This window comes from Cibotium barometz, chromosome 15 (genome assembly GCF_041138505.1).
Source record: "Cibotium barometz isolate CiBa-2024 chromosome 15, ASM4113850v1, whole genome shotgun sequence".
Lineage (NCBI taxonomy): Eukaryota > Viridiplantae > Streptophyta > Polypodiopsida > Cyatheales > Cibotiaceae > Cibotium > Cibotium barometz.
Genome location: NC_141060.1, coordinates 57,645,374 through 57,717,462, shown reverse-complemented (window position 1 = coordinate 57,717,462; position 72,089 = coordinate 57,645,374). Strand labels below are relative to the sequence as shown.

Below are 72,089 nucleotides of genomic sequence, written 5' to 3'. Positions count from 1 at the left end.
GCAACAAGCATCAATGTGATGAACCATCAACTAGCCTTTCCCAGCAAAGGTTCAACACATGTACGTTGGCAAGGTCGGTCGAGGTCTTGACCAGCCTCGGTTCGATTTAAATGGTAAGCTTTCGGTACGGTGGATGAGGGACTAAGGAAGCGGCCTATGAGTGAAGCGCTAGGTGACCTCTGAAGGATCCTAGAGGGTGTTGACCATACGGTTCTCGGGCTCTAAGTCGTCGAAGATACCCACACGTACGTTGTGGAAGATATTGGAACAAGTAGAAGAGTTGTTTTCTGAATTCAGGCATGGATCTGGTTGATTGACCACCCTGCTGGTCCTCAACAGATGAGTCCATGGCTCTTTTGTATGGATCTGTTAGTTGATCTTGCTGATCTTCAACGGAGATTCCATTTTGATTTTCACAAAGAATAGTCAATTCCAAGACTACTTATCATCTTCTTCACCTCATCATGTGATGCAGGAAGGGAATTGCTTGTCGGAAAGAACTTCTGAGAGAGAGTAGGCTACAAGTTCAAAACATGCACCACTTTAAGTAGACTAGTACTAGTGGATGTGATGTTTGTGAAGAGAATGGAGCATCATCGGTTGTGAGAAGAAAAAAAGCAAGGTGCATTGTGGTAGGAAACTTCAAGGACCTTATGGAGATGTTAAAGAATTTGGTGATCATTTTTTAGGAGCACAAGTCCTGCTTTTGTTTCATTTAAGCTAAGGCCAACAAGGAGAGAGCTGAGCCCACATCCACCTTTCACTATTTTGTTGAGGGGGACCCTGTTATACCTGTCAATTGGCTTGACTTGCATAATCATTGACATCACCCTACAAGGTTTTTCATCCACTTCATCATCTCTGATGTTCTCGTATTTTATTCCATTTGAGTTGAAGGAGACCCTCTTTAGCATATCCTCCACACGCATCTGATCAATGGTATGGATGTGTGTTGCTATGGGTGGGGGGAGCTGCAAAGATTCTCTAATCATTTCTTCAATGATTAGGGCCTACTATGTGGACCCATCCACCTTCGTCATTGTGCCCCTCTTGGTGGTTCTATCATATGTCTTTAGAAACTCTGCACATAGTGCTGTGTTGATGGTGCAGGGGAGTATCTATGCAATTTTTCCCAGACCGACTTTCTCCAGCTTGTTCTTGACATTGGCATCCTCTAATATATTCAGGCACTCTTGGCTCTGGTATTAGAATAGTATTTTACCGTGAGCTGTCTAGATGTCCTTTTGAATGACTAACCCTAGAACTGTCTGTGCATATGGCCCAAGATAGGTTAACTTGGTGCCGCGTGGTGCTCGCTTCTGCTTTTCAAATGATGATCCTATGGTACTGGCCTGGGTGACGGCTAGGTTCCCCTCTACCTCCAGTTCTAATGTAGCGGAGGAGGCAATCTGTAACATGTGAAAACACATCAATCATTATGACTGGTAGGAGCTCGTAGTCCTCTTTTTTTCCCTTTTTTTCTATTTGGTTAGTAATTTGCATCGGTGTATGATGGGAAGAGTGTTAGTGTGGTGAGCAATAAAACAAGAAGGGATGTGTCTGAATTAAACCATGAAGTAACATGTCGTGAAATGGCAGGCGTGAAGGAGTGGTGCGTGAAAGATTAATTTGTGAGGTGTTAACCTGTGAAGGGTTAGCATGTGAAAGGTTAGTTCATGAAGTGTTAGCCCGTGAAGGGCTTAAGCCGTGAAAGGTTAGTTCATGAAGTGTTAGCCCATGAAAGGCTTAACATGTGAAGTAGCAAGCGTGAAAGCATAGTCGTTATTTCATGAAATTATAGGTGTTTACCTGTTGAAAGAGCAGGTGTGTTAGATTATCTATGCTCATGGGTAACCCAGATATGGGCAATGCAAAGTTCTTGCAGGCATAACAAACACCTTCCTAACCAAGGGATTATTTCTTAGAGCAATGTTTACATTCAAAAGCCCTATTGTATGTGTAGCAAAATGGATGCACACTTCCAACCTTGGCATTACTTGCCTCTAAGGGCGGTTTGTTTAAAGCTACCCATGTCTCGTAGGAAATCAAGTTATGACTTGACCCCATATCAATGAGTGCAATGCTTGTTGTGTGGCCCTCCTTTGCAGAGACCTTTACACTGAGTTGTACAAGTTCAATATCCAAGTCATCCTTGTCAAGCAAGGTGAGTGAAGGCCATGTTGATATGTGTGAGCATTTCTTGGGTCAGGGGTCCATAATATTTTTTGAGTTTGCTTCCATTGATGTACCCTTCCATTTCTACCCCTTCGATAGTTTCAATATGGACTAACCCTTGAGGGGTGATTTTGGACACTCTAAAAGGTCCTAACCCTCTGTATTTGAGTTTCTTTTTCTTGGTGCTTCCCACACCATACATGAGGACGAGGTCCCCCCGTCTCCAGTTCTTTATGTTTCAGGTTATGATCAAACCAGTGTTTTCTTCGTAGTTTCTCGACCATAAGCCCATGTGAGGCAATCAGCTGGGTTCATTAAGTTTTTCCAAGTCAACCAACCTTTCGGCTAATGCATTTTCAGTGAGCCTTTCTTATACGACAATTCACAAGCTGGGAACTAAAAATTCCATAGGCATTACCACGTCAATGCCATAAGCTAGATGAAAGGTAGTGTACCTTGTTGCTACCTTATATGATGTGGGATAGGCCCATAGTGTTGCAGTCAGCTTGTGTTCCCAAGATGTGTGATTTGCTTCCAAGGTTTTGGTCAAGATAGGACAAATATCTTGTTTGTGCTCTCTACTTGGCCATTTACTTGTGGGTAATAAGGTGATGATTTGCGATGTACTACAAGGAATCCTGTAATAAGTTAGTGTTCAATCACCTCATTGATGAAATGTGAACCCCGGACTGACTAATTCAAGTGGGCAGCCAAATCTAAAAATGATCTATTCATATACGAGCTTGGCTGTAGTTCAAGCATCAGCTCATTTAGAGGCTCTCGCCTCTGCCCACTTAGTGAAATAATCTATGGCCATGATCACATAACGTACTTGGAACTAACATCACATAACGTACTTGGAACTAATGCGCTGCTGGACTAATGGGTCCAACAAAATCGATACCCCATTTTTCAAAGGGTTGTCAAACAATCACAGGGATGAATGGCATCCTATCTTTTTGTTGTGGAATAGCAAATTGTTGGCACTCCTCGCATCTCTTTACAAATTCTATGGCATCCCCAAATAACGTAGCCCACCATAGTCATGCTTGAAGCACCTTGTGAGCTGTAACTTTTCCCGCAAAATGGCCTCCGGCTATTCTTGCGCGTGCTTCTTCTTAGATAGTGACAAACTCATCTTCTCACACACATCTCTTGAGGATATCATCCTTGCCTAGTTTATATAATTCTCCAACAATCAATTTATAAGGTGTGGCCAACTTAATAAGTTGATGCATTTTATCCTTGTTCAAAGGTCGATCTTGCGAAAAACCATGAGCTAGATAGTTGGATATTTTCTCACTCCACTCAAGTACCATGTCAAGTTTGAACAGACAAGCATCTAGAAGGTCATTGTCGATGCCTCTACCGGTTCTCCATTAGGAATTCCAGACATATGCTTTGCCAAAACATGTTGTGTTACCATGAAGTCGAATTCCAGGAGTAGAAGCAACCATCATGTAATTCTTCCTGTGGTGCAAGGCTTGTTTGCTAGATATAACAGGGCTGATGGTCCACAAAGAATACAAATTTGTTGGCTAGTAGGTAATGTCTATATTTTTTTACAGCATAAATCATGGCCAACCTTTCACACTCCGTGGTGGTGTAGTTTATCTCTGCATCATTTAGTTGACGACTGGCAAAGCAAGCTGGGTAATCCAATTTGAACTTCCCAGGTTGTGCCAATACGCATCCTATAGCAAAGTTTGATGCATCAATGTGTGTACATGGAATACAAGATCCCAATTGTGTGGTCTCAGGATTGGTGCATGAGCCAGTGCATTCTTCAACTTATCTCATGGGCCTCTTGGCATTCCTCAGTCCATTCAAAGACAATGAGAGTAGTTTATATAGTGGCATGGCAATTTCAGCATAGAATATGATGAAACGTTGATAATACCCAACGTGGCCCATAAACCGATGTATGCCTTCGTAGTTGGTTGGTGGGGGTAATTCCAATATCAATTTTACCTTCCTCTCATAAGTGGAAATGCCACTTTTAGACACAATGTGTCCTAAGATTAAATCGTGCTTAACCCAAAATTGACACTTTAAAGGGTTTAGGGATATACAATATAATCTACATCTCTCAAATACCTTCCTTAAGCAAGCCAAGTGCTCAGACCAGCTGTAAGGCCGTGCACATCAGCTGTGGGGCAAGTTGCTGGGGCATTGGTGAGGCCAAAAGGCATAACCTTATAAGCATATGTTCCCCATATCGTATTGAAGGCCGTCTTGTGCTGGTATTTGGGTGCTATGGACACTTGATTATAGCCCGAAAACCCATCTAAGAAGCTGCAGACTTCTTCACCTGTTACCCGTTCTAATACATGTTATGTGTATGGCAGTGGGTAGTGGTCCTTCCTGGTGGCTGCATTGACCTTTTTTAGATTGACACAGACCCTCAATTTCTCATTTTTCTTTGGCACAATCACGATTAGTAAAATCCAATCTATGTGCTCAATTTCATAGATGAAATTTGTAGCAATGAGTTTATCATTTTCCTCCTTTGCAATTGTCGCATATTTCAAATTCATCCAATACGGTTTTTGCTTGGATAGTCTCGATCCTTCCATGATCGGGATAGTGTGCTGGACCACCTCGGGTGGTACACCCTTCGTTTCTGTGTATTTCCAAGCAAAATAGTCCTTGAATTCTTTTAAGAGAGCTATGAGCTCTTCTTCTTCATCTGTAGTTAACAATGTAGACAGGTTTGGTGTCCTCCCCTAGCTCTGCAATATCAACCTCCTTAACTTCAGCTGGGCCATTGTAAAAGTGGATTGGCCATCTTCCTTTACTCTCTAGTTTATCAATGGCGTATGTTTTGAAATGGTCTAGCACTGAGAGTAGGTATGGCTTGTCATACTCCTCATCTTTTATTCGAGCCATCGCCTTTTTTGTCTCGTGCTCGACTTCAGCTAGAGCCTTATTTCATTTTCTACATCTGGCCTTAGTGAGTTTAGGCATTTTCGGCTCTTGTGACATAGCCTTTTCCCCTCATTTTCCTTCCAGGGTTATCTTACTCAACTCCTCACCCCAGTTCTTAGGAAAACTCCTCGTGCACCTTAGTGACCTCGAGATATCTTAGCCAATGGGCATTTGTGGTTTACTTTGTAATAGGGCATTTTGTCGAGCGATATACCTCTTTTATTTTTGCCATCTCCTGAGGCGTTAGGTGCTGTGTTGCGGCCTTGCGAGCCATACCCTTCTGTGCTGGAGACTTCATCCTCTATTTCCTCTTCTCTTAGTTACACATCTACCATGTGCACTGAGATGGTATGAATGTTTCCCAATTCAACATACTAGGTTTCTCTAGGGGGCAACACATCTATAATAGCAAGCACGTGCATCTAGTTTTTGCTAAAATTCAGAGGTGGAAGCAATGCATACATTGCAGCCTCTTCCTCTTCTCATGAATTTGAATTCCTAAATTGGTTTTGGCAGACTTGTAAGGATGCGGTTTGCTCTGTGGTGGTGACCAAATCATTTCCAAACAATTGTCCTTCCATGGGATGTGCCTTCCACATATGTAGATCAATTTTTAGAATCTGTGAATCCTTTCGAACAAATACTTGATCTAGCGTCCAATCATGCACCAATTTGGCTTCCCTCAATCATGAAAGGTCTGCCCAAAATAATGTCATATGAATCTGGCTGGCACAAAAAGTCCATTACCACAATGATGGTAGCAGAATGAAAAGACCTTAAGCCTAACCTTTCTTTGATCAAATGATCGACACCACACTTCACACATAAAATTGTAGGCATCACGTTGGTCTGAGCTGCGACTGGATGAGCTTGACCAGCATCACGTTGGTCTGAGCTGCGTGACTGGATGAGCTTGACCAGCATTAGCCACATTCTTAAGAGGAGACTCCGCTACACGATGAGGTCCATTACAATGAAAACATTGTATGGGTCCCCTTTGCATAGTTGAGTTTATGTCTTTTCCTTTCCATTGTACCGTGGTTTGAGACACTGGTACTAGCGTGCTGTTTTGTAAGACATAGTACTCTAGTATGATCTCCATAGGCTCCTCTTAGTAGTCATTATTGACTTCTACCTCGTGCATGACTTCTCCCTCATCCAAGGGCTCCTCAATCAACACTTGCTTGATTTTGGCATGTGGTGGCTGCGGGGTTAGAGCGGGGTGGTGGAAAAGGTGACATGTCCTGCATCATTCGGAACATCCCTCTGGGTAGGTAGGTATTTGGCTGCCCTCCTATAGCCACATTGGTAGGTATTTGGCTGCCCTCCTATAGCCACATTGGTTTGCACTAGTGGTGCTGGCAAGGCTAGCATGACTCTGGGTGCTAGTAGTTGTGCTAAGGGCTAAACTCTTGGATACCTGCACATGGTAGTGTCATGGTTTCCTAATCTCTGTCAGTGAGTGCAATAGAGTAATTGCCTTGACCTTAAGTGAGGGCATTCAGTGCTCATGGGATTTTGTCTACAAATAGAGCACCAAATCAATTCTCTTCGGGAGTAGAGATGAGCGTTTCCTAATGTTTCTCTCCCATCCATGACCTTTAATTTCTCTAAGATGGCATTACTGAGTTCTTCCACTCTTATATTACTAACTTACTTTTTCTTGGTTCTTGTGCCGCCCTGATGAATGGAGACTCGCGATGTTGCCACTACTAAAGCTACCTTGGCGTCTTTCGGTTGTAGCAACTCAAGCATATTGCCCTCATATTCAATTGCCAACTTACAATAAGTATCTAGAGTAGCTGGTCGAGCTAACACTAGATAATCGTGCATCTTATGATCTTGGACTCCTCTTCGGAAGCAAGGCAGTAAAACTGATCATTAGTTAGCCTTTCCCTCAACTTGTATCTTGAATTTAAGTGCTTGAGCTGAGACACATAATCCTGCATGGACTCATTTTCCTTTTGCTTGATATTGTGGAGCTGAGCCATAGCACTCCATTTGTCACCACTTCGAGCAAAGCTCGGTATGAACACATATTTAAGTCGAGTGAAATTGACTTTATCCTTAGGTTTTAGTATTCGATACCATTGGTGAGCCTTCCCTTCTAGGGTTAGGGAAAAAGCATGTATCATGGTTACATCGCTCAAACTGGCCCTTTCACAGGTAGACTCAAAGATCTCTACATGTTGGATCAGGTCCCCATCTCCTGAGAATTTTTGCACATTTTTTGAAATAATATGTGGCTTCATCTGGGATGGTCTAGATTTCTCCCTAACCATACCTCAGCCCATTTTTGCGGCCATATTTAGCAGAACCGCCCTTGTGACTACATTTAAGTCTGCATTAGGATCTACAATTGGCCTCCAAGGAGCTACCCCCCTACTTAGACCATGTCCTCTTCTTGGATGGGTTCTTTTATTCAGTTCGGGTCTATGGGCTGGTGGGTCCGGGTAATTCCTCATTGCCTGGCTCATTTTGTTAGCAGCCTTGGCCCGCCTTTGTTCAATCAGGAATTCCATGCTCTACAAGAACATATAGGACCATTGATCATTTCTTGTATATCCTCTCTTGTATAAGGACGATCCTCACCACCTGGGCAGGTGCCCTAGGTAGGTTGTCCTCCTCCTCTCGTGTCTCAAGGCTCTTGTCAGCCCTTGGTTCCTCATTGATGGGTTCCAGAGTTGGTATCACTCTGTCTGTTATTCCCATCCACATGCTATCAGTGGCATTTCTAGATGTTCCTGGTTCCTTGCCACGTGGTCAAAATGGATTCACTTCCTCCATTTCCCAATGTTATTCCCTTGTTCTTCGCGTATCGAGCTCTTGTTTTCTTAAGCTCAATAGCCGTAATTGTCACTTTGCTTCAACCCTCTTTAAGTCTGTTTCTATTTCCTCCGATGTGGGAAAGAAAAATTGACCTATCTTGGTGGCACTTTCCTTATCCCTTCTAACCCTGGGGTCATCCCACTAATCTTTACTATGTTAGTATGCCTAGGGCCAGAAGGTTGGGTTGGTGATTCCGAGGAGACCGTGTCCTACATTGGTTGACGAGCATGTGCTCGCAGATTGTGCTTCATCTTCCGTGCCTTGTTTAGAGACCAAAAAATCCCCTAGCCATATCAAAGATTCCATTGGATCTAGCAGGGGAAGAGGGTTTTTCTTCCTTTCCAAGGCCAAAGAATCTTAGCCCTTCTTCCATGGATTCCTCACTACTTGTTTCTATGGTGGTCAGATTCCTCCAAGCTTAAACACTCAATTGATTGCTCACCAATCGGCTTGAACTAACACTTTTTTGGTAATAAGAGCCTGGGTGATTTTATGCACTGTCGCCAGGGGTAAGGTCATCTCTAATAATGAGTTTACTGGACCTCAAGTGCATGAGAATGTATTTCGATGGGCGAAATCACTACTTCAATTGTTTCCCTATTTTTCTGCCGAACTATCTTTTTTGGCCGTGAAATACGAGATATCCCCATGAAACCGCAAAGAATGGTTCATGTCATGAAGTAGCAAGTAGCAGTGCGCACCATGAAATAGAATCTTGTTCACGTCGTAAACTGTTTTTTATGCTACGACATCTGATGTTTCACGTTTCAGATTTTTAGCTCATAATTACTTCAATTTGAGTTGGATAGACTCCAATGGTGTAATTAGGGTACTTCTCTTACCGCTGGTTTGACAACCCTTAATTTGTGAACTCACAGTCCGTGAAAGCTTAACTTGTGAACTCCTAACACATGAAGCACTAAGGTATGAAGGGTTAACTCGTGAAGTATTAACCCATGAAGTAGTAGGTTATGGTTCACACCATGAAGTATCAAATGCTTCATGTCGTGAAACATAATATGGTTCACACTGTGAAACATAATATGGTTCACGTCGTGAAACAGAGAGTGGTTCGTGTCGTGAAACGCTTCGCTCTGCTATTTCATATGATAAGATTTTTTGGTTTCGTTATGTCAGATATGTCAGGATAAGACGACCTAATTTTAGTAAGGTAATCCTGAGATTCCCGGCATTGATTGCAAATGGTGTTTCATGCCATGAAGTAGCAGGGAATGGTTCACGTCGTGAAACGTTTCCTACACTTTCACGTGTTAAACAACCACGTCGATAGAATGATGTTTAGAGGGTAATTTCCCTATCCAAATGATCTCGAATGGTTGTGCCAAGGATGAGGAATGCAATGCAAATCATAAACACAACCGATGGCTCTTTGTTTTTATAGTTTTTACGATTTTTTTGAAAAACAAAACAAAACGTGTCACCTCCTGCTAGCTCACATTATAGGAATTGGTGACGAAAAACAACAAAATTGAATGTAAAATTGAGTGTAGCTTTCCTCTAACTACTCACCCACCCTTCCAACACATGATTTTCTCTAATTTTTTCTTTGCCACTCAAACCTTATCTACACAGTTTCTTCACATTACACCTTCCAAATGCAAAGGCAATGGTGAATCTTGCATAGTGGGAGTTGAAGCTCTACGAGGATGGAAGAAACAAAGATGTTTCCCTGGCAGCAACGCTAAAAATATTATGGGATACCCTACCTCTCAAGAGAGAACACAAAACCGCAAAAACGGGAGAAGTAATAGACACAACAATCGTTGGGTACTTACCAATGCTTTGAGCTCACATCCCTTGAGGCTCCCCAAGCTCGCTTTGGAAGGTCCACTCCTCCGATCTCCACCTCCACATTGTCACCGCAAAAGTCACTCGCACCACGATGCAAGGCAATTGACCTCTCACTCTCTCACACACATGCATGAAAGAGGAACATGCACTAGAGTACACTCTCTCTCTCTCTCTCTCTCTCTCTCTCTCTCTCTCTCTCTCTCTCTCTCTCTCTCTCTCTCTCTCTCTCTCTCTCTCTCTCTCTCTCTCTCTCTCTCTCTCTCTCTCTCTCTCTTCTCACTTCGCTTCTCGCCTCACCTCTCGCCTACCCTCCTCGCCCTTGCCTCGCACCTCTGCTCATTCATGCCAGGCCTAGTGCAGGGCATCGCCAGGCCATGGCGGTTACCTCAGATAGGGGGCCCGCCTTGTCATAGCTAATGATACAGATACATGTGTACAGATGACCTAGCCCTACCAGCGATCCACGATGCCAAAGAAGTCGTATGCTCATGCCCTAGCAACACCAACCAAAACCTTAACCAGTCAAAGCTTGAGCTCATGGGAGGTGTTCCTCCTAACAGAAATTGGTAAGTTGCGAGAGGAGAATGGTAAGCTGATGGATCAGCTCACTGAAATTGAAACCCGACTGGCCTCCCTTGAGGGCAAGCCCGACCCAGGTCAGGTAGTTCAGGAGCAGATTCATGCAGCCAAAGCAGAGTTCATTGAAGCTACAGAAGGTATGGAGTAGCATCTTACCATAGAAATCATGTCAACCATCAAGGAAGAAGAACTCCAAGAAAACATTGCTGAGCATCTTCGAGTAGGTGGACTCCCGAAGGGTTGGGATGAGCAAGAAGTCAGAGAGCAAACGGAAATTGATGAAGATGAATGCATCTCAGACACGGAGATTATGAGGAGGCGACTCAGTAAGGTCCTCCCCCTCATTGATATAGGCAACCCATGGACCATTGTCAAGAAAGGGAACCATGCCATTGCGAAATATTACAATAAACAGGACAAGATCCAAGTTCTCCGAGATTCCAAATCATTGCTCTGGTTAGCTTATGAACTCACTCCCCTCCAGCTTAAAAACAAAATTGCAGAACTCACCAAAGTCCGAGCAGCCCGCCAAGCTCGAAAGTGGGCAGTCTACCATGAACGAAAGGGCAATAATCGAGGACTTTCGTAAGCCTAAACCCAATTGACTAGCATTCTAATGTGACATCGGCATTTTTCGCTTCTCGCCTCGCCTCTCGCTTCTTGCCTCTCGCCTACCCTCCTCGTCCTTGCCTCTCGCCTACCCTCCTCGCCCTTGCCTCGCGCCTCTGCTCATTCATGTAGGCCTAGTGCATGGCACCGCCAGGCCATGGTAGTTACCTTAGATAGGGGCCTGCCTTGTCATAGCTGATGATACAGATGCAGGTGGTACAGACGACCTAGCCCTACCAGTGATCCATGATGCCAAAGAATTGTGGATGGCATTTTGGGTGATCATCATTAGATGGTGATAGGTCTTTGTTATTTACTGAATGAATATCATATCTATCATGAGAGATTTAAAAAGCTCAAAAGTCATAAATCTAAGTCAACCTAGATGAGGTTGTAGAAACATTAAGCTCATCTTTAAGAGTATTCCTTGATGACATCGTAGAAACATTGCCCTCATTGACCTCATCTGTAAGAGCACTCCTAATGCTTTACTTTGCCTCATCAAAGAGCATTTCTCCTATGCTTAGGAGCGTTCCTAGTGCTAGACTCTACCTTATAAAAAAATCTTCTTTCACACCTAGGAGCATTCCTAGTGCTAAACTCTACATCATGAAAAAGTCTCCTTTCATGATGTAGAGTTTAGCATTCCTAGTGTTAAACTCTACATCGTGAAAAAGTGCTAAACTCTACATCATGGAAAAGTCTCCTTCTACACTCACACAAGTGTCTCCTCTTGGAATCTCTTAAAACATGAGTTGTGACACCATCATGAACCTGCAAACTAAACGTCTTGTGGTTATGTTGGAACTACCTAATTTGCACATGTGACTCACAAAAAGGAGGCATATCAAAAATATATCTATCTTCCAAACAAAGTAACATACCAACCATGCAAATAGAGTAGAAAAGAACACACCATGCATGATAGATGTCGCATCTGCAACAATTACTAAAAAAGGGAGAATAAGGCAAAGCTATCATTATGGCCATACATCATCGGTTGCCAATCGGCAAGGCTCCAAAACCGTGCAAATGAAACAATAAGTCATAGTGGAGTTCTTGGGCTACCCAATATTTTAGCCTTCACCATGTAAAATCCATAGAGTTGATACACTATGGAGCGCACACGATCGTGTGCATATAATTAGCCATCTATGATCCTATAGAAGGCACAAATATATCAAAAGAACAAAAGAGGTTAGAAAAGAATAAACAACAATGACCTTAGATCTACAACCTTGCACTTCAAGATTTTATATTGCCCAAGCATATTTCAAAAATATATATAAGCACAAATAGAGTCATAATCCCACCATTCAATAAATTTAACATGTAGTGTTCCCAAAAAAAATTCAATAAAGAAGTATAGCTTTGTGTACACTATCTCAAACAAACAAAATCTTTCTACCTCTTGTTCAGATACTCGAAGAAGAAAATATATGTTGCCGAAGAAATCACAACAATTGGGGCACATTACACATATAAAGGATCAAAGCACATAAATCTTACATAAGCATATCTTCAAAGCATTAAGAAAGTAGGACTCTATGTAATCAAAATGTCATATATTAGCCATAATGTCCATACATAAAACAAAGCATCAAAAAACCGAACTCGATGCATATGTATCCTAAGGTCCTTCCAATAGATGGTGACATATTGTGTAATGTCTGTGAAACTGAAGGACCTACACCCCTTAGGGATCAAGCTCGTATGTGACTACATAATTCTAATGTTTTTAAAGGGTCTCAACATAAAATAGCATTGAGTATGATTCTTAATACCAACAATCTCAATATAAATTAGGTCTTGATGGATAATTTTACTTTGCCAAATGTACTATAATGTCAACGCATTAAAAAATTGGAGTCTATATAACCAACTAGTAGTTGTTCTACTTCTTGAGCTCCTTGCAATGGATGGTAACATATTAAGGATCTCCACCCCTTTAGGGATAAACCTCGTAGTATGTGACCGCACAATTCTAATGTTCGTGAAACTAAAGGACCTCCCCTCAGGGATCAAGCTCATAGTATGTGACTATGCAATTTTAACGTTTCTAAAGGGTGGCAACACAAACTAGCATTGAGTGTGATTCTTAATGCTCTTAATCTCAATATAAATTGGGTCTTTATGGTGGTGGACAATTTCATTCAGCAAAATGTGCTCCAATAAATAGGCCAATGTACGATGGATAGAGATATCAAGTGTTAAGCTCCACAAATTATTATAATGGCATGTCTGGTTTCATGAAGAATAGTTGTAAGGTCCCTCCCAAGCCACGTATGTATGTGTCTCTTTTAATATAGATTTCAAGAAGGAAAGAGAGTGCACTTAGAGAAGAGTCAGATAATAAGGCTAGAAACATTAGGAAAGTGTTAGAATAAAAATATTAGCTCCAAAAATCCTAAAAGAAATAAGAAGATAAGAATAGTTCTATTAAGAGATAAGTATCTCCAAAAATAGAAATTCGAATTTAGGTGATAGGAGATCGTATTTAGAGTACTTTTACATATTTAGAGTCCATGCATACTAAAAATGTGGAAAAACAACACGTTTCTAAAGATGGCGCGTTTGTGGCTATATACAGATGTTTTTGCCTATTCTGCCTATAGTGACACATAGAACAGATGGCTTCCGGTTCTTTTGACTGGTTATATGACTATATTCTGAGTTTTTATCAGAGAGTTATGGCCAAAACAATTTGCTGATTCTGTCAGGGTCTCTACACAGGGAAAACTGTAAGAAGGTAGCAAGTAGCCTCAAGGTAATCCTAGAGCTTGAGATGTACATATCCCTTCATTCTTATCTAATATCTTAGAAAAGAAGCTTAGATTGCTATGGTCTTTTGGAGAAAGAGAGCAAAACTCCATAGCTTTTCTTTTAAAGAAAGAATAGTGTGCCGTAGCCCTGTAAGAGAAGGTTATTTTGCCATAGACCTTAGAAAGAGAGAAGAGTCACAGTATGAGTAAGAGGAGATAAAGCTTGGGGATGATTGGATGACTTCAATCGCAAGACAAGGTATTAGAAGACTCTATTCTCATATGTCAAGTTCTAAAGCTCTTGTTAACGACGAGCAAAGGCGATAAACGACAAATTTTTCACCTTTAGTCATAGTTTTAGGTCCATGTCTCCTCATGACCTACAGCGCCTGTGCATCATCATCTCGCTTACACACATGGATTTGCTTCTTTTCATGGACATGCTTTGTAGATATTATGTTGAACTCTCTACTTAGGCTGTTCTATTAAACTAGGTTATGAAAGTGCTATTGTTGCAACTATTTTTTTGCTACAAACAAAGATTTTAATGGATTGTGCACATGCACGAATGGCTCAAGAGAATTTCTAAGATTAGTTGCTTATTGTTTTAGCAATTTCTATCCCAAATATATGGTGCTTAATATACTTTTAAGTATCTTATGTATGGTATTTTGTATAATGGATGCAAGTTTTTGTCTAATGTAGCATTGAACATTTGATGCATCTATAATGTGGTAGCTCTTCACATACATTTGTGGACCTCAAAAAATGCCATGTGTGCATGCACTCACCCATCGTGCATGAATGTGTGTGCACATGTATGCACACTGTTAGATCACGGTAGCACCACTATGGGTGCTATGTTAGATCACCGTAGCACCACTACGGGTGCTACCACAGAGGGGACGGCCTCTGGCTCACGACCCAGCCACAGAGGAAGAATGAGGATTGCCCCTCATCCCCCAGGCTATATAGTGTGTGGCCTGCCGTCCACACTAGACTAGCCTCCCATGACTCCGCATGGGCATCCTCTCCCACTGAACCCCGGATGGCCACATCCTTGGCGCTCCGGCTGAGGCGTTGACGCTAAAGCCTCGTCTAGCCATCCGGTCTGTTGTCTGTTCACAGGTGTTACAACCTACGTGACATTACTCAATTGCCGTAGCACCACTACGGGTGCTACCACAGGAGGGGACGGCCTCTGGCTCACCACCCAGCCATAGAGGAAGAATGAGGATTGCCCCTCATCCGCCAGGCTATATAGTGTGTGGCCTGCCATCCACACTAGCCTGGCCGCCCATGACTCCGCATGCGCGTCCTCTCCCACTGAACCTCGGATGGCCACGTCCTCGGCGCTCCGGTCGAGGCGTTGACGCTAAAGCCCCGTCTGGCCATCCGGTCTGCCGTCGGTCACAGGCGTTACAGCCTACGTAACATTACCCCCCCCTTAAGAAGAGGTTTCGTCCTCGAAAACAAACTGGGGAAACCTCTTGGAAATTGCACTATGGCGTTCCCAAGTAGCTGCCTCCTCATCCTTGTCTGTCCATTTAACAAGTACCTCCTGGTACACTTTATGTCGGGTTTGTCTGTCTCACGATACCCTAAAATCTTTTCAAGTTCATGTGGTATCTTTGGTGGCTCTATCAAGTCCACCAAAATCTCTAGAGAAACTGCGTTCTCTAACTCGTGAACTGATTTCTTCAGTTTACTGACATGGAAGACAGGATGGACTTGAGAACTCTCCGGTAGCTCAAGTTTATATGCTACGTCTCCAATCTTCTTAAGGATTTTAAAAGGACCACAATATCTTGGATAAAGTTTATCACACTTTCCCGTTTTCATGGTTTCTAACCTCGCAGGAACCTTGAGGAATACAAAGTCACCTTCTGCAAAGGTCACCTTTCTACGTCCTTTATCCGCATAAGTTTTAGCGCGATCATGAGCACTACGAATGCTCTCACGTGTGGCTCTGAGCATATCATTCATATCTTCAAGGAAATCATTGAGACAGATTGAATCTTCTCTTTTTCTAGGCCTACAGAGCCATCGGAGATCTCGGCTGGAATCCATACATTAACATGAATGGTGTAAATCCAGTCGGTCTCGCTGAGTGTTTGGAGCTGTTATAGGCAAACTCCAATAAGGGCAAGTACTCTTCCCAATTAGATTGCTTCGCAACGTATCCTCTAGAATTTGGTTAACTCTTTCAGTTTGACCATCAGACTCCGGATGATCTGCCGTACTCATACTCAGAGTAGTATCCAACTTTCTTCCCTCCAAAAATGACTGTTGAACTTTATATCTCTATCCGACACTATATCTGCGGGCAGGCCATATAGCTTGTAGAGATGTTCAATAAAGAGTTTTGCCAACTCTGGCATTTTAACAGTTTTCTTCGTGGCGATAAACTTTGCCATTTTAGTTAACCTGTCCACTACCACCCACACCGAGTCATTCCCTCGACTCATCTTGGGTAAACCGATAATGAAATCCATGGAAATGCTTTCCCATTTTCCCTGAGGAATTTCCAGCGGATGGAGTAGTCCTCCAACCTTAAGACGTTTGAGTTTATTGACCTTGCACTTATTGCATTTCAGCACATAAGTCTGGACATCCTTAAACAAACTAGGCCAATAAAACTGTCTTTTTACTAGTGCATAGGTCTTCTGAATCCCGGGATGACCCGCACTTGGACTATCATGACTTTCTTTAAGAATTTGGGCCCGAAAGTCACCAATAGTTGGTACACATACTCTACCCTTATAGAGTAAGTACCCATCTCGTCAATGGAGTAATTAGCATATTTCTCCCCCCGACGAAGTTTATCACTCCCCTTTGAAGCCGTGGCAGTCAAGGGTGATGAAGGGCCTACGTTAGAGCTCTCCGGCTCCAAACTATACCCATAAGACACGGCTAGTCTCTCCGGACTAACTCTCACTTCCCTTCTCGTTGCACCTTCGGCCAGTCTCTCCGGACTAGCAATCCATGCCAACGAGGGAGGTGGTCGTGTCTATGAAGAAGTGCGTACGCGTACAGCGCGCCAAACCTCTGAAAAAGATGGACCGTACTCACATAAACCACGTAGTGACTCCAACAAATCATTCTTGAAGACTGTGAAACTAAGTTCATTAATCTGTGGCATGCGATTAAGTGTATCTGCCACCACGTTATACTTACCTTTCTGGTAACATATCTAAAGTTCAAACTCCTGTAGAATCTTCGGCCACCATCTCCGGCCCCACCGAGCTTTTCTACCCTTTAGTTCACTTTGACTTGAAAGCCATTTCAGACTTTCATGGTCCGTCCGGACCTCAAAAGAAGCACCATATAAATAGTGTCTCCACTTTTTCAATGCATGAACTATCGCTAGTCACTCTCGCTCGTAAGCCGAGTAGTTACGCTGCGCAAAATCTAACTTTTTACTCTCAAATGCAATTGGGCGTCCCCTTTGCATAAGTATGGCCCCAATGGCCTCATTACTAGCATCTGTTTCCAAGATAAACGGCTCATTTGGATCGACAATAGTCAAAACAGGTGCAGTTGCTACTACGGTCACCTTGAGCTTATCAAAGCTCTTCTGTTGGGCTTTCCCCCAACTAATGTTTTTAGTTTTTGACCGCCGTAACTGGTCAGTCAACGGGACTGCGATTTTCGCGTAGTCCTTTACATACTGTCGGTAGAACCCCGACATGCCAAGAAAAATCTGCAGTTCCTCGAGATTCTTCGACGTTGGCCATTTAAGAATAGCCTCTACTTTTGCTGGCTCCATCCGTGTACCATCAGCGGATGGAGATTCTTCGGCGTTGGCCATTTAAGAATAGCCTCTACTTTTTCTCGCTCCATCCGCGTACCATCAGCGGATATAATATGGCCAAGGTAGTGAATTTGTGTTTCAAAAAATTCACATTTGTCTTTGCAAATAGTTTGTGCATTTCTCGCAACAACTCGAACACTAGACGCAAATGCTCTATGTGTTCTTTCTGTGTCTTACTGTACACAAGAATATCATCTAGGAAAACTACTACGAATTTTCCCAGATATGGACGTAAAATGCTGTCCATCAGCGTCATAAATGTCGCTAGAGCATTGGTTAGCCCGAATGGCATAACCAAAAACTCAAAATGCCCGAAACGAGTCCTAAATGCTGTCTTCACAACATCTTCTGCTTTAATTCTAACCTGATGATACCCTGATCTCAGGTCTACTTTTGTAAAGTATCTCGATCCATAGAGTTGATCAAACAACTCATCCATGCGTGGCATCGGATACTTGTTCTTAATCGTTATCTGATTAAGAGCCCTATAGTCTATGCACATCCACATAGATCCGTCTTTCTTCTTTACCAGAAGAATAGGTGATGCCCACGGACTTGAACTAGGCCGAATAAAGCCTTTGTTCAAATATTACGTCAATTGTTTTTTCACCTCCTGTGCCTCGGAGTGGCTTAATCTATAAGCACGTTTGCTTATAGGTTTTGATCCTGGCATAACTTCGATGCCATGGTCTACTTCTCTAGATGGTGGTAAGCCATCTGGCAAATCATCAGGAAAAACATCCTGAAATTCCTTTAATAAATTCATTAAAGTATCTATGTACTTTTTCTTTAATGTCTCTTTCACCTTGGATTTTTTCTTGTTTGAATCGCATGCATGCCAAATAGGGTTTTCAAACAGTGGGTCTCATCCAAGGCTATTTTGTTTTCCTTGTTTGTCTACGCAAACATCATCTATAGTTTCATCTACGGAAACAGAATTTAAACAGTGGGTCTCATCCAAGGCTATTTTGTTTTCCTTGTTTGTCTACGCAAACATCATCTATAGTTTCATCTACGGAAACAGAATTTAAAAGAGGGTAACAAGCATATACCTCTGTTATCTGGCCTCTACGGACCGCTGTGCACAGCTCCATGGAGGAAATAAGTGGTGTGGCGGGCACAGTACGGTCGCCCTGCAGGGTAATGACTCTACCTCCATGCTCAAAACGTAGCGTATTATGTAGGTAACTCTGAGCTAGACTAGGGCCCAAGCCATACAACCACTCCCTGCCTAGATATACGTCTGCTCTAGCTAAGTGCATGACCTGAAAGTCAAGCGGAGCCTCGTAGTCTTGCATAGATAATGGGACCCCCAATACTATGGTATTCCATACCGTTTTGTCATACCCGTTGGCTAGGTCAACAGTATACTCATGATCGCTCTGGCAGTCAACCCCAACTTCTTGACTAACGAGTAGTTCAAGAAGTTGTAGCTAGCTCCATCATCGATAAAAACTGTGACTCTACAGACCTATGGTGCCATACATGCGCACCATGTCATGCGGACTACAGCAGGCTGCCATATCGCTGGTGTCACCGAACAAGCGTGATGCTCATCATAATGACACACTGTCACCTCTCTGAACTCTGCGGAACTGAGAGGGAGTCTTTGCACTGTATGCAACTGCCTAGAGGATTTACCATCTCTTTTGGGCTTGTTGCCGCTCGTGCTGGCTTTAAGCTTTGGACACTCAGCCTTCGTGTGTCCTACATCGTTGCAATTAAAGCACCGATTTTCCTTTCGCACTTTAATATACTCCTCTTTTTTTTGGACTTCGTTGTCTCTTTTCTTCCTGGATGGTCGCGGTTTTTTAGACCAATGACCACCCTGTCCTCCCTGGTCCATCCTATCCCCCTGCTTATCACTGCGGAACCCTTTTCTTTTAAGGCCTGACCTCCTCTTCTCACTACCCTTGGCCCTGCTCGAACCACCACGTGCACTACGACGCTTGATGTTATCGAATATCTGCACATACTTAATTGCCTCTGCTAAGTCTTTAGGCTGTAAGGACTCTACGTACTCAAGGTAATCATCTTTGAGGCCTCTTTTAAAGCCTCGCAATGTCTGGAATGCATCGATCCCCTTTAGCTTGAGTACTATCTCCCTATAGTCTGAGATGTACTGAGTCAGGGATTTGTTCTCCATCGAGCACTTGTCCCATAACTCCCAGCTTCTCTCCACCTCATTAACAGGCAAAAACTCTTTCGAAACATCGTTTCAAACTCCGCCCAAGTGGCAGGACGAGTTGTCAAACTCATCCACCACTTGTATGCTTTGCTGGTTAATGAGAGGCTAGTCTCTATGGGCTGCACCTGGCTAGGCTGCTGTCGCAGCACGTGCAAGTCTAACCACTTTGCTAGAAACATGTTGACCGAGTCCTTGTTTCTCTCCTTCTCCTCACCACCAAAACTAGGCGGCTTCATGTCTTTCAATAACGACGAGGTTGTCTCTACGGACGGCCTCGTAGGCGCGTCGGCCTGTACTCCTGCAACAACCACTGGCGAGGCTATGCTCACCCGTGTCGCAAGAGCTCGTCTATCACGAGGAGTCGGAGTACTAGCCAAGGCGGGTGTCAGTGCGTCTAACCGTGTGGAGATGCTCTGTAGTATCGTGACTAAGTCAGCCTGGACTTTACCCATATTGTTTAGTTTTGCATTAAGATATTTAAAAAGTCCACTAAAGAGACGGACTAGAGAGCTCCGTCTCTGTCAGGACGTCGGTAGGGTCCAATACATCATAATCGTCATCGCGTTATATTCCAAGAGGTCCTCCTCGGTCCCCTCGGCGACGTCGGTGTTCATGTCATCTGGCTCATCGGCCAGAAAGAGGTCATCTGCTCTACTGCGGCCGCCGCTGCGGGCTCGCTGGGTCCTAAGGCGAGGTCAACAGACGAGGAGGGCGCTGGCGGATCACGTGTGATCGACGAGTGCACTCTGGAACGGTCGGGCGTATACGGCCTGACAATTCGGTCGGTCGGGGTCAAACCCGCGACCGAGGACAAGAGACCTGAAACCCTAGAGAAGTAGAAGGCGGTGGGAACACACTACGCCTAGCAGACATATTTTAATTCTTGCACAAATAAAAATGCGAGAACTCGAAAATTACAAAAAAAATGCTAATAAAATGAGCAGTGGAGAGAGAATAGTCACCCCTCTTACGGTCGCCTGAACTGTCGTCGACTGCCGATTTGTGTTGTGCTGCGAGCCTCTACAAGCGTCGCTACTCCGGGATGCTCCGATCCGAGAGAAAGGTGCCTGCAATGGAGAGCTTGGGTGTGTGCAAGGGAGAGCTTGGGTGTGTGCAAGGGAGAGATAGAGAGAGAAAGAGAGAGGAAACCCTTCCTTCCAGCTATGGCCAACTTCTTCTTCTGTGTATAACTTCTTGCTGTAGAAGATGATGAAGACCCTCGCCGAGGCGTTGACGCTAAAGCCCCGTCTGGCCATCCGGTCTGCCGCCGCCGTCAGTCACACAGGCGTTACAGCCTACGTGACACACACACATGTAAGACCTCAAAAAATGCCATGTGCACATACATACTTATGTATGCATGCATATGTTATATGGATGTGTATTCTATGTGCATATGAGTGTTCTATGTTTGTGTAGTTTATTACGAACATGTACATACATGTATTCTATTTGCATGTGTATGTGTCATAGATGTAAACATGTGTGGAAAGCACTTTACACCGGACAAGGCAGGTCTATACTACAGTCAAACATTACAGACATTCAGCTATGGCGTCGCGGAGTCGTAGCTCGAGTTTCACAAGGAAAGGAGCCTCCCCAACCCCTGGCGTGCTATCGTCGCCCTCTATCAGACCAGGGCCTCATGGGACGTTTCTCGTCTCCTCGGGCTTCTCAGATCTAGACAATATCCTTCGTTTTGGTCTAAAATTATGCATCTGAGGTCTAGTACTGTGCAGGAAGGAAGCATGATTTTATGTGCGTGAGCTTGGTTCCTCTGACATGTGGGATAGAACAGATCATAGGCGGAGGCTTTCCTGTGGGAAGCTTGGTGATGGTGATGGAGGACATCGATGCTCCCCACCACTTGCTCCTGCTGAGGTATTTCATGGCGCAGGGCCTAGTACACGGCCGTCCCCTCCTCTACGGAAGCTCTCTCTCCTCGCCCGATGCGTTCCTCGGTACCCTCCCTGGCCTCTCCAAACCTAAAGAAGGCTCCAACGATGGTGCTTTTTCCAAGAGCTTAGAGGTAGGTTATTTATTGCCCTCCCCACGTCCTGGTGCAGTAGGGAGTTCCAATCAATGAACCTGCATTTTTTTGATGATTCTTTAAATAATCGCTTTTAGATGCGTATTAATGCTATTTTTTAAAATAAAAACTTATGTGTATTTCTTTGATTATTGTATTGATTATTTGCTTTAGTTTTGGTTTGTTTTTTCATAAGAAGATTAATACTTTGGGAAGGGTTGAGGATTGCTTGGCAATATCGCAAATTCATAGATGATCAGCAATCTTTAGAAGATCGCAGCAGAAATTACTTGTTTATTTTCATAAAATATTAATATTTTGGTAGTATTTTGGTGCTTTAATCAATGAAACCATATTGTTTTTAGGGAGAAGGGTTGAGGATTGCTTGGCAATATCGCAAATTCTTAGATGAACAGCAATCTTTAGAAGATCGCCGGCTGCAGCAGCAGAAATTGATGCATCAGTTACAAGGTATCATCTTTCTTTTCAAGAAACTATGTCCCAAAAAAGGAGTGTATTTTGTTCATAATTCAGCTAATTTTAGTTGATCAGGTGTCAAGCATGAGTATTGCAGCACTTTTGATCTAAAGAAACCGGTGGAAAGGTCATTGTTGATGTCTGGAAATGTGGAGTGCTTAAACCTTCAGACAGGAACACCGTTAACACAGCTCCAGGAGAAATGCCATAATTTCTGCTCACGGTTATCAAGGTTACTCAGTTTCAGCCCTACACTTTATCCAGGCAAAATAAAATCATTCCTATTGTTTTGTGCATATGAAAATTCTTCTAAAGCATGTCGCTTATGTGTGCACTTCCCAATGCTGACAAGTGGTCCAGATAAGCTCTTTTCAGAGCAAGGTGCCTTAAAAAAACCCCGACATTTGTGGAAGGCATGTTGCATCAAGCTTTTCTTTTGGTTTCATTTTTGGTGAATAGACAGGCACTGAATTTATTGTTGGCATCATCACATGAGCACATCTCGTATTCCCTTTGGGTACTGTTGAATGCATGAACAAGAGCGAGCATAGACGAAGGCATATTCTAAACGGTTGTGGTGGACAAGTCCCTTAAAATATAGTAGCTTGAAACTGCTCTGTGAATAGTGTGGGTGTACAGGTTTCATACATTCTTGCCACTGCCCTATTCACTTGAACTGGCGTGTGACCTATGCCAAATAATGCAGCAAAGGGAGGGATTGCTGCTGTTTGCTTTGTCAGTGTACCTTTCAAAATGCACATTGATTCACAACCTATGTTTGTGTGATGTGCCAAAAACACACTTATACACACGCATGCAAACTGTAGTGTATGTTTTAGAATGATAACCCTTTGGCTCACTGATGCCGTCTTATGATCCTCTTAGAAAAGCATGACCTTGGAATGAGCAATCATTCAGGTATGACTTACCAAAACGGCATTACTTTTGTACCTGAAATGCAGCAGCACAAAAGAACACGAGCATGTTACATGCGTATTGAATTCCATTGGTTAGGTGACCTTGGATTCATTTGTTTATTTAATTAAAGTCGATGCCAAATGCTGGAAAATACAGGTTTATATTTACTAGATATTCTACCTGCCTTTACTGGATAGAGGTGGCCTTACACGGGTACTCATGTGTGGCCTCAAAAGTAGCAAGCTGGGAATGAATGGTGTTCCTTTGTCATGGCTGACAGCACAAGCTTCTAGCTGCGGGGTGACAAGTGCCATTTCTATTGTACTCAATCTTTTGGGTGTGTTTTTAGTGCCAATTGACACCATGGCGAGATACCAAGAAGCCTCTTTTTTACAATGTAGCGAGAGAGGATAGAAGGGTTGTGGCTGAAGTAGTTGATGCTTGTGTAACAGGCCGTGCCTCGCTAGAGATTAAATTGTTTATTGAAACAATTGAAAACACTCAAATAGATAATCCAAAAAACAGCACAGCATGCTGTGCAAATACACTGTACACCACATTGTGACAAGGAGGACGGGATTGGTTCCTCTCCTTAGGCTGTCCTCTATTCCTCCGAATTGCAGCATTACTAGGGTGGGATTCTGCACTAATACCAGGCGGTCATACATATCACAATCCAAATCGATCCATCAAATCAGATGTGGAGTTTTATTACAGGAGAGGATCTCACATTTCCTTCACAGCAAGCATATTTTTAAATTTCTACTCTTCAATTTTCTCCCTTCTTAAAACTAATCAAAATCAGCTGCTTGATTGTCAAACATCGTTTCTTGTATTAGTAGATTAACCCTAATCAAAGGCTGGTGAACCTGGTCAACTCTGAGTGGACCGGTCAATCTAGCAGCTTTGGTGAAATTGGTAAAAAGCACTATAGCTAGTGCACAATCTTGTACTGCCCTTTTGTTTGTGTCTTGAGTTGGCTACATATTGTGAGGACTCCTCCCTAAGGATCACCTAATACACATGCATTGTCATGTGCACGCTAGGGGCAGGCAGATTGGCGAGCTAGAGTGTGATATGTTGTGGGCGGACATATGCTTTTTGGTCCGCTATTGATAGTGTGTGCTTTTTGGGTGTTCCTTCCCTATTTATGGGGGGGGAGGGGTACCAGTTGGGCGCACACCGACGGATGGAGCACATGAGTGCAGAGTGCGTGGAGCAGGAGCACCATCGCGCAGGAGGTCATCGTCCTTGGGGGACAACCCCAGGTGGTAGAGGACACTGGATGAGGACGATGGTAGGGCACTCACGAGAGCATGACGCTCTAGCTCGTGGCTTGGTGGGGACGGCCAAGATTGTGAGCCTCGCTCATGGCTGTCATGGTTGGGTGGCGAGTACTGCCTGCACCCCCTTCATGGTTTATGGTTTGTTTTGAAGGTTTGCCTTACGGGGTGATCCTGGAGGTTTGACAGCGGTATCAGAACCCTAATGCAAGAAGCTGAAAGGTATGCATGGGTATGCATCACATCTGACAAGAGACCCGGGTATGCTTCTCATCGTTCTCTTCCTATGAATGGTTGCTTTTGCTATCAACTCGTTGCTCTATGTTGCATGAGATTGTGGTAACTGGTTGGTGTAGGGAAAAAGCATGTCTAGTTGTGTGAGAGAGGGGAGAAGAGATCGCGGTGGTTTATGTGTGGAGTTAGCCCTCTTTTGAAGATTCTCATGCTTGACCATGTTGGCTATCCTAAGGGGCAGGTGGTTGTACACAAGTCGCACCAGGTCAGCAGCCGTACAAGACTGTACAGGCCTGTGCATACAGGTACAGCAGCCGTACAAGGCTGTACGGGCTTGTGCATGCAGGTACAACAACCGCTATCACACACGGGCACGTGTATACGGAACCAATTCACTACCAAAACAGCATACATACATTCCTGGCATATACATGATTACCATCATTGTGAAAAATTACATGAGCATATACATCCTGCAAACATAAACCAACTTGCACATGACACAGCACCGGAGAGTACACACTCATCCAGGCGACACTAGATTTATCCAACTGTGGAAACATAGGTGAACACATTACCTGCAACTCCTCGGTCACCAACCACTCCTGTTGCAACACCCTCGGTCACCAACCACTCCTGTTGCAACACCCTTGGTCACCAACCAAGGTTGAGCGATCACCAACCACTCCTGTAGAACACCCTCGGTCACCAACCAGGGTAGAGTGATCACCAACCACTCCTGTGCTTTGATAGAGCGGTCACCAACCCTCTAACAAAGTGCTGTCCCAAACCTGCAAAACAGTAACCAGCCATGGTTTTGGCTCATTGGCCACCTACAGGTTCCACCAGATCACATCCCCAGGCGTGGTACTTGTCTAGGGACATGTTTGCTCAAGTTTCGTCGCGAGAAACCTCCTGCAAAGCTGTAAAAACAGCCAATAATGGCCTTTATAACAGTCGGCCAGCTCTTGTAGAGTCTCTGCTCACTCCGTCCAAGCCCTATTCTCAGCAGAGAAGCCCAAAAACAGTCCCAACAGCCATGCACAAGCTCCTGGAGCCAAATTGATCAGCCTGCAGCGCCTGTAGATGAAGTCGACTTGCCTTGTAGAGAGAGAAATAGCAGCCAGCCAGCCTTGGGACCCTTGTACTTCGCATGTATTCCACGTGTAGCTCATGCATATGAGTAAACTTGCTGTTTTTCCTGTCCACAGCTCCTAATAGCCCACGATTTCCAGTTGAATGCTCTACAAGTCAGGGCTTGCCCTCTGCCGCTGCCGTCGCCGCCGGGTACTGCTGTCGTTGCCGTAGACTTCCGCCGCTGCTGCCGCCGCCAGGTACTTCCGCCGCCACTGCCGCCACCGCCGCCGGGTGCTGCTGCTGCCACCAGGTGTTAGCGCTGCTATGTATGGATTACAGCCGGGCAGCAATGGGTAGTATAGGGCAGCCAAGCAGGCAACTAGATGGGCAGCAGCTAGGCAGGCGTCAGGCAAGAGTTTCTCTGTAGACAATATGGCAGTCAGACGAGGGTCTGATGAGAGACTCTCTACGCCAGGTGGCTGCATGTGTGGAAGCAATCAGCGTGGGTCTCTCTCTCTCTATCTCTCTTGGAAGAAGGTGAGTTGAAGGAGGCACCGAGGGGCTAACAGCCAAGGGGTCTTTCTCTCTCTATCTCTTCGCAAGCAAGTTTTGTTTACAAGATTAGGATACAGAGGATCAGGCTATATATGCACAGGATGATGTTCTTGAAAGAGATGTGTGTTGCTCTTCATCTTGGACTCATGTGTATTCAGGGATTGCTTGACACGTCCTCTATCTTTCTCTCTCTGGATTTTTGGCATCATGATCGATGGTGCATATGAGGATTTATGTGTCATGGAAACAGGACATTAGTCTTTCGTAAAGAAACAGGACTTTGGTATCGAGGATATAGGCCTATGGTTTATGGATACATGTCTATGGTTTATCAGATATACAGGTCTTTGGTTTCCTGAGGAAACCATGTCTCTGGATTCTTGTGAATAGGTTATAGTTTTCTCGAGGTTACATGCAAGCTGTGACTATAGGGAAGGACATATGGTTTGGTATAGCCCTACTGCTGTCTGGGCAAAGGTTCGTGAGATCCATGGTTGAGATGGAGAAGACCTTTTCAAGCAGGGAGGTGTCGTACAGGTGTGCCTTCTTTATGGAATGCTTTGCTGATAACGAGAGTTCTTATTTGGAAAGTCTTGGGTGAAAAGCTAAAAGGGATCCTATTGGTAAAGGATTCGACAAGTTGTACTTTGTACTCAAATTTTGTTCAAGTAAAGAAATACTGCAAGGGGCGCCACTGCGTTTTGGGGCCAATCGGTGTCCTTGTACTATTTGCAGGAGCATTCTAGCTCCCCTGTTTGTTTTACTTTTCCAGGTTCCCATGAGTGATGAAGTGTTTTGTGTGCGAATGTTTGTTCCAGCGCCCGTCAGATTTCTGAAGGCCGGTTTCAGGGGGTGCAAAGGGAGGGAGAGGGACTGGCGGGGTTGGCGAGGGGGGGTGAAGGAGGGGGTGGGCAGAGGGGGTTTTGCGTAGCAGTGGAAGGAGGGTGGACAGAGGCAGAGGGGCACACAGAGAGCAACAATGCGGGGGAGGAGGGTGTAAAGATGCGAAGAAGGGGGAGGTGGAGCTCGCGAAGGGGAGGGCTCAGGAAGCCACAGGGGACGGGGGGAGCTTGGGTAGGGTGCACAAGACCACAAGCGCATTGTTGCTGTTTCTGGAAGAGGCTTTGGGACAGCTTTCGGCATAGAAAGATCACACGCTTTCTTTGGCTGATAGCACATAGGTTTTTGGCGGTTGGTACTTGGCTGGCAGTTGGAGATCGGTCAGCGGCTTGTCCGCGGTGCGGCCACCATCAGGAGTCTCAGTGGCATTGCCTTTGGGATTGCTCGAAGGCTCAGTAGATTTGGCAGTGGATTCTCCGCATCTTTGCTATGGACAGGGCATCCACCCGGATCATCACTTGGGGCACTGTCGCTTGGGCCATGGAGGCTGGAGCGATCAGGGCTTATGAGGAGGATGGGGGAGGACTAGCCCTTCAGGTCTCTCACCATTGTATTGCAGCAGTACCAGTCACAACCCTTCTACAGGTGACTAGCGGCCAGGCTCATGCCAGAGATGAGAGATTTGCAGTAGCATCGCAGCGTGGCACATTTGGCGTGCTAGATGCAGCGAGGCCATCGAGAGTACACACACTGCGCTGGTTGAGACCATCAGGAGCATATGGCTTGATATCATTCACACCCTCCGCGGTTAGTGGGGGAAGTTACAGGGAGGTTCTGACCGCATGTAGAAGCAGCGAGAAGCCTTCTTGAGACTTTGGAGGCCTGGCCCTTTCCTAACAGATAGAGGCGGTGACCCCATTTGGCATTACAGACCACCTGTGTGGTTGTTCCCTCCGTGCCCCCCCCCCCTTTTCGCCCTGAATGAGATAGTGTCACCAGCCTGGAAATTTCCGTGTATGAAAGGGGTCTGGTGGACTCTAGGATGTCTAAATATTTGGAAAGTACAAGCTTTGGGAATAGGGGATTATCCTAGAATACAAAGGACCACACTCCTAAAATTTAGGAGAGTTGCTATTTTTGGCCCAACTCCAATGGAAATTGTGTTCACATCATTACATCTGGAATTGAGCAGATACCAAGAGTTGGCAAAGTGCCTATGACAGAATGTCTACTGTTGGGATATTTTTAGAGGTAAAGATTATGGGAGAACCCATCTCTTAGATTGGGACATGTGGCAAGAAAGTGGATCAAAGTGAGACAAGTGGCCTCACACTTGTCAGAAAGTAGATCAAAGTGAGACAAGTGGCCTCACACTTGTCACTCCAGCTATTGTGTGGCTCTCCACTTGTCATCATACATAGCCTTCTCTTTCCATTTTCACTCATGGGAGCCCCATCTCTATAAATTGGAGCCTTCTCTCTCCATTAATGGAGGCTCTCTTGCTGCACACTAGCCTTTACCACCGTTAGAGGTTGCCCTAATGATGGCTACTCTCTTTCTCTCTCTCTTGAAGGCTGCCCATGAAGAATACCGGCTGTTGGGGACTGTTTTGGAGGCTTCCATCGTGAAGAAATACAGAAGCCACTGTACTGGCTGTACCTGCCATTGAACCTGCTATACCAGCAATTGTTCTGGCTGTACCAGCCCTTGTACCGGCTGTACCAGCCACTGCACCTATTGTACCATCTGAATGGAGAGCTGAACCTGTTGTACCAACTCTATTGCATGAAGACCCGTGGTTTTTGGGAAAGAATCAGTACCCACACGGAGGTATATGGATTATATTGTTGCCTCCGCATTTCTACAGCCTATGTTCCGGCTTGGTAGCCTCGTGTTTGGTTGTGTTATGGCATTTGTATATGGATAATCCGGCATCTCCCATGGGGAGAGTAAGGCCCTCAAAGCTTGTACATGATATTATTCTCCTTGGGTAATAAAATACTCCAAGGGGGGGGTCGGCCCATTCCGGCCTCTGTGTGGTGTCACATGTGCAAGCTCCATTTTCAGCATTTGTGGATGCTTTGTCCAGCTTTTATGTTTTATGCAAAGTGATGATGGATATGTGTTAAGGCTGTGGCCATGTTTAAGTGTTTTAATATGCATTGATGGTATCAAAAAGTGTGTCAAAGGCCCTAGTCCCTCCGGCGCCGCCGCGAGTTACAGATAGCCTTCTCCTCACAAAGTGGCTTGGCAGAGGAGAAGCATCTCTTCCCCTTATGATCACTTGTTTCCCGCCCTTATATGAGGTGAGTTTGTATTTAGCCCTTCGTGGTTGTACTTAGCCCTTTGTGGCTGTTTTGCTTTAGCTAATTGAAGGATCTTTTTTCGGGGAAAAAGAAAAAGAAAACCCCGACACCCAATCTCTCTCTTCTTCGCTCTCCTCTGTCTTAATCATGTTAATTAGCATCAATGTTGTTAATCAAGCTTAGGGCTGTGGATAAGTACAGCAAGGCTTTGGCGCATGCAACATTGGTATTAGAGCATTCAGGCTCAACCCACTAAGCATTGTCCCAAAGGAAGGTGCACAGTTCCAGCAGAAAGGATTGCAACAGGGTAGCAGATGGAGTGGCTTGCCAAGAGGCGAAGCTAGAGGAAGCATTACGTGAGGGTAGGTATGCATACCTAGTACCTCATTAAGCTTTCAGAACATGCATGATCAATTCCGGCAGGTGACCCACTGTTGTGTCAAGGTTAAGGGAAAGTAGGCATGGGGACAACAGTGAACAGATGATCAGTTCTTCAGCACGACTTGGAAGCGGAGATGCATGATCAATTCCGGTAGATGACCCACTGTTGTGTCAAGGTTAAGGGAAAGTAGGCATGGGGACAACAGTGAACAGATGATCAGTTCTTCAGCACGACTTGGAAGCGGAGATCAAGAGTGAAGGTGTTTAGACAAAAATATCAGTCAGTAAAGTTAAATCAGTAGCAGTTCAAGGTTAGTAGAAGTCCAGGGAGGAAGGATGACATACTGTCCACCCCGTCATCAAGTTTAGCAGAAGGGAATGTCACATGCATGTCAGAGGGCACATACGGTCGGAGCAGTCGGAGATATCGGAGGTGATGGCGGTAGCTTTTGGTGGAGTGTGGAGGACCTGCCTTCCCGTCCACACTAGCTCGGCCTCAATCCTTTGTGTTTCTTCTATAACATCTGGTATAATGCCTCTCATCTTTTTCTCAGTCTTCTTCTTTCTCGATTTCTTGATCTCCTTCATGATGTCTTTTGTTTCCATTAGTATGGCCTATCCTTCATGCATTTCTTCAGTAAGTGGTGGTTATTTTGTCACTAGTGCTAGTTGCATTCTTTCTTCTGCTTTCGGATTTGGAAGAGGCCTTTGAGATACATGATTTAGCACCTATGTCATTATGTACAGGTTGCAGATCTTTGAGGCTTGATCTTCAGCATGAACATCTTAATCCCTGACTAATCCAACAGTTAGGCCATTAGCATAGGCACGAGTACCATCATCGTCAGTAGCAACATCAGTCATCATCATCAGCAACATCATCATCATTAACACCATCACGTCATGAAGAGAGTTGGGAACCCTGTCGGCAGCCAGTAGGGGCATTCAACCTGCTGTCGGCAGCCCATGGGGGACCTAGACAGCCTGTCAGCAACAAAGCCTTAATGGCCAGCAGGTGTCGGACAGCACACAAAACAAGGTGCTGCATTTCAATGAATAAAATCAATATTATTTGTCCAACAAGCAGGCCGGCGGCTACTAGTGCTGGCCGACCTGGTCCTCAGCATTATATATAAGCAATTCAGTCATAATTCAGTCATAATTCAGTTAGTCAATCACTTCATTCAGTTCATCGTTCTCATTCATCGGTTAGCATGTAAAGGGGCTTGGCTCACCCTTGTGGGGCTGACCATAGGCCTAACCCATGTACACGCATTCATGCAACCTTTTTGTACCATAGTAAATACAAGAAAACCCTGACACCCAATCTCTCTCTTCTTATCTCTCCTCTATCTTAATCATGTTAACTAGCATCAATGTTTTTATTTAGGCTTATGGCTGTGGATCAGTACAACAAGGCTTCCGCGCATGCAACATTCTTTGTCTTGAGGCGAGAAGATATATTCTAAGGGGGAGGGATGTAACTAGTCTCCTACTTTGTTCTTCAAATTGATCATTGTCTTGCTCAAAATTGTTCCATATGTGAGTTGGTAATTATCAGATAGATAGCTCATGGAGCATGAATTGTGAGTATATCTTTTGAGTAGCTAATTAAGCTAGAATGCTCATTTCTATTTACGGGTGGCCATTGGACAGAACGCCCAAGTTTTCAGTCTTGTGGTCATAGGCTAGATGTCGAGATGACTGCTTTAGCACTTGGGTGGTCAAATTAACCAAAACGCCGAGATGAGTGATGAGTCGTTTTGAAGGCGAAACTAGATGCTCAAATCATTTGAATAAACCACGAATAGGTGAATCTTTACAATGAAGCCTTCTTGGACCTAAAGCATGCAACTCCTAGAATCTAGGAGAGTGACTGTGTTTGGTAGACTCTGATGGAAATTTTGTTTGCATCAAAACCTCTGGATTTTCGCAAGGATCAAGAGTTACTAAAGCACCTTTGTCAAATTCCTTATGAGTTGGGATACTTTTAGCATAGAAGGTTATGGAAGAATCACCTCTTAAATTAAGACATGTGGCATCTAGAATGAGACAAATGCCCATACACTTGTCATTTCATCTTACAGTTGTCAATTTAGCTTAACACTTGTCAATTAAAGTAGCCACTTGTCATTTGGAGCTCACTCTTTCCATTCTAGAGCATTGAAGCCTCAAACCTATAAATTGGAGCATTTCTCATCTATTGTAAAGATTCAGGCACTTTGTGCCCGTGGTTTGATTCAATAAATTCCTGCAAAGGGGGAGGGGCTTGTTCCTCTCTCAACGAGGTCTCGTTTCTCTTTTCTTTGAATCCTACTTTTGTTCATTATTTGTGATTGTTGATTAAGTGGGTTTGCTACAAGTACTACAATTTTGTCACTTTCACGTACCCCTATGTTACACGGGAACTTTGGCGCTCGGGAGGCTTTCGAAAGCCTTTTATTAAGGCTTTTGGTAAGCCTTGACTTAAGGCTTTTAAAAAGCCTTTACTCTAGCATGGCCGACCTCACGGCACGGGAGTGCGAGGCGTGAGGCAGGGGTAGCGTAGGTAGAGCTGTAGGAGCTGGACAACGGCTTGTTGATGGCACAAGCGTGGGTCGTGCAGATTGGCAGCGTGTAGGTTACCGAACCCCCCTTTGCTTTGATACCATGTTGGTAGGATCAAGGTTAGGGTATGTGTTAGCTGCTGCTATTGGTGGAGCTGCTCAGCGATAGAGATGGAGGGAAATGTTGAACCTTCATGCCATGGCAATGGCTGCACAGGTGAAGAGAGAGAAAGAGAGTAAGAGGGGGAGAGAGAGAAGAGATGTGTTCACAACCAAGAGAGAGAGAGCAAGAGATTGCACGACTCAATGATTTGATTGATTGATTGTGTAAGCTTCACCAAGTACAATGCTTTTATAGCCTTAGAGGCTCATCTGAATGACATCATTGATTATGTCAAACATGTAAAATATATACATATTTATTCTAACCACTCTAAGAGCGGGTTCACACACACACACACACACCTACACACATAAGTGAGTGTTGACACACGTACAAGAACAATAACCAATAACCCTTTTAGGGGCTGTTCACACACAAACACAAGTGGGTACACAAACAGGGGTACACGAGATGGATATGAGACTCCGAATTCCAACAAATTTGTTGTTCTCAGTTGCACAGGTGCAGCTCTAAGGTGGTTGATGGAGAGCCATGCTGTGCATGTATGGAGAGAGAGAGAGAGAGAGAGAGAGAGAGAGAGAGAGAGAGAATACTCGAGTATGGGACGCTAGGGCTGATTGGTGTGGTTTGTACGGGCGGAGTAGGATTTAGGTTACTTGTGTATTGTATTCCAACCACGTCTCTTCTTCTTAGATAAACACTTGGACTAGGGTAGTGGTCTACCGTCTACAACAATTGTCAAATGCGCAGCCTCCTAGGAGGCACACAACTAAGGCAGAAGGAAGAAAGCAAGTTTGTTTTCAAAACTCAGTTCTAATCCCTATGTTCTGTAAAAAAATGTTCTCGTACTACCCTTTCACAACTTTGTAACAAATGCTCCTTTGAAGTCTGTAAACACCATGCCTTTGTGTGGCTAAACTGTATACTCTTTTCTGCTATTAAGTGACCTCCCTCCACCTGTACACTTTGACTCCTACTCCATATGTATATGCAGTCTTATGGAAGCTCCCCCTTGGGAATTGCAACCGTGGAACTCGTAATGTTTGTATGTTTCATGAGTTTCATACAACTCTTAGAAACTAACAAACTTAACTCGTCTCTGACCCAGTGCTGAGATATGCACTAAGTTTGGACTCCGTGTGCGCTAAGAACTTTCACCTGCTCAAGCAAGTCCTGTGCGAGCATCTGTTGAGAAACTTGTTCCCAAGAACTCTCCTGGGTATTCTCTTGTTGAGAATTTCCCAGACTGGAAGTCCGTCACAAATCAGTGCTTGCAATTAGTCTGCTGTGCGTCTTCATTCAAACCCTGATGAAACATGGAAAAATAAGCTTGCTGCATGCTTTATGATATGGACCATTACTTTACAATCTGTGTTTTGAATGGTCTTCATTGTTGGCCTGCTTCTTGTAAATATCACTTATTTTCTGGTAAATGGTGCTTCTTCTTGTAGGTCTGAGCAGCAAATCGGTCGCATTGCATTGCAATCGTTGTGTTCTCCCCAAGGGTTATACTTTGATAAGGTGAGGGTGGTTTTATGACGAGTCGCTTTCAAGGAGCTTGCTATGCATGTCTAATGCTTGAGAGGAATTGTCTATTGTGCATATTAATTTCTTGTAATGCTTGGGCCTCGAAATAAAATGTTTTCATGCAAGTGTGCTAAGATTTCCCTTGACTCTCTCATGATCTATATGATCTATATGCAAGTCACCTAGAGTGGCAAAATAGCACTAACAGAAGCATGATTCTTCCAACTACTTTGAAGCAGAGAACTGAAAATATACAGAAAACAGGAAGAGAGGAAAGAGAATGACAGGAGAAGACTTAGATTTTCTCAATCTAACCTACTGCATAGTACAAAGCTGAAATATTTAGAATGAATCTTTCTATATCTATTGAAAAACCAACAAACTTCTCTTCAAATCTACTGAATTGGAAGTTTTGGATATTTGATCCCCCCTTCTCTCTCTCTCTCTCTCTCTCTCTCTCTCTCTAATACTTCACATTAGGTTGCATTGAGACAACCCTTCATGGATTTTCTCCATGTGGGCTTCTGCTGCCAAGGTCTGCCTGGCGAGGGGTTATGCCGCGCTGGCCCGGTTAAAGTGACGGTGCTTCCAGGCCCACTTTTGAGGAGCTGAACACTAAGTGCTGGGCGTTCGACACATCAGTGACACCTACTGTGATGTACAGTGACTCGTTTTGGGGACAAACTTGGCAGAGGCGTATTGGAAGAGGATACAGAAGTCGGACTGCAAGATACAGAAGTCGGACTGCAAGCGATGATGTTTTCCCGCATGATTAGGAGTAAGCCACTGAGATTGTGCTTGTGGTGTCCCTATCGTCTTTCCAAGACTTTAGAGGGCGAGTTGGAAAAGCAGTTATCGGAGCTTCTCCGAGCCGGATTCATTCGGCCTTCTTCCTCCCCATTTGCTGCACCTATCCTATTTGTCCAAAAGAAGGACAAGTCTGCACGCCTTTGTGTAGACTACAGGGCATTAAACAAACTCACTATCAAGAATAAGTTTCCTATGCCCAGGATAGAGTACATTTTGGAGCGTTTAGACGGTGCTAAATTTTTCACTAAGATCGACCTCAAGAGTGGTTACCATCAGGTCCGCATTTTTGAAGCTGACATTCCAAAAACAGCTTTCAGGACAAAGCGTGGTCACTACGAGTTCGTAGTCATGCCTTTTGGGCTTACAAATGCACCCGCAACGTTCAATAAGATGATGTCTAGGATTTTCGCAGTCCACATTGGGAAGTGTGTTTTCATATTCCTTGATGACATACTAGTCTTCTCAGCCACTGCGGAGCAGCATGAGAAAGATGTGGAGAAAGTCTTGCAACTTCTGCGAGATAATCAGCTCTACATAAACGCCAAAAAGTCTATCTTTGGTGTTAAGGAAGTTCAGTATTTGGGCTACATCATCGGTTCCGATGGGATTAGACTGGACCCATCAAAGGTTCAGGAGATCTTAGATTGGGATATTCCTAAGACCGCCCAAGAAATCCGTTCATTCGTAGGTCTTTGTCAGGCCTATAGTACCCATGTCCATCAGTTTTCCAACCTTGCAGCACCTCTTACCGACTTGCTCAAGGGGGTGAAGACTCGCAAGCAGAAAGTCTCAGTTACAGGTAAGGCACTTGATGCATTCCGTGCACTCCAGAAAGTTGCCTCAGAAGCACCTGTATTAAAGTTAGCATCATGGGACGAACCTTTCGAGGTCATCACCGATGCCAGCAATGTAGCCATAGGTGCAGTCCTCCAGCAGGACAATAGACCCGTGGCTTATTACAGCAGAAAGTTGGATGTCGCCGAAAAGAATTATTCGGTATATGACAAAGAGCTTTTGGGTGTAATCACAGCGCTCAAACATTGGAAGCCTTTTCTTTATGGACAGGCTTTCACAGTGAAAACAGACCACCAAGCACTTAAGTGGCTTCAGACTATGCCAAGTGCCCAGTGGAGTGATCGACAGGCCAGGTGGAGTCAAATCTTCCAACAGTTTGGAGGTATGATTGAATACATCCCTGGTAAGCATAACCCAGTAGCAGATGCTCTCAGTCGAAAGTCCAGCATCCAGGTAGTCCAAGAAGCTACCATTCTCGAAATCACGGGGAAGGACTTGGATAGTATGAAAGACCGATATGTCGACTCCCCTGAGTTTGGTACTCAGTATAGTTTGGCCCTCACTTCTGAGCTTGGCCACTATTCAGTACAGAACGGTTGGTTGTTCTACAAGAACCGTCTCTGTGTTACTCGGGAAAGCGTTCCGCTCTTCTCCACGATGCCCATGACTCCTTAGTTGGAGGACATAGGGGTATCAACAGTACCCTCGAGAAATTAGAACGGTCCTTTTATTGGCCAAAGATGAGGCGTGATGTCTATGCACATGTACAAGCCTGTAAGATTTGTCAAAAAGTCAAGGTTCCCCATACAAATAAGGCAGGTTTACTTCAACCTTTGCCTATCCCCGACGGACCTTTCATCGACATATCTATGGACTTTGTAGGGCCTCTACCAGCATCCACTGGATCCCGTAACACTCAGTGTTTTACCATTGTGGATCGCTTTAGTAAGTTCTGCATGCTCATCCCATGCAAGCATACGGCCACAGCCGAGGACGTAGCCCGTCTGTTTCTCAAGCATTGGTATCCAATTTGTGGTTTGCCTAGCACCATAACATCAGATAGAGATTCTAAGTTTACCTCGCATTTCTGGAGGGCATTATTTGAAAACTTTGGAACTAAGTTGCAGTTGTCTAGTGCATTCCATCCCCAGACAGATGGCCAGACAGAAATTTATAACCAGTTGGCCTTTGATGTCCTCAAGTCATACTGTCATGACCAGCAGTCCAAATGGGAGCACTATCTTCCATTGGTCCAAGCTATCTTGAACGACACGCATTCATCCAGTGTCGGACGGACTCCATATGAAGCAGCCTTTGGTCGCCGTTTTTCTTCTCTTTTGACGAGAATGGTGTCTCCATCTTTAGAGGCTAATAAAACCACGGAAGCATTTTTCGAGATCATTGAGTCAGTCAAGGACCGCTTGACCAAAGCTCAGGAAGCATATAGCAAACAGGCAAATAAATCTAGACGAGATGTCCACTTCAAGGAAGGGGATTGGGTCTATTTGCGTATCATGAAGCAGAGATTGAAACAAGTGGGCAAACGTTGTCCCAAGCTTTCATTCCGTAGTTTTGGCCCTTTTCCCATAGTTAAAAAGTTAAGTGATGTCTCCATGAAGTTAAAGTTGCCTGCCAGTTGGACAATGCATGATGTTTTCCATGTTTCTTGGCTAAAACCATATGTTGGTCCAGAAGTGTTTGATGTTTCAGATGAACAGCAGCCAGACGTGGTAGACGAGGCAGAAGTTATTGAGCCTGAGCAGATCCTTCTTCATCGATGGAAGCATGGTTCCGGTCAACGGATTCGTCAGTTCTATATGAAGTTCCGAGATCGAGGCACCCACGAAGTACCCCCAGTTATTGGCGGACTACTTGGAAGCCATAAACCTGCCGCCAAGCTAATCAGGAGGGAATGTCACATGCACTCTGCACTCAGTGCATGGTCACAAGATGGCTCATCATCAGAAGTGCAGCAGTTGTACAGTTTTAGAACCCAATAGGATGATAATTGTCGTACGCCGTGACCCCATTGTACATCCTCAGTCCAGGATAAGTCAGGCACGAGCTACGCAGGTCATTCCTCAGCCTTAGCGGGTCAGTCAGTCAGTCAAGTCCCTTAACCCACTTGGAGAGAATCATTCATGCATGTAGAGTCAGTAGAAGCCTTAGGGTTTGCATCAGAAAGCACTCTGCATCTTGCATAATATGCATACATATGCCTGTGCATCATTTAGAACATCCCCAAAGCCTTAGGGAATTTACTAGGATTTATCTGGTATTTTTTCCATATTTATTAGTATTTATTTAGCATTATTTGCATTATTGGGCACATTTATTAAATCACCAACCTCCAGTTAGTATAAATAGGCTTGCCTTGAGCCTCTTTTCCTCATTCAGTCTTCATTGTGCTAAGAGCTCTCCTCCTCCTTGCTTTCAGCCCAAGACTAATCCAGCCCTAGTGCCCATAAGCTTTCTTCTCCAGCCCCTTGAGATCCATAGCTTCAGCCAACCCTAGGCGCCTGCCTTCAGCATCATTCAGCCCTGAATTCAGCACTCAGTTCAGGCCCAGAATCAGTCCACAATTCAGCTCAGTTTAACGCCAGATTCAGCCTGCATGTACCTGCGTTTTTGCACAGCCGTACAGCAGCAGCCTGCGTTTCTGTTCCAGCCGTACAGCAGCAGCCCTGTAGTCCCCTGTTTCTCATGCGTTTCAGTTCTCATATCTCTCTCTCTCTCATCTCTTTAAAGTTTGAAGTAATTAAAGTGGATTGCTAAACTCACGAAACTCAGGATACAGAAGACGGTGTGAGCATTTGTGTGACAGGATCAACCAATACAAAGACTTCCGCTGCATATCACACCAGCCTACTTTTCCTATAAATAGGACCCCTCTCCTCATTCTAAACATCTTCTGAAGTAGCAAGCCATCATAGTCATGAAAGGAAGCTAATTCAACCTAAACAACCATAAATGCAAATCAATCCAAGGCTTCCTATAATAAGAGATACAAGGACCATTAAGAGGGTTTTCTTGCTATTAGTCAACTAAGTATGCAATTTAGTTTTCAATAGATCTAGCAAGATTCTTTGTAAATATTTCAACTTTACTGAGCTTAATACATAAATTAGGTTAGGGTGAGAAAATTAAGTCTCCTTTTGTGTTTATTTTCAGTTTGGGTTTCAAAGTGATTCAAGAATTGTGCTTTTGTTAGAGCAACCCTGACCAAATGTATGCACCATGGCTTCATGAGGACATGTACAAGGTAGACACATGATTAGGATTAGGGCTAGGACTTTATAAGAGAATCAACCCGTGTGGTGAGCTGTAATCTATAGAAGGGACAAAAGGGGCTATGTGTGAATGGATGCAAGTAGTTAGCTTGATTGTTCTATAAATACGACCCCTTCCCCCATTCTACACATCTTCTAGAAGCCTTCTAGGAATGGCAAGCAGAGAGAAAGAGAGAGAGAGAGTGGTTTTATTAATGTCTACTAAAGACCCAATGGGTTTATGAGACCAAAAGGTGTTATATATGGTCCATGTGTAAACTAAAGACCATAAACATGGAAACAATAAAAAGCCAAAAGAAAAAGGCCCACGTACTACGCATGTCCTACATGTATGATGAATAGTGGGGGAAATGAAGCCAATGGGGCTCATCATGTGTCCATCCTCTTTTTCCTCTACTACAACATACATGGGGTGGTGCTACACTTTGGTGTTATTATGAATCTCAAGTTAACAAGAGAATGGCTTGGATCTTGAGGATGAGGTCGTGCGGCTCGAGAGCTAAAGAGACCATAGTGGTTGCATACTTTAGGTGCGGTGCGGTACAGTGGGGTATGCGTACGAGTATGTAAAGTACGCATCGAGATAAGTACTTTAAGTACGTTCACTTTTTTAAAATAATGTATATATAATTGAAATATATATATTATAAACCATTCATAAATTAGCAACACCGGTATACAAAACTGTGCCAAAAACAATTGAAATTCAAACATCTATGCTCTATAAATGTCAAATGAGCTACGAGCATACAACATGAAGTCTTGCTGAATCTGAAATCCTTGTACAAATACCAATAGCCATATGGCTGGCACAAAATAATATGACATCATACATGTTTGATCATAAATCATGAAAGTACAAGGCTAGCCGCCACTAGTAGCTACAAGCGGAATATGTGATTAGTCAATGGTCACTACTACTGAAATAAATATTGATATGCTAACTACTAACTAGTAAGAGCAACCAATCACCACAAGGCCACTTGCTAATAAATCAAGTCTCATGAGTAGATAATGCGGTGGCGCGGGAGCCGCTATATGATTTTGATGGGAATCTCCTCACAAATGGAGACTACTCATCATTCTCATCTTCAGGCTTGAATGATGATGAGTGAGTCACCAAATATCTCCTTATCAATGGTAGAGGATCCAAGTCTCTCCTCTGAAAGAGTGTGCATCTAGTGCTCTGGATTGCCTCTACCGATCGCTCTGGCGGCTCTTCCTCTCGAATGTACACCACAAGTATACACCTTGGTGCCTTAAGAGGTGGAAGGACAACTTTGTTGAGCTGAAAAAGTGAGGAAAGTGGTCATGAGAGCCCGAGACTAAGCTCGAGTGACTCATCTATCAATGCTCTCCAGCTCTCTATGAAGTTGTCTCCTCCTCATCGCGTACTATGTCGCTCTCCTCAGCATTATGTTGTTTGCAATGCTCGAGCTCCTGAAGTAGTTATTAGTGACTAGTCACTTTAAACTTTTTTTCAAAGCGCGGGTATGGAAAGCATGGTACTGGTACGCTACGTATTGAAAGTACTTGAACAGATGAGTACGAGTACGGAATGCAACTATGAAAGAGACTATATACCTAGATAAATCCAGGAACATGCCTAAATTCACCTTTTAGAAACGTGCATGCTATATACTCATGGTAGTCAACCCACAAGACTATATAACTCAAATTCACCTTTTAGGAACATGCATGCTATATACTCATGGTAGTCAACCCACAAGACTATATAACTATCAACTCCATTATGCATAGTATGGACTAGATACTACAACATCCCCACTAACGTCATTAGTGCCCAATAGTGGGTGTAGAACTCTGTATCAAGATATGCTCTCGCACATGCACTCCACACACACACACACACACACACACATAAGAGCATATATTCACACAAAGCCCTTCGTACTGAGTTTTTGTGAAGCCTCCGGAGATGCAGGGCAGGCTCAGCCATAATGAAGCCTAGCACTAAGGGAAGTAGCAAATAGAAATAATTAGTACAGCAAATAAGTAGTTGATAGGGCAAATGCACCGCTAAAGATAGAAAGAATAAGCACAATATCAACTGGCCGCAACTCGGACGAAAACTTCACAATGTGAAATCTACATGTCCGCTAATACGGCTGAATTATAGACCTAGATGAATCCAGGAACATGCCCAAATTCACCTTTTAAAAAAAAGCATGCTATATTCTAATGGTAGTCAACCCACGAGACTATATAACTATCAACTCCATTATGCATAGTATGGACTAGATACTACAATATCCCCACTAACGCATCAGTGCCCAATAGTAGATGTAGAACTCTGTATCAAGATATGCTCCACACACACACACACACACACACACACACACACACACATAAGAGCATATATTCACACAAAGCCCTTCGTACTGAGTTTCTATCAAACCTCCGGAGATGCAGGGCAAACTCAGCCATAATGAAGCCTAGCACTAAGGGAAGTAGCAAATAGAAAGAATTAGTACAGCAAATAAGTATTTGATAGAGCAAATGCATTGCTAAAGATAGAAAGAATAAGCACAATATCAACTGGCCGCAACTCGGACAAAAACTTCACAATGTGAAATCTGCATGTTTGCTAATACGGCTGAATTATATACCTAGATGAATCCAAGAGCATATGAAAGAGACTATGTTTGATCCCTGATAACTCCATGTGTAGAAAGCGCTAGCAAGTCTCCAGACAAGCTCGGGTGTCCCATCCATGGTGGTTCTGTCCTTTGAGCTAAGTATCTATCACAACTGCTCCTTGGTATCTATCTCTTTGATCATGCATAGTCTATTGGGTTCTGAGAAACCCTCATGTTCAGCATAAATACACAGAAAACAAACACAAACTGGGGAGCAATAGAGAGCTCCGAAGTGTGGATATAGAATGAAGTGATAAGATGTATACAACCACAAGTACCATAAGTACAAACCAATGTAAAAGTATAGGTGTGTCCGGGCACAAAATGTTCAAGGAGAAAAAATCTCTAATGTGTAGAGAGAAAAATGTTGGAAATCAAGGTCTTACCTACGTTTGTGTGTGAACAGCCTCTTAAGGCTAGTGTGTGTGTGTGTGAACCACCTCTTAGAGGGGTCACAATAATATCTGTTATTTGGTGATGTGACATAAGCAATGATGTCAAGTGGAGAACCTTTGGGCCTATAAAGGTCTTGTACTTTCATTGAAGAAATCAAGCAGCTATCACATCTGTTTAATATTGTGCATTTTACTCTCTCTCTCTCTCTCTCTCTCTCTCTCTCTCTCTCTCTCTCTCTCTGTGCTCAATGCCTTAGCTATGGCTCTCCTCAACTATGAGCCCCCATAACCTGAGCGCAGCAGCCCGTACTTCTCCCTCTCCTACCCGATGATGGATCTCCTCCCCTCCATAGATTCGGGATAGACTGCATTACGATCATTCTTGTATACTTTATTGCATGCTCCACTGTTTGTTCTGTGCATTACCTAGCACTTAGCTTCAATTACTAGGTTTCCAATTTCAGTTTCAGTTTTCCATGATGATGATATTCCATGGACACTTGTAATCATCTTTTGTCTCATAGGCCCATTGGGCCTTTTGTAAGACGTAAATATAACTTTTTTTCTTTCTTTCTTTCTTTGTCGGCGCATCATAAACAGACGTCAGCTTGTACCCGCCATTCTACATACGTCACCTGGCTACGCATTACTTCTGCATAAGTTACCTTGTTGCACATCACTTCAGCATACAACACTCTCCATCGCTTGTGCTACGTCACCTACACATCAAATCCCGACAGTCGTGCCCTACCAGCGAGAAGTGCTGCTCTATATTTGAGCTGGGGTCAGGCTGCTGCAAGGACCACCTGCAAATCAAATCCCGACAGTCGTGCCCTACCGGCAAGAAGTGTTGCTGCATATTGAGCTAGTGTTGGGCTGCTGCAACGACCACTGCAATCCCACACCACGCGTATCGCCCGAGCCTTGGGCCCATTGTCTTTTACTACTGCTGCTGCTCTGCGGGCACCCTTGTCACGTAAGCCACCTTCGCCACGTGTTGATTGTCTACGCACTGCTGCAGGCACCATCGCCACCAACTACAACACCTGCTCACAAGCAACCTCAACGGTGCCTTGCTTGCTAGCACCACCGGTACTTTAGGGCATAGCCCCTCGAACTGTGTTGGCTCCATCCCCGCCTGTCGTAAACACCATCAGTGCCACATCGTTTCTGCTGACTCCGGCTGTGTACCCACAAGTTCCAGCCGCCGTCGCTCATATGTGCTTGATCTGCACTCGACTTGAATAGGTCCTACATCAAATCAAACATCAGCAGCAGAAATCATCATAAAAGGAGGTACAAAAATCAAATTTGGAGCTTTTCAATTTTTTCTGCAGACCTGACAAATCAGGGCATTAATCTCAAATTTTACATCATTTTTAAAAATTGATGATGCATTAAAAGCATTAAAGTGTTGCTACAACCTCCTATAGCATCAATTCCTACTTTTCAAGAAACCCTAATTTTTTGCCAATTATTTGTACAAGACTAGACACTGACATTGGATACTCTCCTTTGTTAAGACCTTCCCAAATCCATTAAATCATGGCCTCTAATATCTACATTGAAAAATTTAATGGGAAAAATTTCCACACCTAGCAGACTAGCTCAAGTTTAGTCTCACAAGAGAGGCCTCCAGCCTTTAATCGAAAGGGAGGATAAGATGCCTGAAGCTGAAGGCGAAGCTCAAAGAGCTTGGAAGCTCCGCGATCAGAAAGCCTTTTGCCTCATAGACCTAGGCCTGTCCGACAACTTCATACATCATGTCGTTGATCTCCCCACTTCTAAAGAAGCTTATGAAATGCTGGATAAGCTCTTTGGAGCACAAGGTAAGAACTCTAAAGTCTCTCTGCAAATAGAGTTCTGTGGTCTGATGATGCAATCACATGAGACGTGCAAATAGAGAGTTGTGGTCTGATGATGTAGTCACATGAGAGCTTTGATGCGCATGTGAGCTGGATGAAATCGCTAATGAACCAGCTTGCTGCACTCAAAGCCCATGGAAGAGGATGTGGCCGTAGCACGGGGAGAGGAGTCAAAGGACACCCTCAACTAACCAATGGCAATCCTCATGGCACACGGCATTAGATAGCCAAGTTTCCCAATGAAGAAGCCATCTTCACAACTATTCAAGAAGTGATCTCTATGAAACTCCATGTCCAGCTCATGTGAAAACTAGCAAGTCTAGATGGATGATGCAGTTGATCGCATGCCAAGATAGATCCAAAAGAGGTGCATCTGAGCTATACTCAAATGGGACAAGGCAATTCATCTAAAGACCGGGTGTGTCAAGCCAAGTGGTGAAGCGAGGATACCAACAGTCTCTATTCAATATGGATAAATGGTGGATGTAAGTGGGTCTTGAAGAGCATCAAGGACCAACCGTCCAAGGAGGATCTGATCCAGGGACCAAATCAATGTGATGGTCCTCAAGGCGAGAGGGTGGGAGACTGGGCGGGAGATCGTCCCTAAGCATAATGTCGTGGTGTCTGGATAGGAGGTCTGCTAATTGAGGGACTGAAGATGTAAGGGATGCTACTAATGAGGGAGGGGCTGTTTGAGCACGAACATAAAGGAGTGCTCCTTCTACTCCCTTGCGGATAGCTCGTCAGGCCTGGAGATGCGAAATCAATGGGATGCCAAGAATGCTTCTATCCCTCCGAATCATGACAGGCTCAGGAAAACCTTTACAAATAGTAAAAGTGTCCTGCCCCCAATTGGGAATAGGCTCATACTGACGGAACCACTGAATTCCTAAGATCATGTCACACCCTAACAGAGGGGAGACGATGAAATCTCGTTGAAATGAGGCCTTCTGAACTTCAAAGGCAAACTGCTGTGCCTTCTGGGAAATGTGGGTGCGAAGACCAGGTGTAAACCCGTCCACATCCAGATGATATGGGACTAAAGTGCAGTTCAATTTATTTGCCAACTGGGGAGAGAGGGCGTCTTCAGAACTGCCCATATTGAAAAGGACTACAAACTGTCGGCCCTGGGCAGAGCCATAAGCTCGGATAAGGCTCTTCTGAGCAGCATCGCTCTCACCCTCCTGCTTAGCATCAAATACCACGGATGGCATAGGATGCATGGAAGGTAAAAGTTGAACTGCATTTGAGGTAGTAGGCGGGGCTGGAGGAGCTGGGGAGGCTGTGGCAACTGTGGCAGAAGGAGCTTTGGCAGCTTGTGCCGCTTGCCATTTGTGGCAATCCTTCTTCATGCCCTATAATATGACAGAAAAAACATCTATTTTCTGATTGGTACTTCCTTTGCTCCTCTGGAGGAAGATAACCTCCAGTAATGCCTGCTTTAGCCTTTTCATCAGGGGTTTTCTTAGGTTCTTTATCCTTCTTACCCCCTGAACTGGAGCTATTACTGCTGTCCTTCTTAGCATCTTTAGAAGATGCGTTACCTTTCCCTGTCTGTGCAGCTGATTGCTGCTGCTGGGGTTTGGTACTGGACTGAGATGACTGCTTGGGCTTGCTCCCGTTGAACTCATTTCTTCATTCTGAGCGAGAGTCAGAGCCCGGTCATATGTACTTGGTTCAAAGTTACGAACTGTGAACCGAATGTTGGAGTCCAATCCACGAATGAATTGCTCCATCTTGGCCTGCTCAGATAACCCTAACTGCTGTGCTAAAGTAATAACCTTACTGGAAAACTGAAGCACTGGGGAACCGTTCTGTCTGAGTCCATAGAACTCGTCTTTCAGACCGGTCTTGTACTGGGGCGGGAGAAATCTGGTCTTCAGGTCATGGACAAAGATGTCCCAGTCAAAGGCTGTGACACCTGTGGCCTGGTCAGTATGAATACTAGACCAATGCTGCCACCAAGTGACTGCCTCACCAGTGAGATGGGGAGCCGCTAAGTGGACTTTGTCTTGTGGGTCTGTGATCTTAGCTAATGGAAAATGAGCATTAAACTGATGAATAAATTGATTAACTGAAGAATGATCACACTTACCATCATACTTGCTGAAATTCGGTTGACTGCGAATGATGGTGGTTGATGCTGCTGCGGGATGTTGGCTGGTGACACCTGCTGATACCTCAAGTGTATGGCCTCCTTTTCCCGTTGGTGTTCGAGTAGCATACGTTCTCGATCAAGCTCACGTTGGTGTTCCCGAGCGGCAAGGTCAGCCTGACGCCGGTCTTCGTCGATCCTGTATTGGGCTTCCTCATAGTCCCGTCTTTCTTCTTTTTCTCTTCTCCTTCGGGCCTCGTCCTCTCTCCTTTGTTGTTCCATCTGAAAGAAGAGGGAGATGTAGTCGGGTGCTGCTGGAGGTGTAGAAGGACGTGCTGCTGCTGCCTCCAAGAGTTGGAGACGCTCCATGAGTAGCTGGTTCTGAGCTCTAAGAAGAGCTATGGTGTCTGCTGTAGGCGGAAGAACAAGGTCTCCTTCGGGGGAGACGTCTTCCGGCTGATGAGTACTCTCTCCTGTAGACATTGTTGTGTGGGAGAATTAGGGTTAGGTCATGAGTTCATGTGGGAGACATACACAGAGAAGCAAGGGAGAGAGAGAGAGAGAGTTGTGGGGATAAGTCAACTCATGAGGCATGAGTGTGTGACTCCCCTATCACACATGTATATTGCACTAGTACACATAGTGCACTTAGTACATTAAAAGTACTAAGTGTACTATGTACTATAACTTATGGGCTTGTACACACTATAAGGGTGGGCATTATGCCTTTACCCCAACAACCTCCCACTTAAAGGCAAAGTGCCCTTAAGTAAAGGAAAAGAAAAAACAGCATGTACATGATAATATACAAGGCCATATCAAGGCTGAAACTGGCCTCATCCAATGCCCATCAAGTGTTTGCAATGAGCAAACCGCTCCGGAGGCAAACTCTTCGTCAGCAGATCAGCCGGGTTGTCATCCGTATGAATCTTAACAAGCTGAATTTGCTTGTTCTCTATCACCTCTCTGATGAAGTGATACTTCACATCCACATGCTTCGTCTTTGCATGAAAAACAGGGTTCTTTGCCAACTGGATGGCACTCTGACTGTCACAATGCAACAATGGAATATCCCCTGTATAACCCAAATCAACCACTAACCGAGATAGCCATAATGCCTCCTTGCAAGCCTCTGTGGCTGCAATATACTCGGCCTCTGTAGTAGATAAGGCTGTGCACTTCTGCATCTTGGATATCCATGACACAGCACCTCCTGTGAATGTAAACACATAACCGGTAGTAGACTTCCGGTTATCTGGATGACCGGCATAATCCGAATCCGTGTAACCATGCACTAATGCATCCTGTTTGCCAAAGCAAATGCACAAATCCTGTGTGCCCTTCAGGTATCTCATGACACCTTTCACTGCTTCCCAATGCTTCTTGCCAGGGTTGGCCATGTATCTAGAAACCACTCCCACTGCAAATGCAATGTCCGGCCTAGTAGCAACCATGGCATACATGAGACTGCCACAAGCTGAAGCATACGGAATCTTGGCCATATCAGCCCTGTCACTATCCGACTGTGGGCTGTCCATAGCACTGAGTTTCACATATGGAGGCAAAGGAGTACTAGCTTTCTTCCCCCCGTCCATATTGAACCTCTGCAAGACTTTGCCAATGTATTCCTTCTGAGACAAATACAACACATGCTGATTTCTGTCCCGAAGTATCCGCATACCCAAGATGTGATTTGCATCACCCAAATCCTTCATATCAAAGGTTTGATGCAGCCTCTGCTTCAAGGTATCCATCTCCTTACGAGATTTCCCGGCAATCAACATATCATCAACATACAAGATGAGGATCAATAGACTGCCATCCAAAGCTTTCTTGGTGTACAAGCAGTGATCTATGTCACTTCTCCTGAATTTGTGAGATTTCATGAATGTATCAAATTTATGATACCATTCCCTTGGTGCCTGTTTGAGCCCATAAAGACTCTTTTTCAGCTTGCATACAAGCTTCTCCTTTCCACTCACTGCATAACCCTCTGGCTGCTGCATATATATCTCCTCATGGAGATCACCGTGAAGAAAAGCAGTCTTCACATCCATCTGAATCAAGTCCAGATCATCATGCGCAACCAAAGCCAACACAGCTCTAAGTGTGGTCATTTTGACCACTGGAGAGAAGATCTCATCAAAGTCCACACCATATTCCTGCTTGAAGCCCTTAGCCACTAACCTGGCTTTGTATCTTGGCTTAGCATCTGGTGCAACTTTGAGCCTGTAAACCCACTTGCATGGCAAAACCTTCTTGCCTGCAGGCAAATGCACCAACTTCCATGTTTCATTTTTATGCAGAGAATCCATCTATGACTTCATGGCACGCTCCCATAGAGCCTTGTCTGCCCTCTGTAAAGCCTCCTTGTAACATGAGGGCTCCCCACAGTCAGTGAGCATCAAGTAGTCAACCCCTGGAACAAACCTGTCAGGGGCTCTTGAGGGTCTTGTGGACCTCCGTACCCAATGACCATCATTTGCAGGTTGCTGTCCAGCCTGCATATCACCCATTGGTGGCTCCTGTTCCATGCCATAAGGTTGAAATATCATGCCCGGTATCTCCTCCAACTGTGGTATATCCATAGGGATATCTTCTGCCATCTCTGGCTGTCCATTTGGACCATTTTCAGCACCATTTAAGGGCTGGTTTTCCTGCTGTAATGGCTGATTTACAGCCCTTTGTTGTTGTCCATGATGTCCATCATCATCAAAGATGACTCTGCCAGGCTCCTGTTGCCTTGCAGGCTCCTTATACATGCATGTTTCATCAAAAATGACATCATTGCTGCGTATGATCTTTCTATTCATGGGATCTCAAAGTCTATATCCCATTTCACCTCTGTCACCATATCCTAGGAATATGCATTTGTGAGACTTAGGATCAAGTTTGGTGCGCATTTCCCTGCGTATGTGCACGTACGCAACGCAACCAAACACTCTCAAGTGCTTGTATGACGGAGGCTTCCCTGTCCATACTTCTTCTGGCACTTTCCCACCAAGCCTCGTGTTAGGTGACCTGTTTATAAGGTGAACGGCTGTCATAACAGCTTCAGCCCAAAAACCATGAGGTAATGCAGCATGTGACAACATAGAACGGACCTTCTCCTGAATGGTCTTGTTCATCCTCTCTGCTGTCCCGTTTTGTGGAGGATCATAAGGAGTAGAGAGCTCCCTCTTGATGCCTTTAGCATCACAAAAGTCCTGAAACTGTTTGGACATATACTCTCCACCATTGTCGGAACGCAAAGCCTTCAGTGTTTTGCCAGTTTGATTCTCAACAAGAGCAACAAACTTCTCAAACACTGAGAATGTATCACTCTTCAAACGAAGAGGATAGACCCACACCTTGCGTGTGGAATCATCAATGAAAGACACAAAATATTTTGCCCCTCCCAAAGAAAGCTGAGGCATCTCACATACATCTGTATGCACAAGCTCTAACTGAGCATCTTTCTGTTCAAGAGCTTTCTTGTGGGGGCACTGTAGTTGCCTACCATATATACACTGCTCACAAAACTGTGACATGAAAGGAGGCACCTGAATCAATGATCCATGAGTGCATACCATGACCACCTGTAAGAAGTGAATGGGCATCAAGTGAAGATGTAAAGAGGACCTCATCCTCACTGCCACCTGCATGTGACACATTGATTTCTTCAATCTTGACTCCACTTTTGCCCTTTGGCTTTACATCTTTGGCTTCATCTTTCTCTTTGTCTTTGCCTTTTCCCTTTTCCTTTTGATCATTTTTCCATTTGTAGCATTGCTTTTTAATGTGTCCCTTCTTGCCACAATAATGGCATTCCAAATCCTTTTTGGAGCGAGACTTGCTCCTTCCCCGTTCTTGGCTTTTACCCCTTTGTTGGGATCTCCCACGTGCATTCATTGCATTGGACTTTCCAACAGAGTTGTTTTTCCTGTTCATCTCTTCTTGAAGAAGAGCACCCTCAACATCTGCATATGACAGCATAGCATTCGAATTGCTAGTGGCTGTCCTGAATGTGTCCCAACTCTCTGGCAAAGTGCATAACAAAAAAGTGGCTTTGAACTCATCGTCCATTGCCAACTTTTGATTAATGACCTGGCTGACAATACCATTAAACTCATTTAGATGGGCTGTCATAGACGCCCCTTCCTTCATCTGAAGACCTATGAGTTTCTTCAACCAATACACTTTGCTTGAGGCACTTTGTTGGGCATACAAGTCCTGCAATCTCTGCCACATTCCCCAAGCTGTCTTCTCTTCACGAATGCTGAAAAGTAATGAGTCTGACACAGACAACATGATAGTAGATCTTGCCAGCTCATCCATATCTTCCCACTCTTCAGCAGTAAGAGAAGCGGGCATCACACCCCTTTCTTTGATAGGCTTGTGCTGCTTTTTCTGGAGCAACACATTGTAGCACTGGGTTTGCCAAATATCATAATTATGCGAGCCTTCAAGCTTCTTGATGTGAAGCAATGAAGAGCTCTCACCTGTGGTTGCCATAGCAATATGCAACCTTTAATGCCTGACTCCCTGCAAATGTGCAAACATTGCACCCAAAGCACACAAAGTGCTCACAAATGTTCTCCCAAGCTTTATCTCCCACTGCGGAAGCAAGAATGCAACTTTTCTCCCACTTTATGTGATGAAATCACCAAAATCTGGTTGCTGCAGATTTTGGACAGCACCTTAAATGTGATCTTTTGCCCTTCCAAAGTACTGTACAGCAGTACTAAGTGCTCACCTGTAATGTACCAAACCTGTCCCGGCAAGTGCAGCAGCTGAAATTGAACCTTTTGGTCACTCAAAACAGTGTACAGCCATGCCAAAACTTGCACAAAGCTGTGCCAAATCTGTATCAGCAGGTACAGTAGCAATAAATGCTCTCCTGGCTGTCCAAATGAGTAAAAATCAGACTTTTACAGTCCCGAACACTGCATAAAACAGTCCCGAACAGAAATTGGGCAAAAGCCCCTTGACTGCAAGCTGATTTTTGAGGATTCAAGGCATAAATGTCTTGCCTGCTGCTTTGCCAAGCTCAACAAGCATACGAACTTGAAAAGCCCCTTGATTTAAGATCAATTTCTGATCATACATGGTACATTGACGCACATGAAGGCATCCAGAGTGTTCACGATGCTTCCCCCTGGTAACATATACATCAAATACATGAAAGCCCCTTGATTTACAGGCACATTGAGTGCTTGTAAGGCATCAACACATTATCCACAGCATCAAATGCGATCGCCTGCATGCAAATCAACTCAATCGGCACAAAAGCCCCTTGATTTGCACTGCGATTTGCTGCAATTTGCTGCAATTTTGCCCAAATGTGCGATTTCTCACATCATACAGCATGTATGAGTGCTTAATTGCACAATTACATCAAAAGCCCCAAATTTCGACATCCAATTTCCTGCAAATTGATCCTGATTGTGACCAATTTCCTGCAAATTGATCCTGATTGTGACCAATGTCACCCAATTTTGCCAATTTTGCTCAAAATTGAGCAATTCGACACCTGTACCTGCTCAATTGTTGATTGTACTTGCTCAATTGCAAATCCCAAAAAAAAATTGAGGAAAATACCTTGAAATTTCTGATTTTTCTTCAATTTGCAAGCTGAATTTTGATAGCAGAGGCTGTTGCAGGAGAGGGGGGCAATTCTTGCTGCTGCAGATTGTTGGTGATGCTCAGATGGCTGGCTGCTATGAAGCTCCCTGACCCATAGCTGCCTGTCGGCTTTCACAGGCTTGTCGGAGGCAGCACGCACAACGACAGAAGATAAGACAAACCGGGGCACCTAGAATTGGGGGTCGTAGCCGTTGGTCCATGCGCAGAGCATATTGGCCATCTGGGCGTGCCAGGTGATCCTGATGGGCGTCGTGGAGGGCTACAGGGTGGCGTGGATGAAGAAGGCAACGGCGTGGCCGAGGGCGCCCCAGCCTCGAAGTGAGTCACGCCATTCTGCACGGGCGAGTCGGAGGGACCTGGTTCGCTCCACGCTGTTCGCCACCCAATTCGACGCCTGTTATATTGATGCTAGCGTTTCGGCTCGCTGCTTACGCTCAGTCGGCTGCAACGCCTCAAGGTGGCGAACACACGTAACTGGGCGAAGGCGACACGCCTACATGGCTGGAAGAGGGGCAACTTCGCGTGTGTTCGCCATGTTCGCCTGAGTTCGCACAGCCGGCGCCTTGTTCGCCTGAGGTCGACTTCGCTTGCGTATCTTTACGCCATTGCTCCCAGCTGCAATCGCCTATGGCTCAACGCCCGCCAGCCTTCGTTCCACGGATCCAGCGCTACACGTAGCTAGCCGTCGACCTTCAATGTTCGCCTCCTTCCTGCGTTACTAGACTGGATGACTGTAAAAGCCATCAATGCAAGAAACCCTATTCGAGCAGAAGAAGAGATGAATAGCACCGCCTTCTAGGCTCTGATACCAGTTGTGTGGGAGAATTAGGGTTAGGTCATGAGTTCATGTGGGAGACATACACAGAGAAGCAAGGGAGAGAGAGAGAGAGAGTTGTGGGGATAAGTCAACTCATGAGGCATGAGTGTGTGACTCCCCTATCACACATGTATATTGCACTAGTACACATAGTGCACTTAGTACATTAAAAGTACTAAGTGTACTATGTACTATAACTTATGGGCTTGTACACACTATAAGGGTGGGCATTATGCCTTTACCCCAACAGACATGATGCTGAAGTCGGTGGTCGTGCCAGAACGCTGAACGCAATCTAACCATCCAAGGATGCCCCCACGCTAGGATACGGTGTGTGTGGACTATCTGAATCTGATACCAATGTGATATGCAGCGGAAGTCTTTGTATTGGTTGATCTTGTCACACAAATGCTCACACCGTCTTCTGTATCCTGAGTTTCGTGAGTTTAGCAATCCACTTTAATTACTTCAAACTTTAAAGAGATGAGAGAGAGAGATATGAGAACTGAAACGCATGAGAAACAGGGGACTGCAGGGCTGCTGCTGTACGGTTGGAACAGAAACGCAGGCTGCTGCTGTACGGCTGTGCAAAAACGCAGGTACATGCAGGCTGAATCTGGCGTTAAACTGAGCTGGACTGTGGACTGATTCTGGGCCTGAACTGAGTGCTGAATTCAGGGCTGAATGATGCTGAAGGCAGGCGCCTAGGGCTGGCTGAAGCTATGGATCTCAAGGGGCTGGAGAAGAAAGCTTATGGGCACTAGGGCTGGATTAGTCTTGGGCTGAAAGCAAGGAGGAGGAGAGTTCTTAGCACAATGAAGACTGAATGAGGAAAAGAGGCTCTAGGCAAGCCTATTTATACTAACTAGAGGTTGGTGATTTAATAAAGTTAATATTTATAAATGCCCAATAATGCAAATAATGCTAAATAAATACTAATAAATATGGAAAAAATACCAGATAAATCCCAGTAAATTCCCTAAGGCTTTGGGGATGTCCTAAATGATGCACAGGCATATGTATGCATATTATGCAAGATGCAGAGTGCTTTCTGATGCAAACCCTAAGGCTTCTACTGACTCTACATGCATGAATGATTCTCTCCAAGTGGGTTAAGGGACTTGACTGACTGACTGACCCGCTAAGGCTGAGGAATGACCTACGTAGCTCGTGCCTGACTTATCCTGGACTGAGGATGTACAATGGGGTCACGGCGTACGACAATTATCATCCTATTGGGTTCTAAAACTGTACAACTGCTGCACTTCTGATGATGAGCCATCTTGTCACCATGCACTGAGTGCAGAGTGCATGTGACAGCTGGCTAGTCGGCTAATTTTGTGTTAATTTATGTTGGTGTTTTGCATCATTTGCATTCACACGTAGCCACTTTTATCACTTTATGAATTAGGGCTCACAACATGGGCTGAGTCTTTTGCATAACCCTAATCTTAACCCTAACCCTAACCCTAACCCTAATTGGTAGCCTAGCATGACACATGCATTTAATGATTTGAGGATGATGCTTCCAATGGCCAAAGCTCCACTTGGAGCGGTATGTGGATCATTTGGAATTAGTGCGACTACAGTAGTTGAAAAGTCTAGATTGGGATCTTGATCCGGGTCTAGAACTTGATGTGGTTTTGGAACTACTTTGAAGAGCTTGTTGCTCATCTCACTAAAATTTGGTGCATGAAAATTGTTTGTTGGCTGTCTAGATGAAGGTTGATGATACACACTTGTGTCCAACCAATGAAATGGGAACACTCTTTTTTCTTATATATATATCTAGAAACTCATCTTTTTATGTTAGTGTGCACTCAATGATCGAAAGATCTTCCTTGAACCTTACACTAGTTGTTGACATCAAACCCTCTACAGTTACCATTGATGGCTATTTAAGGCTATCCTTTTGATATTGAATCTTGAATTTCTGGAACACGTCATGACCACCTCATCCATTACTATGGTGAATTTGGAGCCTGATCTCTGTTGTCTGTGTTGCGACCACCATTGGGCTATGAATGTTTGATGATTCTAAGAATAACTTTCTCTTGTTTATTCACCGGTCCAAACCCTTGGAAAATTTCCATACCTTGAGAATCTCTTTCTAGTCACACGGAACAGGAAAGGCTGATCTGTGCAATGGAAATGGCCCAAACCTAAGAAACCCAAAGCGGAGGAAATGGCAGGATCTACAGTGAATATGAAAAGCATAATTGGAAATAGCTAGAAATGAGCAAAAAGTTAGAGAGAAATAGAGGAGAACCTTTAGATAGATCATAATTTGGAGGAATTGACAGTAAAGTTGGGTAAAATAAAAACTTTGTGGAGAAAATTAATGGTGTATATGTTGAGCATTTGGCTAGGAGAGGGGACTTGAGCCTGATCTAGTCAAACAAGACTAGCTTTAACATGTGAAGTGAACCACAAGTTAGCTTTTTATTAATGGGGGAGCAGGTAGTAGAATTAAAAGCATTATGACATTACGTTTTTAGTATCTGTTAGTGTGATTGAAATTGAAGTGTGTAAATCCTTTAAAACAAATATTGCAATACTTAACACTTTGAGTGTGCTTTTTTTGCAGGATTGGGAGATGCTAGGTTTTCTGCACTTTTTGAAGGGGCTTCTTCGAGCTTCAAATGCAGTAGCTTTGATCACATTTCCCGCCTCTCTTTTGGCTCCATCCTTTTCTGTTCGATGGCAACACATGTCCGACATCTTATTATCTGTAGAGGCAATATCTGGTGATGTTCAATCTTAACCACAAAGTTCTCAAAATCTTGGAGGTTGCAAGGTGTTGTTTAGCTGTGTTTCGGTTTATTTCCCAATTTTCTACCAGTAAAAAGAGACTACATCAGATAATCCCCCCTCCCGACTTGGTCTTTCCACCTGAAGGCATTACATCTTGTGGTTGCAAGGTGACTACAATACCAACAGGAGCCTGTGGGGACTTGAACTCGGGACCTCCCCTCCTTGAGTCACAAGTCCTCACCATTGGGCTACGCGCCTGTTAGCATGTCAGATAAACTATTTCCCGAATCAAAGAACTGAAGATAGATGGGTAGGTAGATAGATTGATTGCTTTTAATGTCCATGGGAGGCCAAATATGAGAGAGAGAGAGAGAGAGAGAGTGATATTAACGTCTACAAAAGGCCAAAAATGATATATGAGACCAGAAGGATTACATCATGTCCATTGAATACATCATCATGGGTACCAAAATGAAATGAAAGAAAATGACAAAGCTAAAATGCCAGAGCTGACATGCTAGAGCTGATCTATGTACAAAGAGCATAGGCCCGCATATCATCCTAAGATATCCTTCATGGGGCATTGCAACATGGCACTCAGAGTGGTAAAGCTGAGCCGGCCTGAGGGAGTCCTGTGATGGTGTAAAATGATGGCCGTGATCCTCCTATGGTGGCGTTGGCGTGGGTGGGCTGGGGCCTCCGGGTCGAGGTCGTCAACCTCTGCATAGCTTGGTGGCTCTGTCCTGTGTCACTCCTCTTGGTTGGGCTCCTACATCAGCCTGGGGTCCAGGTACCAGGTAGGGTGGGTGGTTCTGCCCTCAAAGCTTGAGTCTGGAAGAAATCAGTGAGAGATCTCTGCGCTGGTCCTCGGATAGGTGCTACTGGTCTGGGCCGCATTGGTGACTGTGTGTGTGTCTGTGAAGCTCCAGAAGGAAGAGCCCTAGGCATCTGTGATCCGGGAAGTCCATGATCCTAGAGAGTGGTCCAAACCCGTGGAAGAGGCAGTGGAGAGAGAAAAGAAAGAAAGAAAGTTATATTTACATCTTCAAAAGATCCAAAGGGTCTATGAGACCAAAATGATGTGTACGTAGTGTCCATGAAATCTCGTCATGGATGAAATAAGAAAAAGCAACAGTAAACTAAAACTGAAAACTGAAAGCTAAGATTTGGGACTAAGAGATTATACAAGTCTACAAGATGAAAAATCTAGATGCTACTATGCCAGGTATTAATGAAATGAAATGAAAAGACTACGGGGGCCGCCAATATACATGTGGTACTGGAAATCCTGGAGCAAGATGGCCAGAGATACTTGGGGAATGTGTCCCGGATCTTATCATCCAATGATAGTACCATCCTCCTCCATAATTGAGCAAAGAGCTGTGATGGTGTCCTGTGCCATGGAATGGCGGTGGAGTATGTCCTGGATAGGCAGAAAGCTTGGATCCCTGGATGCGGGGGTGTTTGGTTTTGAGAGAGAGAGAGAGAGAGAGAGAGAGAGAGAGAGAGAGAGAGTCTGTTACTGGCTGGCTGCTCTGGCAGGGAGGCCACATGTTGGGGTTGGCGAAGAAGCCACATTGGAAGCTTATAGCACAATCACAGGAAAGTCTCCCGGTCCCATTTAAGGGTCATGAGGCGTGTCCAGATAGTTGGAAGGGCCTTTTGTGTGAAGAGCGGGGCCAACTTCAAGTACCGGGCGCTGATATAGTGTAGATGCTGTATCATTTGAAAAACCTGCCATGCTGCAGGGAAGTCCCAAAGGCAGTGCTGCTCAGCCTCCTGCTATGTGCCACCCCGCTAGCAATTGAATTTCCCATTAAAAATCAAGATGCTGCTTACTCTTGTATGTAAATCCACTGTGTCTAAGAAGTATCAGCCCTGAGTCCATGCCCTCAGGAGGGAGGACAGTGTCATTGAGAGGCAGACATCCCTGTAGTCATCAGTTAGAGAGGAATATGCATGGTTGTGCTGTACCAGTTGATGAGTTTTTCTGCATGGCTAGTAATTTGGTGATACTTGAAGCTCCTCAGAGAATCATTTTCCTGCTGTCCCCTCAAACCTCACATTTAGGAGATAATGCTACTGAATAGAGAATGCAGGAGACTCCAGAGTCATCTATTTGGACCATAGATGACTAAGAGTGAAGAGGGAATGGCCACCATCAACAGACAGCCATCCACGATGGGAGCGTTCATCCTCTGGGTTCGTCAGTGTCCTCTGCCTCTAGTTCCCTCTACCTCTCAAAGGAGAACCTGTCCTGAGGGATCTCATGATTTTTTTTGTGGGGGGTGGGGGGCGTCTCTTCACTTTACGTTTCAGTATTAACTCTTCAGGCACCCACTTGTACAGTAAGGGTTTTTTTTCCTTTCTTAAGCCAACCTATGGTCATATTGAATGCTCACATTCTGAAACAGATGACGACAAGGATATGGCAACATTGCTAACAGATTACCATGACATTGTTGGCTTTTTGCGTATCTTAAAGCTTCCTTGCATCAATACACAGGTATGCGCTGTTGCTTTTTGTGTACTTTGCTGTGTTGTTAGCAAGTGCCTTTTAGTTGATCTCCCTCCTTAGCTGCAGGTGCATGTGCAGCTCACAAATTCTTTGTCGGGTGTATAGGTGCCCACTGTTCCTGAATCAGCAGTTTATGCTTTGAAATTTTTACGGAGGAAAACTCTTGCACTAGAGCGATTGAATCAGGCTCCGATTGATGCTTCTGGTGGAGAATCAAGCAACAAGAGTGCCAGTAGTCTTCTCTGCAGTGGACCTGTAAATGCTACTTCTCCTCTTGAATTTTGATGAATCATAAGAAGCCAATATAGAGCTGGCATAACGAAAGGTGTCTATCTTGAAGGTAAGGTATGAACCATTTTATCCCTAGCCTAGTTTTTGCGTGCAATTTTTTGGCATCATTACATGCGAACACACTGGCCATGTGACAAGGCTGACTGGTCTCATCCTCCTCCCCCCCCCTCGACCCCCTATTTTACTTCTCTCACACATACATGCACATACAGACATGAAGAGCTTTGTTTTAGAGCACATGGCATCTTACTTTTTTTTGCCATCTTTAATACAGGCTGCATGTTCCAAGTTATCTCCCATGAAAGCATCAGTGTGAAAACCATCTAGCTCTCACTACCCTTTAGTTGTCAAAAAGGATACATGATCGTATAAGTGTATAAGTAGTTGATGGCTTGGATTTAGGATGCGCGTACATGATGACGAGGAGAGTTATAAACAGAGAGCATCTTCAACAGTTATGGGGCCTATGTTATTGATGAGTCGCAAATATGATGTAGATATGTGGATACTGTTTGCTTTTTCATGGGCATATCTTCAGTGTCGTCATCAGGCTGTCACAGTGCGAGCTCCTATTGATGGTTGCTTCTTTTTGTCGGCCACAGTTTTGCAGTAGATTATGTGGTGGGTGGGCTCATATATACTTTTAAGGGACTTCAGAAAGAGGGTGCAAATACTGTAACGTGGGCCATCTCCACAAGTAGCTTCTCCGTCAGGTGTTGCATCCCACTGTTGCTTCTGCCTTATTTCTTAAACCTCCATCCAAGGCAGCAGGTCAAATGGGAAAAAAATCTTTTAGTTATAGGGTATTTATTTCATGCGTTGTAAGGATGCATCTAAAATATGTCCACCTCTTCCATGACCACCTAGATTTGGGATACATGTGGTTTGTCTTTTTCTCAAAATAGCCTAGTCATTAGTTTATGTATAACTTTTGATAAGATAAATTCTCACAGGCGTCATTGCTAATAAGAACTCACTTTTATAAAAGAAATTATCTAGCCAACACAACTTTGACATTTGTCTTGGCACAAAGGAGCCTTAATGCAGCATAGCTGTAAAGAAATCATTACACAGGAATATTGATGTGCTATTAGTAAATAAATTATATGATGCTTAACAAAGGGATGCAAAAGCATTTGGGGAGCGAATGCATGTATAACTGTGTACTAAGGGTCTTGCTTGGCTTGCGATATCATCCTGTCTTCTACGGTGATCATTGTAGAATGTGAACCATCTAATTTTGAGATCTTGCTATGCCAAATAATTATCATGTAAATTCAAACTTTACAAAGCAAGATAAAAACATTGACAAGAAAGCTGAAGACTAGCCATCCCTTTGATAAATAAACGAGATGACTTTGGTGACTTTCGTCTCTTCTTATTGCTGCTGTCACCTCTTCTTCCTCTTTTCTCATCTTCTGCACTAACTTGTTCTCTTTTCTTCTTCACTAACTTACTCTTTCTTTTATTCATTTTCCTCCTTTTATTCTCTATATTCCTCCTCTTGCCTCTTTCACCCTTGACCTCCTAGTCCTTTTCTACCTCCGTCCTTGTTCTCCTCTTCCTCTTCCTTCTCTGCGTCTGCTTCCTCTTCCTGTTCCGCATCTTCTTCTTTCTCCTTATCTTGTTCTTTCGCCCCTCCTCTTCGTCTTCCTCTTCCTCTTCCGCATCTTCTTCTTTCTCCTTATCTTGTTCTTTCTCTCTCTTTCTCATCCAAAGGGAAGCCCCTCTCAAAAATTCTCATCTTGCTTGAAATTTAAGTTTCAATTATTAATTTGAAAAAACAATTAAGCAAAAATTCTTGGAAAATGGCATTTAGTGTGTCTTGGGTTATAATTGAGAGGCACGGTTAAAATTCGATTGGCTCTTATTTCAAAGGATTGGTTATGGTGTATAATAATTATAATCTCAACGAGCATTGTTACTTTTTATACATGAAATGGACTACTTTGAAGGATTCACATTTTCTATTTAGCAAGGTTTTTTTGTTTTTTTTTTGGTTTTTTTGCCAAGCCTCAGTGTCAATGCACACCTGGCATCAGCAAGGTGCAAGTGGGTTGTGTGAACATTCACAAAGGAGGGTAATGCAGTGCTAGAAAGTTGGTAACTTGTTCAACTTAAGGGGGTCATACTTATAGAAGGTCATTATTAGGGGGAAAAAAAAGTGAACTTGACGAGAGAACCTTGCTGTAGGAAAACTCATTTAATCAAAGGTCATATGAAGGTCTCAATGCAATTATGGTGAATATCATGAGAGTTTTCTTATTATCTATTTGTGTTTGATAATAAAGCCTTGAACTGGTCATTTGGGCTCATAACACTTAAGAGAATCATATTAGCCACAACCAAAAACCTTAGTTTACCTATACATTATTTAATGACCTTCAGAATAACAATCCTTTTTTCAATTCATTTTGAGCTATGGATCCTTAGTCACTACCATTTAGTCTTAAACTCCATCCAAAAATAATTTCAAGGTGTCACATGGAAGACAAAACATCCCACACAACATTATCCTAAATAAAGATATGTAGACTAAATTTGGGGACATTGTGAAGAAAAAATGACATGGTCATGACTATCTACTATCAAGGGGTGCCCTAACAAGGGCAAAAAAGAGTATAACAAAAAAAGGAAAACAAAATCATGAGAAAGCATGTTTCATCTTGTTGTTATAAGAAACTCTTTACTGGTTGATTTGTTTTCACGTAGGTATCACAACACTTGGCCTTTAACTATCATCACCTTCCTATCAACGGCATTGACTCATCTTCACCAACATTTTTTGAGGACGGAATCTGAATTAGGAAAGGGGTGCATGTTAATGCTCATTGGGACACCTCTCCAGCCTCGATACTATCCATTGGCAACTATCACTTCATTGGGCTATTTGCATATATTGTGTATTTTATGTATGCGATCATTCCGTTTGTATATGAAAGGCACACCACAAGATTAATTATTTAGATTGCATGCTTAGATTAAGTGTTTGCACAAGCCTAGGTGGTTTTGGATAGCCAGGGATCTATATTTTAAGTATGGGGCTGACCAAGGTGTGAATGCTTGGGGCCAAGATAAGGCTCAATTTGTAATTCTCACCATTCATTCTCGTATACAACTAATAGAGTTCCCTTCTTCTCCATTCTCTTGCTTCTTGTCTAATTTCTTTCCCAAATCCAATTAGAGCTATTATATGCTCATTGTGTATGTGTGAGAGGAGGGTCGAGCTTCCATTGGAGTGCAGTGGGGCGGTGGAGTGGAGCTCTTGGGTGCTCTTACAGTTGATGGCAGCCATGAGAATCCTAGTAGCAACCAACATTCAATGAGGTGAGTGGAACACCCTTGTTTGCATTTTTTGCATTAGTAGGCTATGGTAGTCTGACTTCTTGGTTGAGCTGTTTGTGCTCTCGAGTGCCATTGGGTGAAGCCCCACGACATTTGATCATTCCTTGCGCCTTTCTCATGGTATAAGGGTCCTCCACTACTTTGTCGAGAGCTTTGGTAAAGCTCAGTGATGCTATAGAAGGATAAATCAATTCTTGTAAGAGACCTTTCCACTCATGAAGCCTTGTATGTAGGTTAGGAAACCCTATGGTGTATGGATAATGATGGCTTACATCAGTGGACTGGGTTTAATTCCTAGTAGGGTTGTATACTAAAAATTATCGTGTTAAAAGCTTTTTAAACTAGTTGTATTCTACTGTCTCTTTAATATTTTGTAACTTTTCAACTTAACCAATTGTTATTGATTGTCCTTTATCAAAAAAACCTATTCAAATGATCCTTGATCAGCAAGGCTTTGCAAGATTTATCCTTGATCACTCTGATTAAGCCTCAGACTTGTTAAATCTACTTAAAATGTTGCTATCCAACTTTTTTACCCTCTGAGAAATCTTTATTTGCAAAATTTTATAAGAAATCAATAAGAACTATAAAATAAGTTGAGATATCGATCACTTACATCAACTCCAATCCCTTGTTGTTGTTGATTTGCACAAGAACTTCAATCTTTGCACACTCTCTTGATTAATAAGCTGTCCCAAATATCACCAAGATCTACTTCTGCATGATAATCTTTGTAAACTTTGAAAATTCTATATTAAGATTCTTGAAACTTGGCTCTCCACAATAAGTTTTGTAGTATAAATTTGTAATTACACTGCCAACTGCATAGTAATATGCATAAAATTCTCAACAAAAGTGTAATCTTCACATAGATCTACTTAAATCTGCTACATAACTATCAACTGCAAATAAAAATTGCATAAAATCTTCAATCTGCACACTTCCTTGGTTAATTTTTAATGATGTTTCTAGAGTCTTTTAAAGAGTAGGTATTAATCACTTGTTGGGTTTTTAATTAAGTTTAAACTTTAGATTTGGAGGTTAATCATCTATGATGTTTGTAGAATATTTTTTAGGAGTAATAAGTAGTCTTTAGGTTTTTTTGGATCTACAAGTTCTACTATTTTGGTAATCTTCCATGATATTTATCTTTTCATGGTTGTTGCTACATGCTTAAGGATTTTCTTTATCTATCAAGATCTTCTTTTAAAGAGCTACAAGGTAACACATTTTACATTCTACTTATCCTTTGATTCTTAGTCTTATTTTTATTGTAATGTCCATTATATGGATGTTTTTTAAAGATGGGAAACAAACTCTAAATTATTGTGTAGATGTCATAAAGGCGAATGGTCATAAATTTTATACATAGTATTGAGCTCCGAAACAGAATAGACTATGAGGAGAGATGGATTAACGACACATATAAAAAGTTTGAATAGGTATTAATGTACCCCAATAGCTAGGGTTTTCTCAAATTCTATAGAAGAGGTGCAGAGATTAACACCTACAAAGCAGGAGTCGAGAAAGATTGGAGCAACAATATGTGAGGACAAATTCTATAGATTCTGACATGCAAACCCTTATCTTGGTTAGATTTGCAAACCATTTTCTTGGTTAGTATTGAGTAAGTCAAAACATCGAGTGACTGCATTCAAGCGAGCCTAGAGTTTGAGCGATGCTTTTGAGAAATGTTGTGTAAAACTCTATTTGCCATTTTGCCCAGTTTTTTTCACCTTCAAGGGGCTAAGAGAAGCCAAGGTTGCCAAGGCTTTAAAGGTAAAGTGGGTGAGAGAGTGGGTGCTTATTAGCGTTGTTGAGATATAGCTAGAACCACCTTCACTTCCTCTTTGCGCCTCTCATGACTCAAGAGCTTCTTTGAAGGGCTTTAAAAAATGAGCAAAGGGGGCTCCCAGGAGGCTGTGATATCGAGGCATCCTGGGAGCCACCTTTGCTCATTTTTTAGGGCCCTTCAAAGAAGCTGAAGCCCCGCACTGTAGCATGTTGTAGTGCGTGGGATCCCTGCCCCCTCTGCGCATCGAACTCTGGAGTATTGGCAGCAAAAGTAGCAACCTTGCGCGCGCAGGGCAGAGTTCCCACTCGGGCCCACTCGGGGCCTCGCCCAAGAATGTTCGGACAAGAGACTAATCCTGCGGCTCTTCCAAAACCGAACCCGGAAAAAACTTCCCTCACCCAGAAAGCATAGGCGATTCCTCCACGAAAAATCTTCTAACGTAGTCAACAGCCTTAACTATCCTTTGTATTTCAACTGGCCCCGCGGGTCACATGGCCGAATCAAAGGAGGAACTTGCACTTGGTTCATAGACGAACACTTTTTTCCCCATCAAAAGAGGCACAGCTGTTGATTCTTTTTCCATAGAACAAGGATTATCCTGAGACTTACTTCAACTATCGTAACTTGAACAAAATTGAATTTTATTATAGGAATCCATCAGTCCAGCCTAACCCCATCCAATCCCATGGGTTAGCCAACCGCCCAACCACTGTATTGATAGGATCCATTATAAAAATTTGGTTATGTTTTGTCCCGGGTACTAGAAAAAAGAGTTCCCAGGCCCCCTAGCCGGCTCTTATGCAAAACTTAAATAGTCACAGCACTTACGTATCCCATACGAAATTGCCTTTTCTTAGACTCAACTATTTCCAAAACAACATTGCAATAAAACCACAGAGTTTCCATCATAGTCCTCAGTATTCCAGTTCGAGGATCCAATTTCTAATCATTCCTTCCTCGGCGTACCTATGGCATCATTGGCAACGAGAACGCTCACCACTTGCTCACTCAGGGGCCTTTTCGATAGTTCTTAGCCCATAGTATCCCAGGAATATAATCAAGTATTCCATTCATTTCTTCCTCAGCGTACCTATGGCATCATTGGCAACTAGAACGCTCACCACCTGCTCACTCAGGGGCCTTTCGATAGTTCCTAGCCCATAGTACCTAGGATAATAACATAAAAACCATATGGACTCTCAGTTGGAGATCAGCAAGATCAACCAACAACAAGATCCATGTCAAAGAGCCATGAACTCATCCGTTGACGACTAGCAAGGATAATCAACTAGATCCATGCGTGTGTTTAGAAAACAAACTCCAACTCATTTTTCTTCCCTCGACACACCCATGGGTATCCTAGGCGACCCCGAGCATCGTATGGTTAGCACCCTCTAGGCTCCTTCGCAGGTCACCTAGTGCTTCACTCATAGGCCGCTTCCTTGGTCCCTCATCCAACGTATTGGAAGCTTACTATTTAAATCGAACCGAGGTTGGTCAAGACCTCGGCTGACCTTGCCATGCGAGATGTCCTTCATTGACTCTCCATCAACAGCTGTTACAACCTTTTCACTTAGGTCCCCCCCACGACCTCATTCCACAAGATAGTCAAAATGCTTTCCCAACATTCTTGACATAAAACAATCTTTAAAAAAGAGGTTTCACATACAATTACAGTTCCAACAAAATTTCCATCTTTCCTCATCATTACACATTCTTTCACATCATTCCTCATTATTTCTCATCATCCCATATCATTTCTCATCATTCCATATCATTTCTCATTATCCACACATCAATTTACATCCAATCACATCACTCCCACATCAACTCACATCCAATCACATCATCTCACATCAATTCACATCCAATCACATCATTCCCATATCATTTCTCATCATTCCATATCATTTCTCATTATCCCACATCAATTTACATCCAATCACATCATTCCCACATCAACTTACATCCAATCACATCATCTCACATCAATTCACATCCAATCACATCATTCCCACATCACTCACATCCAATCACATCGTCTCACATTAATTCACATCCAATCACATCAACTCATATCCAATCACATCATTCCCACATCAACTCACATCCAATCACATCATCTCACATCAATTCACATCCAATCACATCATCTCACATCAATTCACATCCAATCACATAATCCCCACATCAATTCACATCCAATCACATCATCTCACATCAATCCACATCTATTTACATCTTCCCATATCAATCCACATCTAATCACATCATTGCCACATTAATCCACATCTACTCATATCTTTCCACATCAATCCACATCATTCCCACATCCATTCACATCCATTCACATCATTTCACATCCATTCACATTATTTCACATCCATTCACATCATTTCTCATCCATTCACATCAATTCACATCATTTCTTATCCATTCACATCATTTCACATCCATTCACATCATTTTTATCTAAATGAATCATTTAATAATTTTCATAATTCTCATAATTTGAATGAATCTAGAAATTTTATGCATAACCTTCTTTATTTTTCTAACAAATGAATAATGCTGAAAACTCCACTTTTAACATAAAATTTTGCACAAATTTATTTTTTTAATAAAACTTTTGCAATAGTTTCCCCGCAATTTCTACTACGAAATGAGAATGCCCAAAAGTTTACTTTTAATATAAAACTTTGTTTATGCAAATCCTTCATTTTCTAATGATACAATTTTGCCATAGTTTTCCCGCATTTTCTATGAAATGATAATACTCAAAGTTCCTCTTTTAGAATAAAAATTATTTATGCATAAATCTTTATTTTCTAATTAGAAAATTTTGCCATAACTTCCCTGCATTTACTATGAAATCAGAATACCCAAAGGTTCACTTTTAGCGTAAAATTTAATTTATGCAAAATTCTTTATTTTTTAATGATAAAATTTTGCTATAGTTTCTCCGCATTTACTATGAATTGCTAAAAATTTCACTTTTAATATAAAAGTTAGTTTATGCATAAACCAAAGCTTAAACATAAACATTAATTTATCATAATCAAGAAAAGCATGGTTTTAAGAGAAAAACCACAAAATAAAATGCTTCCCAAGCATGAGGGAGGTTGGGAAGAAGAATAACATTAAATAGAGAGCATAAACAACATTGTTTAGGATTACCCTTAGTTTGCTTGATTCTTTACCTTGCAAAAATTGTGTAGCCTTCATGGAAGAGCCTTGGCCACACCAAGGGGAAAGGGTAATCTTCAAGAGAAGAGGAGGATTAATGAAGCTCCAAAGCTTCATAATAATAGAAGTATAATAAATTGAAAATTACACTAGCATATAGTTACTCCAATATGAAAATACAAAGGAATGGGGGTCTATTTATAGGTGAGGGAGGCCACCAACCAAGTCCAACTCGAATCTAGAGGCTTCCAGGTCCAGTTTCATCCATTTTGGACAAGTTTAGGCTAGTTTGGCTCACTTTTTTGATTTGGTTTGAAGGAGGAGAGATGACAGTTGACACGGAAGTTGGCTGACACTGCATTTATCTCACTTTTTTGAATTAAAAAATACCCTCTTGATATGATTTCTAGGTGCCGCCTTCATGAGCCCTTCTCCCCATTTTGAGGTGTCAAAAATTCTATTTTTTTAACTAAAAAATCATATTTTTTAACTAATAAACCCAGTACTATTCAACTCTTTATCTTATGTGAGAATTTACTCATTTTTGAGAGATTTTCTTATATTCTTTTCCTTTTTCTCATCCCAACACTTGGATTAACCTTATTGGCCCTTCTTGATACTCTTTGGATGTTAATAAGATTTTTTAAAAAAAAATTATATACCACTAGGCCAAGATGTCAAATTCACATATTCAATTAATTTCTAATGCACATTGAAAAAATCTTTTTAAGATTCTGTTTTAGGGGATCTCTTCCTATTGACTGGAAGAATTTCTTATCCAAAAATATTTCAAAACTGTAGTATCTCTCTCTAGACCAAAACAAGGTAAAACAATGTTTTCTTGCATTCAGAATTAGGGGATGATCATAGAGACTAAAGGGGAGGTTCTTACATCTTTACATCTCAAAAGCTGGAGGGAGGAATCTTACATCCTACCCCACTTAAAAAATGCGAGATGTCCTCATCTCCTCGGAGCTAGAGGATAATCTCGATAAAATCATCTTCTTACTCCCAGGGTGGGACTCTTTCTCTTCTTAGTCAAGTCCGTTTTTCCAACTTAACAGACGCTGAAAGAATCTTAGGTGAAAAGACCACTTTATTCATAATTCGAATCCAAAAGGAATTAAACTTTAGATCCAACTGATTCTGGGATTCCTTAAAGTTTGGTCAACCCTCTTAGAATCCTGGGATAAAGATCCCTTCTACTATAAGAAGAAACATACAGAACTCATTTTCAGAAAATAGTTCATTCATGTCCTTAACACAATAATGGTCCATCAGACCAATAATTTCATCTGAACATTCCCCAATGGGAATTTCAGTTATACAAGCTCTCAATTTGTTATTTCACAATCGGGTCTACTCGACCAAGATCAAGCTGGGAACAATCACTTAGCAAGATCCATTAATCTCATAGTGATCTGTTGAAGGACTTGATCATCTTCCCAGCAGCTACCAACATCATACTAGAATTCTCTCCATTCATCATCATCATGACTTATTCAACTCATCAACTCGAATTTTAAAATCATTATCCTATAATCAGAATCCAAATCAATTCATCAATTCTCAACCAGAATTCTAAAGTCATATCAACCAGCATTCGAAATCATTATCTAGGATAGCATTTTTGCTCATAACTTCAAGGTCTTAGATTCACTTATATATATTGTTAGTAAAGAGCTGGAGTATATCCACGATATATACGGGTGGTCACGGTCCTTGGTGTTATAAGACAAATGTCATTATATCCAGGCCTCAAGCAAGTCAGGGATTCCACACACAATTGCGATACTTCCATCTAAAAACCCAATTTCCAATTTATGAATTTCCATTCTGGATATCAATTTCTACGCATTTTAACACACAATTAGAATCCTTTACTGGTAACTCAGAAATTCTTGACATTCTGGCTTCTTGGTGGTTAATCAACTTCAACCAATTCGCTCTGATACCAATTGTGGGATCCCTACCCCCTCCTCTGCGCATCGAGCTCTGGAGTACTGGCAGCGGAAGTAGCAACCTTGCATGTAGGGTAGTGTTTCCCACTCAAGGCCTCGCCCACGAATGTCTGGACAAGAGACTAATCTGGTGGCTCTTCCAAAACCGAACCCGGAAAAAACTTCCCTCGCCCAGAAAGCATAGGCGATTCCTCCAGGAGAAATCTTCTAACGTAGTCAACAGCCTTAGCTATCCTCTGTATTCCAACCAACCCTCTGGGTCACATGGCCGAATCAAATGAGGAACTTGCACTTGGTTCATAGAGACCAACACTTTTTTTCCCATCAAAAGAGCCACATCCGTTGATTCTTTTTCCATAGAACAAGGATTGTCTTGGGACTTACTTCAACTATCGTAACTTGAACAGAACTGAATTTTATTATATGAATCCATCAGTCCAGCCTAATCCCATCCAATCCCATGGGTTAGATAACCACCCAACCAATCTACTGATAGGATCCATTATAAGTATTTGGTTATGTTTTGTCTTGGGTATGAGGGAAAAGAGTTCCTAGGCCCCCTAACTAGCTCTCATGCAAAACCTAAATAGTCACATCACTTACACACCCTATACCAAATTGCCTTTTCTTAGACAACTATTTCCAAAAAAGCATTGCAATAAAACCACAGAGTTTCCATCATAGTCCTCAGTATTCCAGTTCTAAGATCCAATTTTAAGTCATTCCCTCCTCGGCGTACCTATGGCATCATTGGGTGGCAACCAGAACGCTCACCACCTGCTCACTCAAGGACCTTTTTGATAGTTCCTAGCCCATAGTACCCATAAATATAATCAAGTATTCCATTCATTTCTTCCACAGCATACCTATGGCATCATTGGCAACCAGAACGCTCACCACCTGCTCACTCAGGGGCCTTTTTGATAGTTCCTAGCCTCCCATAGTACCTAGGATAATCACATAAAAACCATATGTACTCTCAGTTGGAGATCAGCAAGATCAAGTATTCCATTCATTTCTTCCGCAGCATACCTATGGCATCATTGGCAACCAGAACGCTCACCACCTGCTCACTCAGGGGCCTTTTTGATAGTTCCTAGCCTCCCATAGTACCTAGGATAATCACATAAAAACCATATGTACTCTCAGTTGGAGATCAGCAAGATCAACCAACAAGATCCATGTAAAAGAGACATGAACTCATCCATTTGAAGACCAGGAAGGCCAATCAACCCGATCCATGCCCGTGTTTAGAAAACAAACTCCAACTCATTTTTCTTCCTTAATGCACGCGTGGGTATCGTGGGCGACCTAGAGCCCAAGCACCGTATGGTCAACACCCTCTAGGCTCCTTCGCAGGTCACCTAGCACTTCCAAGAAAAATCTTCTAATGTAGTCAACAGCCTTAACTATCCTCTGTATTCCAACTAACCCGGTGGATCGCATGGCCGAATCAAAGGAGGAACTTGCACTTGTTTCATAGCACTTGTTTCATAGAGACCAACGCTTTTTTTCCCATCAAAAGAGGCACATCCGTTGATTCTTTTTCCATAGAACAAGGATTGTCTTGGGACTTACTTCAACTATCGTAACTTGAACATAACTGAATTTTATTATATGAATCCATTAGTCCATCCAATCTCATGGTTGGTCAACCACCCAACCACTGTACTGATAGGATCCATTATAAGTATTTGGTTATATTTTATCTCAGGGAAAAGATTTCCTAGGCCCCCTCGCTGGCTCTCATGCAAAACATAAATAGTCACACCACTTACACACCATATACAAAATTGCCTTGTCTTAGACAACTATTTCCAAAAAAGCATTGCAATAAAACCACAGAGTTTCCATCATAGTCCTCAGTATTCCAGTTCTAGGATCCAATTTTCAGTCATTCCTTCCTCGGCGCACCTATGGCATCATTGGCAACCAGAACGCTCACCACCTGCTCACTTAGGGACCTTTTCGATAGTTCCTAGCCCATAGTACCCAGGAATATAATCAAGTATTCCATGCATTTGTTCGTGAGTATTTCTTAAATAATTTTCATAATTCTCTAAGAAGAGAAAGAGTCCCACCCTGGGAGTCAGAAGATGATTTTATCGAGATTATCCTCTAGCTGCTGCGAGAGATGAGGACATCTCGCATTTTTTAAGTGGGGTAGGATGTAAGATTCAAAATTCAATTTTTGATATGTAAAGGTGTAAGAACCTCAACTTCAGTCTCTATAATCATCCCCTAATTATGTATGCAAGAAAACATTGTTTTACCTTGTTTTGTTCTAGAGAGAGAAAATATTCTAGAGAGAGGTAATACAATTTTAAAATATTTTTGGATAAGAAATTCTCCCAATCAATAGGAAGAGATCCCCTAAAACGGAATCTTAAAAAGAGTTTTTCAATGTGCATTAGAAATTAATTGAATATGTGAATTGGACATCTTGGCCTAGGGGTACATAATTTTAGAAAAATTCTTATTAAGGTCCAAAGAGTGTCCAGAAGGGCCAATGAGGTTAATCCAAGTGTTGGGATGAGAAAAAGGCCAAGAATATAAGAAAATCTCCCAAAAATGAGTAAATTCTCACATAAGGTGAAGAGTTGACTAGTACTGGGTTTATTAGTTTAAAATAATGATTTTTTAGTTAAAAAATAGAATTTTTGACACCTCAGAATGGGGAGAAGGGCTCATGAAGGAGGCCCCTAGAAATCGCATCAAGAGGGTATTTTTAATTCAAAAAAGTGAGATATTTCATCTCTCCTCCTTTAAACCAAATCAAAAAAAGTGAGCCAAACTAGCCTAAACTTGTCCAAAATGGATCTAACTGGAGCTGGAAGCCTCTAGATTTGAGTTGGAATTGGTTGGTAGCCTCCCTCACCTATAAATAGACCTCCATTCCTTTGTATTTTCATATTGGAGTAACTATATGCTAGTGTAATTTTCAGTTTATTAAATAGGAACTTTGAGTATTATCATTTCATAGAAAATGCGAGAAAACTATGGCATAATTTTATCATTAAAAAATGAAGGATTTGCATAAACAAATTTTTATATTAAAAGTGAACTTTTGGGCATTCTCATTTCGTAGTAGAAAATGCTTGGAAACTATGGTTGAAATTTTATTATTAAAAAATAAATTTATGCAAAATAAATTTTATGTTAAAAGTGGAATTTTAAGCATTATTCATTTGTTGTCAGAAAAATAAAGAAGGTTATGTACAAAATTTCTAGATTCATTCAAATTATGAGAATTATGAAAATGATTAAGAAATGATTCATTTAGATAAAAATGATGTGAATGGATGTAAAATGATACGAACGGATGTGAAATGATGTGAATGGATGTGAAATGATGTGAATGAAAGTGAAATAATGTGAATGGATGTGAAATGATGTGGGAATGATGTGATTAGATGTTGATTTATGTGGCAAGATGTGAATAGATATGGATTAATGTGGGAATGATGTGATTAGATGTGGATTTATGTGGAAATATGTGAATAGATGTGGATTGATGTGAGATGATGTGATTGGATATGAATTGATGTGGAAATGATGTGATTGGATGTGAATTGATGTGATTGGATGTGAATTGATGTGAGATGATGTGATTGGATGTGGATTTATGTGAAAATATGTGAATAGATGTGGATTGATGTGAGATGATGTGATTGGATATGAATTGATGTGGAAATGATGTGATTGGATGTGAATTGATGTGAGATGATGTGATTGGATGTGAATTGATATGAGATGATATAATTGGATGTGAGATGATGTGATTGGATGTGAATTGATGTGAGATGATATAATTGGATGTGAATTGATGTGGGAATGATGTGATTGGATGTGAATTGATGTGAGATGATGTGATTGGATGTGAATTGATGTGAT

The 72,089-nt window shown here is 43.1% G+C and overlaps 1 protein-coding gene across 1 annotated transcript; it reads left to right on the top strand.

Annotated features, from left to right (window-relative positions):
• Positions 1 to 21,179: 21,179 nt before the first annotated feature.
• ELO1 (Paxneb protein-like protein) lies at positions 21,180 to 58,899 on the top strand. The gene is made up of 9 exons (XM_086809869.1): positions 21,180 to 21,384; positions 21,494 to 21,725; positions 22,091 to 22,196; positions 22,278 to 22,434; positions 33,918 to 33,987; positions 54,933 to 55,092; positions 57,514 to 57,605; positions 57,723 to 57,962; positions 58,183 to 58,899. Exons 1-8 carry the CDS (start codon positions 21,248 to 21,250, stop codon positions 57,900 to 57,902), a joined length of 1,134 nt encoding a protein of 377 aa, XP_086665995.1. The 5' UTR covers positions 21,180 to 21,247; the 3' UTR covers positions 57,903 to 57,962; positions 58,183 to 58,899.
• Positions 58,900 to 72,089: the final 13,190 nt, after the last annotated feature.

Excerpts from the sequence above, each read along its gene's own strand:
- ELO1 (XM_086809869.1), top strand. The coding sequence starts at position 21,248 with ATGGCGTCGCGGAGTCGTAGCTCGAGTTTCACAAGGAAAGGAGCCTCC. Across the intron at positions 33,988-54,932 it reads AAGGGTTATACTTTGATAAG|GATTGGGAGATGCTAGGTTT; the intron begins GTGAGGGTGGTT and ends CTTTTTTTGCAG. Across the intron at positions 57,606-57,722 it reads TTCCTTGCATCAATACACAG|GTGCCCACTGTTCCTGAATC; the intron begins GTATGCGCTGTT and ends TCGGGTGTATAG.